Here is a 63,332-nt window from a genome sequence, read left to right as displayed (position 1 = left end):
GTTAAGATATAAAACCCTAATGGCCTAATGTTTGCCTATAAATTTGAACACTCAAAAACCCTAATGGCTACTACTGCCTATATGCACATGCACATGCACACTATTTATGTATATATGTTTTTTCTTTAAATGCCTTAAAAAAGAGAGAGTCTTTCGTCATAATTAACTATTTTCGATCTTGTTGAGGCATAATTGTTAAAAGAAAAACGGCGTTTCATTTTCTAGGGAAATTTTTAAATGATCAAATATTTTGTTTTTTTCTCAAAAGCACGTGCATTTTATCTTTAAAAATACTATTTTCCCCTACAATATTATGTTTTAGATACATAAACCTATATATAGACACATATACTTATACATATATACATGTATTTAAAAATATAAATACAAACATCGACATAATTTAATTAATTTTGAATAAATTTTAATGTGCGGAGATGGGTGATAAGTTGTGGTCACTTTTAAATATATAGATAGATATATCATACACACATCTAAACACACACACACACACAAACATATATATGTATATATATATACATACATATGTATGTATGTATATATAAATGTAAATAAAAACACACACACATACACACATGTATACACACATATACATATATGTTTTCTATTTAATTTATATTTTATTAAAAGATACTTTTTATTCTCTTTCTCTCTCTTTTCACCCTCCCTCATTACATCTCTCTCTCTCTCTCTCTAGGTCTGCCCCATCTCCCTCTCTCTCTCAAGCACATTCTACACATAGATGCAGATGTACACACATGCATGCATATACTCTCTCTCTCTCTCTCTCTCACACACACACACACACACACACACACACACACACACACACACACACACATGTACACACCGCACATACACTAATCTAAACGCACACTCTTTCCTCCCACACAAACTATCTCCTACGTAAAAATTATATGTCGTCTCTCTCTCTCTCTCTCTCTCTCTCACACACACACACACACACACACACACACACACACACACATGCACACACCGCACATACACTAATGAAAACACACACTATCTCCTCCCACACAAACTATCTCCTACATAGAAATTCTCAGCCTCTCTCTCTCTCTCTCTCTCATGCACACACACACACACTCTCTCTCTCTCTCTTCACGCACACTCTCTCACATAGAAACTCTCATGCACACACACACACACTCTCTCTCTTCACGCACTCTCTCTCATGCATACACACACACACTCTCTCTCTCTTCACGCACTCTCTCTCTCTCATGCACACACACACACTCTCTCTCTTCACGCACACTCTCTCACATAGAAACTCTCTCTCTCTCTCTCTCTCTCTCTCACACACACACACACACACACACACACTTAAATAGATTTACACATATATATAATTTTAATTAATTAAATTTTAGATTAAATTTTAATGGTAGGGATGAGTGGTGAGGTGTACTCACTCTCAAATAAATGCATCTTTCATGTAATCTCTCTCTCTCTCTCTCTCTCTCTCTCTCTCTCTCTCTCACACACACACACACACACACACACACACACACACACATGTACACTATTTAGATATACATGCTTACATACCTATAGATACACAAACATACATAATATATATAAGTGTGTGTATCTATAGGTATGTAAGTATGTATACAAAGATTTCATTGAAAGATGTGAGATGAGATCTTCTTAGATTCAAATTCAAAATTGCTTTGGAAGATGTGAGATTTGGCTCCTCCTCACGCTTGAAGGAGGAGTGGCCATTTTGAAATAGGCCCCCCTCCTTTGCCCACGTGGAGGGAGGGCCCCATGATGCCATCCATCAAACAACTATTTTTTATCCCTTGTGATTAGGTTAGGGTGGGTGACTGACTACAACCATAAACATATCACACATGTACACACCGCACATACACTAATGAAAACACACACTATCTCCTCCCACACAAACTATCTCCTACATAGAAATTCTCAGCCTCTCTCTCTCTCTCTCTCTCTCTCTCATGCACACACATACACACACACACACACTCTCTCTCTCTCTCTCTTCACGCACACTCTCTCACATAGAAACTCTCATGCACACACACACACATACTCTCTCTCTTCACGCACTCTCTCTCATGCATACACACACACACACTCTCTCTCTCTTCACGCACTCTCTCTCTCTCATGCACACACACACACTCTCTCTCTTCACGCACACTCTCTCACATAGAAACTCTCTCTCTCTCTCTCTCTCTCTCTCTCTCTCTCTCTCACACACACACACACACACACACACTTAAATAGATTTACACATATATATAATTTTAATTAATTAAATTTTAGATTAAATTTTAATGGTAGGGATGAGTGGTGAGGTGTACTCACTCTCAAATAAATGCACCTTTCATGTAATCTCTCTCTCTCTCTCTCTCACTCACACACACACACACACACACACACATACACATGTACACTATTTAGATATACATGCTTACATACCTATAGATACACAAACATACATAATATATATAAGTGTGTGTATCTATAGGTATGTAAGCATGTATACAAAGATTTCATTGAAAGATGTGAGATGAGATCTTCTTAGATTCAAATTCAAAATTGCTTTGGAAGATGTGAGATTTGGCTCCTCCTCACGCTTGAAGGAGGAGTGGCCATTTTGAAATAGGCCCCCCTCCTTTGCCCACGTGGAGGGAGGGCCCCATGATGCCATCCATCAAACAACTATTTTTTATCCCTTGTGATTAGGTTAGGGTGGGTGACTGACTACAACCATAAACATATGATTAGGTTATGCCCACTTGGAGGGAGGGCCACTCTCCCTTAATCCTGTATAGATATTACACCCACTGCTGTGCGGTGTATCATATATCATCGTGCCTGTCGCTAATTAATTATACCAACCAACTTATCAAATACATTGCTGGTCATCAGCGTTAGACGTATGGCGCAGCTAGTGTGGGCCCCCCTCATCATAGCAGCATTGTGCGCAGTATCAGGTACTTGATGATGTCAATCTTATGTGTAATGCCAGGTTTTTTAATCGGTTGTTGGCTGTGTGATTAATGTTGCATTATGTGGTTATCTTAATATCGCTATAAATCGGATGATTTATCTTAGCTAGTTTACTGCTCTGTGCGTGGCTAATTCGATTACTGTCAATGGCATCAGCTTAATTAAGATTATATTTTGCTGCAGGTTGCAGCGCCACCACTTTCAATGTTGTGAATCAGTGCTCCTACACCGTGTGGCCGGCGTCGTGGTCGACGGCGTCTGGTGGTGGAGGCTCGGAGCTGGCTCCGGGTGGCACGTGGGTGCTCACGGTAGGCGCTGGCTGGTCCGGACGAGTGTGGGGGCGAACGGGCTGCAGTGGATCCGGCACCAGCTGCGCTTCTGGCGACTGTGGGGGCTTGGTGTGCACCGGCAGCGGGCAGCCGGCCACGCTATTCGAGATTACTGTGGACGGCGGAAACAACCTGGACTACTATGATATCTCCATCATCGACGCCTTCACCCTGCCCATGAGCGTTACGCCCTCCACTGGCGGTTGCACCTCGCTCTCCTGCGCCGATGCCAGCTGCCCCCAGCCCCCCATCTACCGCGTCCCCGACTGCTCCGGCTGCACCCAGGGTTGTGCCTACGGTGGCTCCTACACCATCACCCTCTGCTAAAACACAACGGCTTTGCACGATATTAGTGCATCAAAATAAATAAAACTATCCAAGCATATATAATAAAACTATCCCAAGCATACACTTAAAAGCTTCACATATCATAGCTTGTTCTAGATATAATGTTTTGAATTCGGAAATAAAATAAAACAATTATGTTCTCAAAAGCCACAACGACTCAAGAGTCAGGACTAATAGCGCTAAAGTTTGAAGACCCTTCCAAAAGGTTAGAAAAACGTTTATCCTAAAAAGAGAATCTGAGTTTTTTGGGGGGGAAAAAAGAACTTTTGGGTTGTATAAACGGAAGTTTAACATGATCCCTTCAATGGAGCCCTCATCGTGGAAGGCTTTATGCCTCATTTATTTATATTGTAATCGTCATCTTCAATATGGGACCAAAATTTTGTTTCACATTAATTAGTTGGTAGAAGGGCTCCAAGGTAATTTGAGGTCAAAGTTGATTAATTTCTTTTGACAAGGGCTCCAACCTTTGGGGTGAAAGGAGTATTTTTCTGGAGTTTTCGTGAAGGTTATTTTTTCTACGCGTGGCATATCGTGGAGATCTTGCTTTTTTTTTTCCCTGTTCTCTCTCCCTCTCGCGCATGGTATCCCCGAGACAATAGTGTCGAGTGTCTGTCCCTTTGGCACACGCTTGCTTTGCCTCTCTCATCCAGAAACAGCATGCTCTGGCTCTCCGGATGGCTCTCTCTCTCTCTCTCTCTCTCTCTCTCTCTCTCTCTCTCTCGCAATGGCTCTCTCTCTCTCTCTCTCTCTCTCTCTCTCTCTCTCTCTCTCTCTCGTGCCTGAGAGAGAGCTCGCCGAGAGGCCTTCCATTCGACTCTCTCTCCACCGTCTCGTCTCTGCTCGACTCCACCGTCTCCCTCATCTCGTGCCCAGCGGAGGTTGGTGGGCAGAATCTTAATTTAAACCTATCCTCTTGGGTGTTCCTCTCTATTACATCCTGGTTCCAATTATTCCATCTTTATCATCAAGCCAAATAGTGATTTTGGTAGAGAGAGCAAGAAAATATCCACCTTGAAAGCATTCTTTGATAATTTTTAAATCTCTCCTGCACACATTTCTTTATTTTTTATTTTTTTATTTTATTATTATTTTTTTGGCAAGAAACACCGGTTTATATACACCACCCACACAAAAAGCCTAATCATTTTGTAGAAAAGACATGCATAATTCTGTGGTGAATTTTGGTCGAAGGAGGGGAAAAAAAGATTCTACAAAACAAAATGGCCAAGAAGCATTACAAGCAAAGTAGAAGTGGACGAAAATCCATATATGAAGAAGACATAATAAGAATCAGAAATATGCCAATTAGAATTTTTTGTGGAAGAAAAGATGATCTTGTAGAATTAGGAACATAGGACCCAAAATCGTTTCACCTTGCAATATCAAAAAATTTGAAGTAGCCTACTCTCTCGATCTAAGAAAAAGAGTCAATCTATACCCATTCAAACCCCAATGCTTAATTTGGATGCAAAGCCACCTATTATTTCGCACAAAAAACATCAAAGCCTACCACCATTAGGCTTGTACTCAACAATATTTCCATGTTTATGCCCATTATACATTCTAAGAAAAATAATTAGGATACAATTAATTCAATGTCACATGCCAAATTTTTGGTGCTAATGTACAATAGGACAACGTAACAAATCGAGATGCCCAAAATTATAAAGATGAGTTCAACAAATCAAAATGCACAAAATTATAAAGATGAGCTACATAGATAGATAGATCATATTTTTTTGAGAATTACAAAAAAAAAAGAGGACCAACTAAGAGTGGGAATCTAGTAGCAATCATAGGAAAATCACAAAGAGCAAACATTCAAAAAGTATCACTTATTTTACAATTCAATAGCATATTTAATAATCTGGCATGCACGTTCACTTATGCACACGCACGTTTCCATACTTACATACGCACGTTTCCACTTCTATTCACACGTGTTTTCACTTCTACGCGTGCATGTTCACACCTAACCATGCTCGTTTGGAGCTCTAAATGCATGTATGTCATTCTGCGTCGTATGCATATTCCCAAGAATGGCCTCTGAACGTATGTGCCCACTGTATACATACATTTCCAAGTAATATCCCACAATTTCTTCTGCACCTAGCCAAACTCTTACTACTTTTTCCTTGCCTTCCCCCTACTTTCTAGCACTCAGTATTCTCATCAAATAATTGCTGGTGCGGGGCATCCAAGACATCCTCTTACACAATACTACTCCTCACTCCCACCAAGAAGAGGAAGGCTATGAAACTCACCAAGCTCTTAGAGTATTAGGGAGTTGCCACAGCGACTTCTCCCTACTCTAACATATGTATACACACACCCCTCTTTCTCTCTCTCACTCTCTCCCTCCCTCTCTCTCTCTCTAACATGCACATGCACATGCATGTATGTATATATGTATATAAACACACACCTCTTTCTCTCTCTCACTATGGCATAGACGTAGAGGTTGAGATTTCCATAGCTCTCTCTCTCTCTCTCTCTCTCTCTCCCCACCCATTTGCAAAGCTTGTTTTGTGGTGATAATAAAAGAGACAATTAAGGATCCTAGATCTCCATAAAAGAGAGTTTACTTGGGGTGTCTTGAGGTGGATTCATATTCTCTAGGATGGTAATGAGAAAACTCAAAAAAACTATTGAAGTCGGAATTTTAGATAAATGATTAATTTATTCCTTATAGGATTTTGTGATTAGTTTTGAATTCAGTTAAGCAAATACTCAATGAATAAAATTCAGTAAAGTAGTAATTGAAATATTACCCTTCGAGAAGGATAGTTTAGGGAGAACCTTTCCAGACTCAAACCCGAAATCAGACTATGACCAAGACATATTTCCTTCATCAGTTTCAAGAAAAGACGATGTGACCAGTTCAGAAAAGTTCACTCAAATCACCCACCGAATCTGAAATCAAGTTAAGACCCTATGCTCCTACCACCTCACCTACCCAAGTCCCTCCTCCTTGCTTTAGCTATTACATCTTGCATGCTTCTTATCTACCGCCTCATTGACTCCTTTACAATGTGCATGTGTTGAGCCCTACTCTTCTGTACTGCCTGTTTTAGGCCCTGGTCAACTATGTACCACCTACGTGATGTTGGCTAAGCCTCATGCTTCTCTGTAGTAACCCTCCAAACGGGGGGGACTCGGGAGCAGTGCATCTTCCTCCGGTTCGACGGTCGACCCCTTTGCATTGTTGCATGCTTTTCCACCTGTGTGCTATTGGCCAAGCCTCATGCTTCTTTCTAACGCAGCCGAGACTCGGGAGCGCATCTTCCTCTGGTTCCACGGTCGACCCCTCCTCCGATTTTCACACGGTTTGTCCCTTGCTTCAGCCTTTGAATGGGTTGAGGTCCTGGGTCTGTTTGCCGCCTGTGTGTTGTTGTCTGCTGCTTCTCTGTGAGTTGTAATCCTCCAACGGCGTGGGCGCATCTTCCTCTAGTTCGACCCCTCCGCCGATTTCCACACCTACTGTCTCCTAGTCGAAGGAATGCATGATGCATCGGTGGGACGACGTGAACGACTTGCAGTGGCAGCCTGCTCATCCATTTGGCAAAATAGTAGTGGATAGTGGCTAGTAGGTAATCTTTAAAAAAAAACCAACTTTCATCCTACTTGTGGTTTACAAGAAATATCTATTATCCACAGTTTAAGTCCTTAATTTTTAATCCTTTTATTAGTACAAAACAAGGGATTTGTGAATCGTGAGAGGCGACGAGCGGAGGGAGGGGTGTGAGGAGGGAGGGAGGTGGGTGGGTTGTTGTGAATTGCTTGGTTTGGGCTCCTATGAAGATTTTTGGGGAAGTGATATTGATGCTTGAATCTACCAAGATTTTCTTTGAAATCCAACTATCCTCACCCTCTAGAACATGCACTGTCGGATCTTCTTTGGCTCCTCCTATGTCCTCTACAACATGCCACTACCATGTACTGTGAAATCCATGCTCTAAACATACTCTGAGGAGCCCTCGATCATTACTAATTTCTAATATCTCAAGTTTGGTGCACTCCCCCATCCATTCTAATCATCCTTGGGGGTAGTCCATGCCTATGGAATTGTGCTCTCTATGTCTACAATCATCTAGGCAACTGTCTCAAATTTTGATTGAACTTGATGGCTAGTAAGGTATTATATTGGGTTAATTTGAATTTGTGTAGTTTTCTCTGCTCCATGGTGGTGATACATTTGACTAACTTGACGATGATTGAGTGTGTACAGAAAGTGAATCTTAGCAAACTCAAAATAACAGCATAATGCTTTCTTGCAATATTATAATTTGTAGACGATTTAGCTTGGTAACTTTTTATTACATTGTTATACATATATCCCTACTTAACATAATTAAATCCTTTGCTTAAAGTAGTTTTCTTTGAGAGGATTGGGATGCATTATAAAAGTATTGAGCTTGATTTGATCTTGAGTCATTCTTCATGCTAATGTATTTGGTAGCTAGTAAGGGAGAGAGAGAGATAGAGAGAGAGAGAGAGGGAGAGGGAGAGAGGGAGAGAGAGAGAGGGAGAGAGACTTATTCACCTTCGTCCTTTAGATATGGAGGGTCTGTCTATGGTAATGTCTCATAGGGGGAGATGTAATGTCAAATAGGGGGAGATGTAAAAAGAGTAAATCTCAGCCCTCAATAGCCTCGTTCATGTCCAAAGTGGTTAATGTCAATGCAATACATGAGAGTGAGAGCTCTCCAAATGATGCTCTGGATTGCTTCGGAGTCTTTATCAACCAATCCCAAAAGGAGGTGGAGAAATCAATGGAATCTTCTTCATCCTTGGGCATACTTGTGCAAGTAGGTTCTCTTGGTGAATCTATCTCTATTGGAAGAGCATATGTACAAAATACGTTGGATGCTTTAAATAATAGGTTTCTTGACCTTGGAGTATTCAACTCAATTAGGTTATTTAATCCTTCCGCATATCCTCCGGATCCGTTTGATAGCGGAAAATGGACCACATAATGGTTGGAAAGGCTTATCAATAAGCGGAATGTTGATAGTCGAATCATCGAAATCAAAAGGTGTCTTGGTGAACGAGAGTGTTTTGTGGGTATGCTATATAAAGTGGCTAGGAATAGGGGTATGTATGATTATTGGAAATTTTGTAGCAATACAAAAACATGGTGGGATATAGATCCAGGGTAGATGCACTTGTGGGCAGCAATACAAAAACATGGTGGGATATAGATCCAGGGTAGATGCACTTGCGGCAAGCAAGCATTGTTGTTCTGACCAACACGACATCGTGTGAACAAGGCTTCTTTGGTCAAAATGCTATTAAAACTAACTTGAGATGTGGTTTGTGCTTGGAAACCCTTGATACCTTGATGTTGTTATCACTTAATGCAAGTGAAGTGTCTCAAATTCATTGGAATGATGCCTTTAGTACTTGGTTAGAAGAACGAACATATAGGCGGGCAATGCCATTACAGTGATGCATGCTTTTATGCCATTGCTGTATGCTTTTAGGCCATCCCTGGACTGTATAGATTGTCGGCTGCATTTGGACAAAGGTTTCTTTTTGGGAAAAAGTCATGGGTGGCTGGGCTATACAGGTTATAGGTTACATTTTGGAAAAAGATTCATTTGGGAAGTAGTTGATTGCTTGTTTTGGGAAAAGTTGATGGCTATTGGGCTACGACTATTTTGTCACATTTCAGAACATGAACATGCATAACATATGCATTTGTTGGATATGTAGTTGAGGACTTTGCACATACTAGTTTTGGGGGCCATTTCAGCCACTAGTATGCACATGCATATGGCTGCATTGGTAATCCTTTGGTAGGTGAAGCAAAGTATATTGCAACATTGCATCATGATGTTTAACACATGTATTGGCTATCTTATGGTGATGAAGCATAGTATAGTACAACATTGCATGTGTATCAAAAATATATATTCGGTATGTATTTCATTCGAGCATATCTATGAAGGGAAGTATGTACATGTGGTGCTTGTGAAGGGAAGTACTTTTAAACATGTACATGTGGTGTTTGTGTTGTTGCTACTTCTTTCTAATCTCACTCATTCGTGTGTACCATGACTAGTGTAGTATCACGAGTTTCAAGGTGCTTGGTAAGAGTTTAAACCTACATTTAATCTTAAAATCACAAAATTTAAATATTTATATTTTGTTTGATTTTTTGTCTCATTTGTACTAACTTTCTAGTGTGGGAGGGGGGGGGGAGTTGGTTCTCTCCAATGCTTATGGTGTAGAGAACCAACTCCCCTTCCCCACGAGAGCTTGGTGTAGCCACTCCACGTGGTGAAGGGGTTCAACTCCCCTACTCTTTCTCTTTATGTGGTAAAGGGGCGGGCCCTCACCATCGACACAATAACGTTGGAGATTGCGATCTTGGAGATGTATGTATTCAAGGCCGCTTACATCATCTCTCCTATCATAGGCAGGCTTGAATCCTATCTACTTTGCTATTCAAAAATTTTCCATACGCATGAAAATTTACTTTTGGATGATCATTATGTTATCATTTGCACTGTGATGAATAAAGATGCTTTTTAATTTGTACATGATAGGATAATAAATGTGGTGTTTTTGGTAGCATGCTTGGATAAAGCTTCTTTTAATCAATATATTAATAGCATTGTCTAAGATAATACTTGGGCTTTGTTTTAATATGATTTTGTTGTGAGAAAAATAAGTCTTCCACTTTGAATATTGCTAATATCTTATGATATATATAAAAAAAGAAGTCTTTCATTTTAAAAATAATACTTGTCATTTTTTAGTCATATATGAAAAGCCGTGATAAGAATTACGGTGCGTTTTTTAAACGCTTGACTTGACTGACTGACTCGTGAGGCGAATTTTTGGGCCAGGTCTACATAAACACGGCACTTTTGTAAACGCATTTTAGAGTCTCGACTGACTTTGAAGGAGCCTGGCGTTGAATTTGGGCACTCGCGAGACCCTGAGGCGCTAATATATATAATACACCCACTGCTGTGCGGTGTATCATATCATCGTACAAACCAACTTATCAAATACATTGCTGGTCATCAGCATTAGACGTATGGCGTAGCTAGTGTGGGCCCCCCTCATCATAGCATTGTGCGCAGTATCAGGTACTTGATGATGTCAATCTTATGTGTAATGCCAGGTTTTTTTTTTCCCAAAAAAAGCAGGGATTTCGTATTAGAAAAAGAAAAGGGACTGACGATTACATAGCAGATACGGGCTGTGCCCTTTCAAAAAGAACCATACTGATCTAGGGGTTACATGATTACAAGGGCATGCACACATGGGTATATAGAACAGTTGCAAGCTCTCGGGGGCCTGTTGGGGTGTATAGCGTTCTCATCGTCATCCACCTTATTGTAAATATCGGTGATTTCCAGCAGGTGCTCAGTGAGTATTCTGTCCTTCTCGCGGATATCATGGATGTCATGTTCCAACTCTTCATCCCACCTGACATAGAGGATGCTGTCCGTCTTGTGCAGCATGTCCATGTTGTTGCATGCGTGTTTGCTTTTCTTGAGGAAGTCTCTTCTTTTGTGGATCTCCTTCTTCCTTGCAGAGTTTGCATTCTTCATCTGTAGAAACAGTTCATGTTGCAGCATTGTTAGTACTGGAGGGGATGATTGAAATAACACGGCATTCCTGGCACACCAAATAAACCATAAAAACTCTGCTCTAATACAGTTCCAGAGGGGGGTTGAGCATCCAATGGAATCCCCTAAAAGGAGTTGTTTCCACGAGAGGGGACTCGGGTGGATGCATTCAATGAGTTTGTTGAGGATTGATAAGATAGGGTTATTAAATCTGCATTGGAGAAATAGGTGTAGTAGGGACTCCCCCTCCCTTTTGCACCATGGGCAAAGGCCAGATCCTTTCCCTATTTTGCAAGCTCTCTCTTGTGTCCATAGCCCCCTGTGCAAGATTAACCACAAGAGGCATGCCTTTTTGGGTTGGATTAGAGGGGACCACAGACATTTGAACTTGAAGGTCCATTGGCGTCTGTCGAGGAGCACCTCCCACTTGGCATTAAGCTTGACATGCAGCGGGGGGCTAACAATGTCTTTAGGGATGGGGAGCAGGTTTTTTCCCGTCGCCCACACGATCGCCTTCAGGTGGATAGGGGTAAATATACCAATCTTCCAAGTGATGTCCACATCCCATTCCGCCATTCTCTGCTCAATCAGCCCTATGTCCACTCTATTCAGCTTAAATCGGGTCCTGATTTCCTCCCTGGATGCCCAGTCCCGTTTCCCTTTGTCCCACAAATTCACCCAGGTTCGGATACCCTTTTTGTGTAGTTTCAGGGCTTGGTGAAGATTTTCTTCAGTAACTCTAGGGATTTCCAGCCAGGGCCACCAGACAGAGTCATTCTGTCTGAGACTTGCATCCCTGTGTCAACGGGGGTTAGGGCGGAGCTTACCTTTAAACCTGTTCCACGCTTTCCATAAGGATAGTGTTAGTGCACTGCCCACTGCTCTGATCGGATGAGGGCTGAAGAAGATAGTTACCGTAGGAAGATTGGTCCATTTTGCCTTTCCTAGTAGTTTGAATCTGTGCAGATGTCTTGTGATAAGCTTCGCCCAATCTTGCTCTGGGGAGAAGAATCCTCTGATGATCCATTTACTGGCCAGCCTATCAGCCAGTTCAGAGATGTCATGAATTCCAAGGCCCCCTTTCTCTTTTGCCAGAGTGCAGTGCCAGAGTGCAGTATGACCATTGAACTTTGGGGATTTTCTTTCCCATGGGATGTCCCGACCAGAGAAAGGTGCTGCAAATCTGTTGTATAGACTTGAGTGCCTGATCTGGGGGTCTCCAGCATGCCAAGAAGAAAAGGGTAGCTGGGATAATATAGTGATTGATTGGAAGGATTCTTCCAGCGAAGGATAGGATGGTGTTCTCCCATCTGTTGAGTTTGGCGGACATCTTGGACATTACCCATTCCCACCTCTGGTGCATTGAGACCTTGAACCCCATCGGTATACCTAGTAATTTGAAGATCTCCCCATCTTGGATGAGTTGACATCCTTGCTTCACAATCCACTCGGGGGTGGGGAGCCCCTTGGACTTTATACCCGTTTTTTGGTGATTGATCAAAGATCCTGACGCTGTGCAGAAAAGTTGCAGGCAGAGCCAAAACTCTTTTAAAGAAGCCTCCTTATTGGCCACCAGGGCATTGGTATCATCGGCGAAGAGCTGTAGGCACATCTGTCTGTGGGAGTTGGGGAGTTGTATCCCTTCCATTCTCTTTAGTCTTATTCTATCTTCAACAAGCCAGGACAGCCCGTCTATGGCTATAGCATATAGAAGGGGGGCTAATGGGCAACCTTGTCTGATCGATCTGTTGAGACAAAGGGGCCTTGAGAGTTCACCATTGATTGACACTTTTGCCTGGGCATTCCCAAAGAGCGTTAGGATCTGTCTGATAAAATTCTCTTTGAACCCAGTGCATTGGAGGGTCAGCTTGACGTAATCCCATTCTAGATGATCGTAAGCTTTGTCAAAGTCGATTTTAATGAAGCAGTAGTCCTGCTCTGATTCCTCTGCAAATTCTATGCCCTCCCATAGGCTGATTATGGCATCAAGGATGTAACGCCCTTTTATGAAACCCTTCTGTTCCTGTCTCACCCAGTTATGTAGGTGTTTGGTGAGCCTAAGAGCCAGCGCTTTTGCAAATACCTTGTAAGCTGTATTAAGCATTGTTATCGGTCTCCAGTTGCCTAGCTCCTCTTTGTCCCCCCTTTTGTGAATAAGTTTCACTACTCCTATATTAATAGTTAGGGGCAGAGCTTGGAAACGCAGGGCTTCATCCCAAATGAGCTTGAGCGGGGTTAGAAGGCTTGATTTAAAGATCTTGAAGAATTCAGCTGGTAGGCCGTCCAGCCCCGGACTTTTGTGATTCTTTAATGTGTCAATGGCTTTGCTTAGTTCATCAGTAGAGAGGACAGCCTCCAGGCTATCGGCCAGATGCAACGGGACCGATGGTTCATCAGTAGAGAGGACAGCCTCCAGGCTGTTAGCCAGACGCAACGGGACCGATGGTTTCCAAATTCTTTTAATTTCTTGTTGAGCAGCCTGCCATTTGGCTAGGGAGACACTCCCAGGGGGGCTGAATATTTGGCTGAAGTATTGATGGGCTATCTCCAGATTTTCCTGCTCGGATATTGCAATAGAGCCATTCGGTTTTCTCAGGGGGGAATAAAGTCCTACGCGTTCTTCTTCTTAAGCAGCTTGAACATTTCTTTCACGGGTCTATCCACTTTATTTACCCACCAGCTTCTGAAGAACAGTTTAAGGTGCTCTCCTTCAATCAGTTCTTCTTTGTGGAGGGCGTGTCTGAGTTGCAGTACCTGTTCCCTCTGGCTCAGGGAGGGGTTTACACACTCTTCCAGCACTTTGAGCTTGTCATACATGTGTTCTCTTCTCTTCCTCCTGATGATGGAGACTTCCTTCGTGGTGTCTATTAGCATTCTTTGAGTTTGCTTGACAGCTGCCGACCATGCTCTAGCGGGGGGGTTCCCCTTGAAAGCTTCCTCCCAGATATGTTTGATTTGGGTCTGCACGCAGGGTAGGTCAAATAGCTTTGGGTCGGTATGGAACCAGCTACTTCTAATCTTGTTATCCTTGTCATCTAGCAGCACAACCAGTTGGTAGTGGTCCGACAGACATGTAGAGCTATCCACATTCGCTTTGCACCTCAAGAACCTATTTCCTACTTCGGAGGAAATATAGCATCTATCTAATCTAGCTTTTCTAGTAAGTGAGCCTTTTCCATAGTTCTGCCAAGTAAATTTGCCTTGTTCACCAATATCTAGCAGAGAGTGAATGGCCTTCAGCTGCGACCATTGCTCCTTCTCCTGGCCTTTAATGGTTTGTCCTAGGCCTTTGAATCTATCCTCCACCTGTTCTACCATATTAAAGTCTCCGATTAGCATGCATGGACCTTCCACTCTCTGCAGGGATTGCCAAATGATCGCCCGGTTCGCTGCATTGCCTGTAGCGTAGATGGCAATGACATTAATGGGATTGGGTCCCCCCAATTTAACCCCTAGCCAGTGGGTGTTGCAGGGCTCAGAGATGATCTGTAAGATGTCTTTCTTCATTTTCTCCGCTATGCCCAAGGCTGAGCCCCCAGATCCTGTAGGATGAGATATAGTAATCCAGAAACGGCTTGAGTCAATGCTTTTTAGCCTCTGCATGAGAGTCGTCTCTTGGGCTTTAATTTCTTGCAGACATATGATGTCTGCATCTTGATGCATACTGTGCAGCCATCTTTTCACCGCCAAGGCTTTTAGAGGGTCGGTGAGTCCCTTTACGTTCAGAGAAACTATTTTCATTTCTTACCAGTTTTGGTAGAGCGCCTCTCTAACTGAGGAGTACCCGCCGGGGATTTTGCCACCTGATCTCTGCTCCTCTTGTTATCTTTTTGACATTCCATCAGCGCCGGGGTAGAGGAGATGAGATGAGTCTCTTCATCTACTTTTTTCCCTTTGCCTTTATCCTTGGTCGGGGTCGAATCCTTGGCATCCATTGAGTCAACTTCCTTCTCCAGCCTGTTTATGTCGATGCTAGGTTGGGCTTGATGGTAGGAGGACGCAGATGATTCGGCCGTCTCACCGACCTTCGACTCAGGGAAATTTAGCAGTGGTGCGAATCTGTTCCCTTTCCTTCCTTGCATTTTTTTGGGGGGATCTCCACGTTTCTTGTTCTTGGCAGCGAGACAGGGATGAACTCTTCCTTTTCTTGGAGGGGGCCTATCCCACTTTTGGCTGCGGTCTGGATGGGCGCAGACTGCTTCTGCGGGTGTTTGGCTGGGCAGACCTTGATGGCATGACCTTGAAGACCACAGTGGAAGCATGCGTTCGGAAGGTGTTTGTACACCACAGCCTGAATTAGGGTAATCCCCTCATCTTTGTATATCTCGATGTTGGCTGGGAACGGCCCCTCCAAGTTCATCTCCACCAGGATTTGGGGGTGCCATCTTGGATTAAAGCCCTGCTGAGGTCGTCTACCCAGGATTTTCCCAAGGGGTTCAGCTACCTTGTGGAGGAAGGGGTAGTATTGCATGGGGAGGTGAGGGAACTCTACCCATACAGGGTAAAGGGTCGGTTTCGGCCCTTCAGTCAAGAAGCTTGGGGACCATCTGGAAAGGCACAGGGGGTTGTTATTACGGATGAGCCATTGGCCCGCCCCCAAAACTTTTAGGGCCATCTCTGGGGTCTTATGTCCTCTACAACATGCCACTATCATGTAGTGTCTTAGAGGCTAATACAATGTTGCCTTCTAAGTCTTTATTTGTTGTCGATGAAGATGTACACCTCGATGATGGTGCACCCCACTCTTTGTATTTGCTTGACTTCTTGTAGATGACATGGTTGAGACATACATGCCATTGCTTCCACCACATGCTTTCCACCTTGACCATTCTCACACAATGATTATCAAGGCTGCCACCCTTGCTTAAGTGGTTTGCTTTTAGATGGTCCTCCAACATGCTTTATGCTTCCTTGAATAATATATCTCCTTCATGAGTAATGAGGTAGATTTAAATAGGGAAGGGAAAGGGAGGGTCTTACCACTTGCCTTATGGATTGGTCAAGGGCAGTGTCTACTCCACAATTACAATAGCTTTTATGCATGTTGGTTAAATGATACCCTTTAGGGTTTGAAGTTACAAGCTTAATGAGTAATTGGTTGAGGTAAATATCAAACAAATAAGGTTTATCATCCTTGGCTCAAGAAGGAGAGGGCATGGCTCATAATGTTGCCAATGCCTCTTACAAAAATAGTGCCAAAAGATGCTTAAAATCATGACAAAGAACAAGGTAGAGCATTTAGGGATTCTATGCTCAACCTTACAACTCATCTTATACGATGAAAATGCAGAATATGCAGCAGAATAACATGCCTTGGGCTTGGAAAACAAGAGCATACGGCTTATGGCTTGCCTATGCCTCTTACAAACAAGGGCCTCAAGGGTAATACACATAAACATTGAAGATGAGCACTTAATGTACATGTGCCCAACTTTAAGAACACTCAAAAATCTGAGTTTTATGATAAAAAATCAGAATTCTTCAACCTCTTTATCTTATGAGATGAAGACAATTGGTTCATGGTTGCACCATTTCTTTTTGGAAGAAGCAGTTTGTCGATGAAGACTTGAATGTGGCACTTATGGTGTGTGCCCGGCCTCCATGTTGATGAAGAAGAGCCTTCTTAATGTAAATGACCTTCTCCTTTGATGGTTAAGACCACCTTAGTGTTGAGCAACACTTTAGTTGATGATTAATATCACCATTAGTGTGTATAAAACACAATTAGTGCTAAAAAGCATATTTTTAGTGTCAAATGACACTTATTTTGGTAATTAACTCACCATTAGTGTTTAATAACACTATTAGTGTTTAAGAACACTTTTCCTTTGCTGTATTAATAGAGTAATTAGTGTTAAACAACACAATTAGTGCTCAGAAGCACACTTAATCACTTTGAAAGCTTAAAAATTGATGTTGATGTTGAAGCTTGATGGGCATGAGGCTTATGGATACCTCATGTGGATGAGAGCCACTTCAAAATCAAGATACAGATCAGCAATACTCATTCACACTCACACTTGAGTGATTAGAGGAAGGGAGTAGTTGTTTAGAGCAAGAAAACCCAAAAAACAAGCTTTAATGGAGAGCTTGAGGGAAAGGAAGAACCACCGCCTGGTCTTTTGCTGATTGTCGGCGCGTTTGTGGTCGTTTTGAGCTCAGATTGCAGCTGTGGAGTGCTCATACATTGGGCTACCAAAGCCCTAAGACTACTTGTCTTATTGTGGTCTATAGCCAAGCAATGGCCCCAGCACAGCAGCAGCAGGCGACGGCTTCAGACAGCAATGCCGCGTCGAATGTAGGACTAATCACCCAATTGGTAGTACGATTAGATGCACCGACAGCTCCTCTACAACTTTCATGAAGAATTCGTGGAGAGATATGCCCTCTACAAGCTTGTGGAAGGCCTCCAATGGCTGGGGGTTGAGCTCCACACAAGAAAGATAAGCTAAAAGTGGATGTTTTTGACCTATTCTACACCACAAGTGGTTCAAATCACCTAAGCTCTGATACCATGTTGAGAAAACATGGTGCTCATGCTAGATCAAGTGTGTGGAGAGGAGAGACTCAAAAAGAGACTCAAAAAGTACAAGAACAAACTCTTGCTTATTAAGTTGTTTATGCATACAACTAGGCCTTGCTCTCATACAAAATGCCTCATGGCCTCACCTTTAAATAGGTGAACAAGTGGACCTCAAGTCCATTCACACTCACACCCTTCTCTCACCCTTCTACATAACCTTAGTCTCTTAATAGACCATAGAGAACCACAACACATACACACACAAGGTTCTAAGTGCATACACCTGGTCCACATGTGTGACTAGGGTGATCATAGAGAATCACAACACAAACACTTATAGGGTGCTAAGTGCACACACTTGGTCCACATATGTGACAGGGTGATCATAGATAATTGCACACACATGCACGTGCATATAAGTAAAACCAATTAACTATCTCTCTCACGCACATTGGAACTCTGTAAATTCTATAGCATTCTCTATGTTTCTATCTTTATCTATATCCCTACCACCCTAACAATGAGAAGTAATTCAAGCGAAAGGATTTTAAACCATATATATAGGCTTTTTTTTAATGGAAATCTTTTTGATTGTAAATTTCTTTATAATATACATGAATAATCACGTATTATGCATTTGGAAAACATTATATGGGTCATATAATACAAGTTCGAGGGAAACCATTAGGAACTATATATAACCAATTGTGGCTATTTTTCAAGGGGTCCAAATTTTGTTGGCTATTTTATAAATTCATTTTTAAGAACATTCACCCAACTTTATATAGTTTTTTGAGATTTCTAAGAAAGATTCGCCAGAAATACATTACGTACTACCATTCTATTTAAGAAATCCAAAAGATTCACCCCAAATTTCTAAATTTCTAAGTTTATATAGAATATATATTCATGAAGCCATCACACACATACATTCTTGAAGGTGCCTTATTTTTAGCCTGAATGCAACGTAGCTCTTTCACTACATGTCGAGGACATAGCAGCATTCCAGTAATGTTTATGCTTTTGGGATGTCGGGGAATTATGTTGATGCTCAGTAGCGACTATAGTAGCAAAATTTTGTTGTTGTTTTGTTGCCCAACAACAAAATTGCACTATTGAGCAACGAAAATAGTAGCAAAAAATCACTGCTATACTATAATTTTGCTACTCAACAATGAAAATAGCAGTGAAAATTTGTTGCTATTCTTGCTGCATAAAATTCCAGAGAGCTGTTGAGTGCTGCATTTAAGTTATACATGTCACATACATCTAGAAAATGATCATAGTTGAAAAAAAACATCCATTATAACCCTAGGAGCAATGTTTTGAGCAAAACAATAAAGATAGTTGAAAACTTTTGAAGGGAAAAAATGTCAATATTATGAATCTATCCCATCTTGTAATAGATCCATATGTGTTGCTTCATGAATATCTATATCTAATGGAAGCTCAATGAAAATATGGGGTTACATATCAATATCACTATCATTATCCAATGAAGCATTGTCATGATTGATAGATGACTCATCTTCTTTGGATTGATGTTCCTCATGCACTTGATCGGCCTTCTCTAAATTGGTTTCTTCATCATCTTCTTCCATGCAATGGTGTGATCATAAAGCTCACATCAGGGACAAATCATCATGAATTAATACAAAATTAAGGATAATCTCATACAATGGGCATGATGCCTAAAGTGAGTTAACTTCCCACCAAGAGGATGGCTATCAAGCTTGCCATGACACCTAGACCTTGAAAGGCCATCTCCAAGAAAGGAGCCAAGATGTCAAAAGATTTCAAAAGGTATAAAGGTAAAAAGGTTAAAGGTACAATGATAGCCCATGAGCAGCCTTTTATACTTGAGCCCATGGCCAAGGTCCTAGACCTACACTAAAGGTGTTTCTTCATTTACAAACCATCCCCTCCTATAGCGATTTCATCCTTGAAATTAAAGGATGATTACCAAAGAAAAGACATTTACAAGTGGCTATGTACAAAAGTAAAAAATCACATGCATGGTGGAATGTCGATGTACTGGAATACCCATACAAGAATCACATGACCCCAAGGTGAAATGGAAAGGATGAAGGGCTCCTGTCAATGATGAGGCTATCTACGCAACCATCTGGATCAAAAGAAAATCGGAGGCATACAAAATTCAAGGCAATGGTCCCTCGATAATCTAGTGCAAATGGAAAGGATAAGGAACCACTGTCAATGACGAAGCTATTTGAGTATCCTCCAAGATCAAATGGAAAAGATACTAGTATCGCTCCGAAGATGAGGTAATCCACACAAGTGTGACCACATATATGGAATGTATATTCAAACCATGCATGCTCCAAAGCTCTCACACCACCTGGATTGCATGGAAAATGTAGAGAGCCAATGTCACTATCGTGGCTAGCCAATCCTCTTCGATCAAATCGATAGAAACCCATGTCGATGATGTAACTCGTTATAACTCTTCCTGGGTCAAATGGATAGCCAAAGTGTAGACCATTTAACCATGGAATAAATGTGTGACCACCTTGATCGAGAAGGAAGTATCTAAGCTCCTCGTCCGTGAAACAACCACCAGAAATATCATCAAATCCATGGTCCATATAACTACTCAAGTGATAACCTCGATGTGATGCATGTAAATCCACATAATGCACCATGTAATTAGATACCATGCATCCCAAATGGCATATATTTCATCCAAAAGTAAATTTGCTAGCTCCAAAGAAAACAACATCGTGTCGACATCTGAGCCAAAAGAACATATCTCAAGGTTGGCATCATGCAAGGGTAAGAGTGAACCAATGCTATCATGCCATGTAGTATTACTCGAAATGTCAAACAAATGATCCAAACCATCAGTAGGTATATGGGCATGATCCAAACCATGCACTACCTCCTCATGTGCAAAACCCTCTATGTGTGTATGATGATCTAGGATATCGATATACTCATCAGCATCATCATAATCATCATTGAAAAATGAAGAGGTATCCTCACATGAAAGAGAAATGGTACCATCTCCTAAATCATCATTTATGGCATCCCAAAGGCCTCCAAGGTCACCCTAATAAACATGGTATATCTCCATCAATGATTCCCCTATGTGACCTATATCCCATGATAAATCTATCTCCAACAATATAGGATCTAAGGAGATGTCTAGATCAAATACAAATCTCTCAAGATCTATACCATATGATCTACTATGGATATGATCATCATCCATCAAATAAATGACCACGTCATCCTCACAATCTCTAAAATCATCACCATGATCATGGTTTGTATCCATCAATGGAATCCATACATAACCTATATCCAAAGATAGGTCAATATCTCTAATCACTAGATCTAGGAAAATACCAAAATCAAATGTAAAGTTTGCTAGATCCATATGCATAATCCTCTCTCTCCTATGAAGCCTCACCTCAACAAAATCATCGCTATGCTCACATGTAATGCATGACTGGCCAAGTATATGCACTAAACCCAAGTAAATGCTTCCAGCTATGCTATGAGAACTAGGAGTAGAGATAGAATCCTACATATCACCCTGAATAGAAGATCTAAAAGAGTACCTTGACTCATCTAGCACTAGAAACTTAGGTCTATGCTCCTCATGCACTATCGTATGCTCATCAACATCTAAAGCATCATCATCCCGAACCTCACACACGGCAATGGATGCATCACTGTTCAAGAGCTGATCCCCATGATAGTCTAATGTATCACTATCTCTTAATGCATCACTACGATTAGCTGTGGAAGGTAGGTAGATATAGGTGTATTACCAATCACAATTCTTGGAATGCTCACTGCCATCCCTCCCGTCAAGATCATGCCCACATGATCTAACTCACACACATCACTCTCATTATCATTATCACCACATACATCATCATCATGTGCATATGTGTCAGTGGTGGTAACATGTGTAGCTATAACATGTGTAGGTGAATCACTATTAGCATGTCTATGTGTGTGCGATACATCACTATCATTATGTGTATGTGTGTGCGATACATGAATATCATCACATGTGTATGTGTGCATGATACATAATCATGGGTATGTGCGTGTGATACATTAATGTCATCACATGTGTGTGTATGATCATCACCATCATGTGTACATGTGTCAACATTAATATCATCATCAACATGATCATCATCATCATTATGCACATCATCGCCCATTGCATGCATGTCATCATGATACCCATCCTCAAGTATATAGTCATCTCTCCTCATGAGTGTAGGGCACTCGATCAAGTCCCCACATACATCATCCCATGCAAGCAATACTAACCATTCGTGCCTATGTAACCAAGAAAAGAAGTGATGAAATCATCATGTCTAGACCACCTAGGCCATCTGGCACATATCTTGTCCTCATCGAACAAATGGTGAGAATGATTAGTGTAAGATTCCTCCCCAGCCTCTCAAGAAGTCCAGTATCTTCCCCTGTACTCAAGTCCCTCTTCAGAAATATAAAAGATCTTGATTCTACCTTTTTTGGCCTAGAGAAAAGAAATCTTCTAGAGAGAGGTGATTCAGTTTTTAAACATTTTTTAATAGAAAAATATCTCATCTTACTAAAATAAATTCCCCCGAAATAGAAGTTCAAAAAGAATTTCAGAATGTGCATTAGAAATAAATTATAATCTATTCAAAAGGCCTTATCCTAAGAGTCCAGATTTTTTGAAAATTTTAAATTAAGGTTCCTATGGCCCAATAAGATTAATCCAAATGTAGGGAGGAGGTAAATTGAAGAAATAAAGAAAATCCCCCCAAAAATGAGTAAATACTCACATAAGATGAAGAGCGGACTAAGGACCAAAAGAAATACTAAAAAAATGATTTTTTGACACCTCGGAGTGGGGATTCTCCCTCATGAAGTAGGCGCCTTTTTCCCATCATTGCCTTTGAATTTTAAATCAATAAAATTAGATATTTCATCTCTCCTCTCTCCTAATTCAAAACTAGATCCAAGAAGTGAACTAAACTGACCCAAAAATGGTCAAAAATTGACCAAACTGATCTAGGAGAGGCTCACTTTTTCCTATAAATAGAAGCCTCCCCCTTTGTAGAAGCTTAATAGTGTTTTATGCACTGTTACTCTACTGCTCCCCAAAGCCAAAAACAGTGAATTTATTGATAATTCATTAGTTTTTGACCATTTCCTCTTCAAAAGAATTGGTGGCCACTCTTGTTGAACAAGAGTAGATCCCTCAAACCATCAAGCCAAAGGAAAGCTCACAAAAAATCATGTAAGCTAGAAATCCTACTTTTATCTTTATTCCATTTAATGGTTTTCTAATTTTTGTTTTCTTTAAAATAAAAAATGATGTTATGCCTTGTTGGAAAGGCTTTCCCCCTCTCTTCATTCTCGAATTCAGCCTTTCTTTATCCTAGATATGTAATCAAATTGTTAGAATTAAAGTTTTCATATTGTTTCTCTTTTAAAATATGGAATTTAATTAGTTTACAATGCTTTAAACCATTTAGGATAATTTCTAAGTAACTTGAGAATGAAAAAAATTAAAAAATGGACAGCCATACAAAGGAGGTTATGGCAAAATTTTCTTAAATTTTGTGAAATAAGTTTTATCTTTTATTATTCAAAAAGAGTAATCCCCACTGTTTGTGTATTCTAAAAGTGTTATTTTCATTCTAGGCATAGAAAAATGCATTTTAGAAATATTTTTATTATAAAAGTGTTATTTCCATTAGAATGAAAGATGTATATTGGAGAAATTTTTTTTTCTAAAAGTGTTACTTTCATCAAAATTGATTTTTATGCATAAATTGATGCATAAAAGAATTTTTTTAAATTATAAAGTGTTACTTTCATCAAAATTGATTTTTATGCATAAATAGATGCATAAAAGAATTTTATTATTATAAAAGTGTTACTTTCATCAAAATTGATTTTTATGCATAAATAAATGCATAAAAGATTTTTCTTTTATTATAAAAGTGTTACTTTCATCAAAATTGATTTTTATGCATAAATAGATGCATAAAAGAATTTTTTATTATAAAAGTGTTACTTTCATTAAAATTATTTTTAATGCATAAATAGATGTATAAAAGAATTTTTTTATTATAAAAGTGTTACTTTCATTAAAATTTATTTTTATGCATAAATAGATGCATAAAAGAAATTTTTTATTATAAAATTGTTGCTTTCATCGAAATTGATTTTTATGCCAAAATAGATGCATAAAAGAATTTTTTTAATTATAAACGTGTTACTTTCATCAAAATTGATTTTTATGCATAAATAGATGCATAAAAGAATTTTTATTATTATAAAAGTGTTACTTTCATCAAAATTGATTTTTAAGCATAAATAGATGTATAAAAGAAATTTTATTATTATAAAAGTGTTACTTTCATCAAAATTGATTTTTAGGCATAAATAGATACATATAAGGATTTTCTTTTATATAAAAGTGTTATTTCAATAGAAGTTGGATTTTATGCATAAATAGATGCATACAGAATTTGTATATCAAAATAAGAGTTCTTTTTAATCCTATGTTTAAATCCAAAAAATATTGGTAAATGAATAAGTAAATACTCTATGAGAGAAAATTCTACCGTTTCATATTCTCTAGGATGGTAATGAGAAAACTCAAAAAAACTATTGAAGTCGGAATTTTAGATAAATGATTAATTTATTCCTCATAGGATTTTGTGATTAGTTTTGAATTCAGTTAAGCAAATACTCAATGAATGAAATTCAGTAAAGTAGTAATTGAAATATTACCCTTCGAGAAGGATAGTTTAGGGAGAACCTTTCCAGACTCAAACCCGAAATCAGACTATGACCAAGACATAACTCCTTCATCAGTTTCAAGAAAAGACGATGTGACCAGTTCAGAAAAGTTCACTCAAATCACCCACCGAATCTGAAATCAAGTTAAGACCCTATGCTCCTACCACCTCACCTACCCAAGTCCCTCCTCCTTGCTTTAGCTGTTACATCTTGCATGCTTCTTATCCACCGCCTCATTGACTCCTTTACAATGTGCATGCGTTGAGCCCTACTCTTCTGTACTGCCTGTTTTAGGCCCTAGTCAACTATGTACCACCTACGTGATGTTGGCTAAGCCTCATGCTTCTCTGTAGTAACCCTCCAGCGCGGGGGGGGGGGCTCGGGAGCAGTGCATCTTCCTCCGGTTCGACGGTCAACCCCTTTGCATTGTTGCATGCCTTTCCACCTGTGTGCTATTGGCCAAGCCTCATGCTTCTTTCTAACGCGGCCGAGACTCGGGAGCGCATCTTCCTCTGGTTCCATGGTCAACCCCTCCTCCGATTTTCACACGGTTTGTCCCTTGCTTTAGCCTTTGAATGGGTTGAGGTCCTGGGTCTGTTTGCCGCCTGTGTGTTGTTGTCTGCTGCTTCTCTGTGAGTTGTAATCCTCCAACGGCGTGGGCGCATCTTCCTCTAGTTCGACCCCTCCGCCGATTTCCACACCTACTGTCTCCTAGTCGAAGGAATGCATGATGCATCGGTGGGACGACGTGAAGGACTTGCAGTGGCAGCCTGCTCATCCATTTGGCAAAATAGTAGTGGATAGTGGCTAGTAGGTAATCTTTAAAAAAAAACCAACTTTCATCCTACTTGTGGTTTATAAGAAATATCTATTATCCACAGTTTAAGTCCTTAATTTTTAATCCTTTTATTAGTACAAAACAAGGTATTTGTGAATCGTGAGAGGTGACGATCGGAGGGAGGGGTGTGAGGAGGGAGGGAGGTGGGTGGGTTGTTGTGAATTGCTTGGTTTGGGCTCCTATGAAGATTTTTGGGGAAGTGATATTTATGCTTGAATCTACGAAGATTTTCTTTGAAATCCAACTATCCTCACCCTCTAGAGCATGCACTATAGGATCTTCTTTGGCCCCTCCTATGTCCTCTACAACATGCCACTATCATGTACTGTGAAATCCATGCTCTAAACATACTCTGAGGAGCCCTCGATCATTACTAATTTCTAATATCTCAAGTCTGGTGCACTCCCCCATCCATTCTAATCATCCTTGGGGGTAGTCCATGCCTATGGAATTGTGCTCTCTATGTCTACAATCATCTAGGCAACTGTCTCAAATTTTGATTGAACTTGATGGCTAGTAAGGTATTATATTGGGTTAACTTGAATTTGTGTAGTTTTCTCTGCTCCATGGTGGTGATACATTTGACTAACTTGACGATGATTGAGTGTGGACAAAAAGTGAATCTTAGCAAACTCAAAATAACAACATAATGCATTCTTGCAATATTATAATTTGTAGACGATTCAGCTTGGTAACTTTTTATTACATTGTTATACCTATATCCCTACTTAACATAATTAAATCCTTTGCTTAAAGTAGTTTTCTTTGAGAGGATTGGGATGCATTATAAAAGTATTGAGCTTGATTTGATCTTGAGTCATTCTTCATGCTAATGTATTTGGTAGCTAGTAAGGGAGAGAGAGAGATAGAGAGAGAGAGAGGGAGAGGGAGAGAGGGAGAGAGGGAGAGAGAGAGAGGGAGAGAGACTTATTCACCTTCGTCCTTTAGATATGGAGGGTCTGTCTATGGTAATGTCTCATAGGGGGAGATGTAATGTCAAATAGGGGGAGATGTAAAAAGAGTAAATGTCAGCCCTCAATAGCCTCGTTCATGTCCAAAGTGGTTAATGTCAATGCAATACATGAGAGTGAGAGCTCTCCAAATGATGCTCTAGATTGCTTCGGAGTCTTTATCAACCAATCTCAAAAGGAGGTGGAGAAATCAATGGAATCTTCTTCATCCTTGGGCATACTTGTGCAAGTAGGTTCTCTTGGTGAATCTATCTCTATTGGAAGAGCATATGTACAAAATACGTTGGATGCTTTAAATAATAGGTTTCTTGACCTTGGAATATTCAACTCAATTAGGTTATTTAATCCTTCCGCATATCCTCCGGATCCGTTTGATAGCGAAAAACGGACCACATAATGGTTGAAAAGGCTTATCAATAAGCGGAATGTTGATAGTCGAATCATCGAAATCAAAAGGTGTCCTGGTGAACGAGAGTGTTTTGTGGGTATGCTATATAAAGTGGCTAGGAATAGGGGTATGTATGATTATTGGAAATTTTGTAGCAATACAAAAACATGGTGGGATATGGATCCAGGGTTGATGCACTTGTGGGCAGCAATACAAAAACATGGTGGGATATATATCCAAGGTTGATGCACTTGCGGCAAGCAAGCATTGTTGTTCTGACCAACACGACATCATGTGAACGGGGCTTCTTTGGTCAAAATGCTATTAAAACTAACTTGAGATGTGGTTTGTGCTTGGAAACCCTTGATACCTTGATGTTGTTATCACTTAATGCAAGTGAAGTGTCTCAAATTCATTGGAATGATGCCTTTAGTACTTGGTTAGAAGAACGAACATATAGGCGGGCAATGCCATTACAGTGATTCATGCTTTTATGCCATTGCTGTATGCTTTTAGGCCATCGCTGGACTGTATAGATTGTCGGCTGCATTTGGACAAAGGTTTCTTTTTGGGAAAAAGTCATGGGTGGCTGGGCTATACAGGTTATAGGTTACATTTTGGAAAAAGATTCATTTGGGAAGTAGTTGATTGCTTGTTTTGGGAAAAGTTGATGGCTATTGGGCTACGACTATTTTGTCACATTTCAGAACATGAACATGCATAACATATGCATTTGTTGGATATGTAGTTGAGGACTCTGCACATACTAGTTTTGGGGGCCATTTCAGCCACTAGTATGCACATGCATATGGCTGCATTGGTAATCCTTTGGTAGGTGAAGCAAAGTATATTGCAACATTGCATCATGATGTTTAACACATGTATTGGCTATCTTATGGTGATGAAGCATAGTATAGTACAACATTGCATGTGTATCAAAAATATATATTCGGTATGTATTTCATTCAAGCATATCTATGAAGGGAAGTATGTACATGTGGTGCTTGTGAAGGGAAGTACTTTTAAACATGTACATGTGGTGTTTGTGTTGTTGCTACTTCTTTCTAATCTCACTCATTCGTGTGTACCATGACTAGTGTAGTATCACGAGTTTCAAGGTGCTTGGTAAGAGTTTAAACCTACGTTTAATCTTAAAATCACAAAATTTAAATATTTATATTTTGTTTGATTTTTTGTCTCATTTGTACTAACTTTCTAGTGTGGGAGGGGGGGGGGGAGTTGGTTCTCTCCAATGCTTATGGTGAAGAGAACCAACTCCCCTTCCCTGCAGAGAGCTTGGTGTAGCCACTCCACGTGGTGAAGAGGTTCAACTCCCCTACTCTTTCTCTTTATGTGGTAAAGGGGCAGGCCCTCACCATCGACACAATAACGTTGGAGATTGCGATCTTGGAGATGTATGTATTCGAGGCCGCTTACATCATCTCTCCTATCATAGGTAGGCTTGAATCCTATCTACTTTGCTATTCAAAAATTTTCCATACGCATGAAAATTTACTTTTGGATGATCATTATGTTATCATTTGCACTGTGATGAATAAAGATGCTTTTTAATTATGTTATCATTTGCACTGTGATGAATAAAGATGCTTTTTAATTTGTACATGATAGTATAATAAATGTGGTGTTTTTGGTAGCATGCTTGGATAAAGCTTCTTTTAATCAATATATTAATAGCATTGTCTAAGATAATACTTGGGCTTTGTTTTAATATGATTTTGTTGTGAGAAAAATAAGTCTTCCACTTTGAATATTGCTAATATCTTATGATATATATAAAAAAAGAAGTTTTTCATTTTAAAAATAATACTTGTTATTTTTTAGTCATATATGAAAAGCCGTGATAAAAATTACGGTGCGTTTTTTAAACGCTTGACTTGACTGACTGACTCGTGAGGCGAATTTTTGGGCCAGGTCTACATAAACACGGCACTTTTGTAAACGCATTTTAGAGTCTCGACTGACTTTGAAGGAGCCTGGCGTTGAATTTGGGCACTCGCGAGACCCTGAGGCACTAATATATATAATACACCCACTGCTGTGCGGTGTATCATATCATCGTACAAACCAACTTATCAAATACATTGCTGGTCATCAGCGTTAGACGTATGGCGCAGCTACTGTGGGCCCCCCTCATCATAGCATTGTGCGTAGTATCAGGTACTTGATGATGTCAATCTTATGTGTAATCCCAGGTTTTTTTTCCCCAAAAAAGCAGGGATTTTGTATTAGAAAAAGAAAAGGGACTGACGATTACATAGCAGATACGGGCTGTGCCCTTTCAAAAAGAACCATACTGATCTAGGGGTTACATGATTACAAGGGCATGCACACATGGGTATACAGAACAGTTGCAAGCTCTCGGGGGCGTGTTGGGGTGTACAGCGTTCTCATCGTCATCCACCTTATTGTAAATATCAGTGATTTCCAGCAGGTGCTCAGTGAGTATTCTGTCCTTCTCGCGGATATCATGGATGTCATGTTCCAACTCTTCATCCCACCTGACATAGAGGATGCTGTCCGTCTTGTGCAGCACGTCCATGTTGTTGCATGCGTGTTTGCTTTTCTTGAGGAAGTCTCTTCTTTTGTGGAGCTCCTTCTTCCTTGCAGAGTTTGCATTCTTCATCTGTAGAAACAGTTCATGTTGCAGCATTGTTAGTACTGGAGGGGATGATTGAAATAACACGGCATTCCTAGGACACCAAATAAACCATAAAAACTCTGCTCTAATACAGTTCCAGAGAGGGGTTGAGCATCCAATGGAATCCCCTAAAAGGAGTTGTTTCCATGAGAGGGGACTCGGGTGGATGCATTCAATGAGTTTGTTGAGGATTGATAGGATAGGGTTATTAAATCTGCATTGGAGAAATAGGTGTAGTAGGGACTCCCCCTCCCTTTTGCACCGTGGGCAAAGGCCAGATCCTTTCCCTATTTTGCAAGCTCTCTCTTGTGTCCATAGCCCCCTGTGCAAGATTAACCACAAGAGGCATGCCTTTTTGGGTTGGATTAGAGGGGACCACAGACATTTGAACTTGAAGGTCCATTGGCGTCTGTCGAGGAGCACCTCCCACTTGGCATTAAGCTTGACATGCAGCGGGGGGCTAATAATGTCTTTAGGGATGGGGAGCAGGTTTTTTCCGTCGCCCACACGATCGCCTTCGGGTGGATAGGGGTAAAGATACCAATCTTCCAAGTGATGTCCACATCCCATTCCGCCATTCTCTGCTCAATCAGCCCTATGTCCACTCTATTCAGCTTAAATCGGGTCCTGATTTCCTCCCTGGATGCCCAGTCCCGTTTCCCTTTGTCCCACAAATTCACCCAGGTTCGGATACCCTTTTTGTGTAGTTTCAGGGCTTAGTGAAGATTTTCTTCAGTAACTCTAGGGATTTCCAGCTAGGGCCACCAGACAGAGTCATTCTGTCTGAGACTTGCATCCCTATGTTGACGGGGGTTAGGGCGGAGCTTACCTTTAAACCTGTTCCACGCTTTCCATAAGGATAGTGTTAGTGCACTGCCCACTGCTCTGATGAGGGCTGAAGAAGATAGTTACCGTAGGAAGATTGGTCCATTTTGCCTTTCCTAGTAGTTTGAATCTGTGCAGATGTCTTGTGATAAGCTTCGCCCAATCTTGCTCTGGGGAGAAGAATCCTCTGATGATCCATTTACTGGCCAGCCTGTCAGCCAGTTCAGAGATGTCATGAATTCCAAGGCCCCCTTTCTCTTTTGCGAGAGTACAGTGCCAGAGTGCAGTATGACCATTGAACTTTGGGGATTTTCTTTCCCATGGGATGTCCCGACCAGAGAAAGGTGCTGCAAATCTGTTGTATAGACTTGAGTGCCTGATCTGGGGGTCTCCAGCATGCCAAGAAGAAAAGGGTAGCCGGGATAATATAGTGATTGATTGCAAGGATTCTTCCAGCGAACGATAGGATGGTGTTCTCCCATCTGTTGAGTTTGGCGGACATCTTGGACATTACCCATTCCCACCTCTGGTGCATTGAGACCTTGAACCCCATCGGTATACCTAGTAATCTGAAGATCTCCCCATCTTGGATGAGTTGACATCCTTGCTTCACAATCCACTCGGGGGTGGGGAGCCCCTTGGACTTTATACCCGTTTTTTGGTGATTGATCAAAGATCCTGACGCTGTGCAGAAGAGTTGCAGGGAGAGCCAAAACTCTTTTAAAGAAGCCTCCTTATTGGCCACCAGGGCATTGGTATCATCGGCGAAGAGCTATAGGCACATCTGTCTGTGGGAGTTGGGGAGTTGTATCCCTTCCATTCTCTTTAGTCTTATTCTATCTTCAACAAGCCAGGACAGCCCGTCTATGGCTATAGCGTATAGAAGGGGGGCTAATGGGCAACCTTGTTTGATCGATCTGTTGAGACAAAGGGGCCTTGAGAGTTCACCATTGATTGACACTTTTGCCTGGGCATTCCGAAAGAGAGTTAGGATCTGTATGATAAAATTCTCTTTGAACCTAGTGCATTGGAGGGTCAGCCTGACGTAATCCCATTCTAGACGATCGTAAGCTTTGTCAAAGTCGATTTTAATGAAGCAGTAGTCCTGCTCTGATTCCTCTGCAAATTCTATGCCCTCCCATAGGCTGATTATGGCATCAAGGATGTAACGCCCTTTTATGAAACCCTTCTGTTCCTGTCTCACCCAGTTATGCAGGTGTTTGGTGAGCCTAAGAGCCAGCGCTTTTGCAAATACCTTGTAAGCTGTATTAAGCATTGTTATCGGTCTCTTGTTGCCTAGCTCCTCTTTGTCCCCCCTTTTGTGAATAAGTTTCACTACTCTTGTATTAATAGTTAGGGGCAGAGCTTGGAAACGCAGGGCTTCATCCCAAATAAGCTTGAGCGGGGTTAGAAGGCTTGATTTAAAGATCTTGAAGAATTCAGCTGGTAGGCCATCCAGCCCCGGACTTTTGTGATTCTTCAATGTGTCAATGGCTTTGCTCAGTTCATCAGTAGAGAGGACAGTCTCCAGGCTGTCAGCCAGATGCAACGGGACCGATGGTTCATCAGTAGAGAGGACAGCCTCCAGGCTGTCAGCCAGATGCAATGGGACCGATGGTTTCCAAATTCTTTTAATTTCTTGTTGAGCCTACCATTTGGCTGGGGAGACACTCCCAGGGGGGCTAAATATTTGGCCGAAGTATTGATGGGCTATCTCCAGATTTTCCTGCTCGGATATTGCAATAGAGCCATTCGGTTTTCTCAGGGGGGGAATAAAGTCCTACGCGTTCTTCTTCTTAAGCAGCTTGAACATTTCTTTCACGGGTCTATCCACTTTATTTACCCACCAGCTTCTGAAGAACAGTTTAAGGTGCTCTCCTTCAATCAGTTCTTCTTTGTGGAGGGCGTGTCTGAGTTGCAGTACCTGTTCCCTCTGGCTCAGGGAGGGGTTTACACACTCTTCCAGCACTTTGAGCTTGTCATACGTGTGTTCTCTTCTCTTCCTCCTAATGATGGAGACTTCCTTCCTGGTGTCTATTAGCATTCTTTGAGTTTGCTTGACAGCTGCCAACCATGCTCTAGCGGGGGGGTTCCCCTTGAAAGCTTCCTCCCAGATATGTTTGATTTGGGTCTGCACGCAAGGTAGGTCAAATAGCTTTGGGTCGGTATGGAGCCAACTACTTCTAATCTTGTTATCCTTGTCATCTAGCAGCACAACCAGTGGGTAGTGGTCCGACAGACATGTAGAGCTATCCACATTCGCTTTGCACCTCAAGAACCTATTTCCTACTTCGGAGGAAATATAGCATCTATCTAATCTAGCTTTTCTAGTAAGTGAGCCTTTTCCATAGTTCTGCCAAGTAAATTTGCCTTGTTCACCAATATCTAGCAGAGAGTGAATGGCCTTAAGCTGCGACCATTGCTCCTTCTCCTGGCCTTTAATGGTTTGTCCTAGGCCTTTGAATCTATCCTCCACCTGTTCTACCATATTAAAGTCTCCGATTAGCATGCATGGACCTTCCACTCTCTACAGGGATTGCCAAATTATCGCCCGGTTCGCTGCATTGCCTGCAGCGTAGATGGCAATGACATTAATGGGATTGGGTCCCCCCAATTTAACCCCTAGCCAGTGGGTGTTGCAGGGCTCAGAGATGATCTGTAAGATGTCCTTCATTTTCTCTGCTATGCCCAAGGCTGAGCCCCCAGATCCTGTAGGATGAGATGTAGTAATCCAGAAACGGCTTGAGTCAATGCTTTTTAGCCTCTGCATGAGAGTTGCCTCTTGGGCTTTAATTTCTTGCAGACATATGATGTCTGCATCTTGATGCATACTGTGCAGCCATCTTTTCACCGCCAAGGCTTTTAGAGGGTCGGTGAGTCCCTTTACGTTCAGAGAAACTATTTTCATTTCTTACCAGTGAGGCAGTCCGGGGGGGCGGGCAATAAGAAGAGCGGCCTCTAAGCACTCCTCAAGGCTCCCGTGTTGCTCAGTGGGCTTGGGGCACAACGCAACACAAACATAAGAACCCCAAAACCACACACCTAACAAGAAAAGGGGCACCACCTAGTTATGTGTGTGAACTAGGACACCAAAGATCTTTCCTTGCAGCCAATCAATACAAGCTAACCATATACATCAATCAAAAGATACACACACTCTCAACAAACACTCATAACATATGGTATTATGTGTGGAGGAGACTAGCATAACACAAATAGATGCACACCAAACTTGGAGAAGAACTTAGAGAGACAATATAAGCTTGATTTTGTTGTCGGTCGCTAATGCACTTGGTCTTAAGGTTATGGGAGCCCTCTCACCATACAATCCTCTTACCATGAATTGAAAGGCAACAAATAAAAAACAAGCCATGAAGCCTCAAAGCATAAAATCACACCACAAAATACAAGGATCAAATTTACCTTAAATCAAAAATTGGACCGTTTCGCTAAATCAACTTTGAAGATGTAGGAGTCCAAGATTTGTATGCAATTGCACCCAAACTACTAATCTTATTTATGCACAAAGGCAAGATACAATTATGATAGGGAGTATGGCATCACTCAAGCCCTCACAATGACATAACTAGCTTCAAGCTTCAAGCTTCACTATCTCCTTACACACTAGAGTTGGGAGTGGTGTACAATGTGAGTAATCTCCTTCTTTACAAGGAATGGAGGGGGCTCTATTTATAGGTTTGAGAAGCCCCAATTAGGATTAAGCCTAATCAATCTTATTATGGAAAATCATAGATTATGGATTTTTTATTTTAAATTGAGAGTGGGCCTCTTCTTATCCCTTGAGTCACATGGATGTGGGCTCAAGGTGAGAGAATTATTGAAGATGAGAGGAGAGTGTGATGTAGAGGTTTGATCAAATAACTTGTAATAATGCCTACTCCAAAAGTAGTAGAGTGGGTGCTTATTTACAAATGTTAGTGGTTAGTAGTTAGTAATCACTATAAAAGGTTAGTAATACAATGTACAAAATGAGTGTGAGGAGTAAAGATTTGGAAAGATCCTTGTGTGGTTGAAAGCTGGAAGAAGCTTGGATTCTCCCATGTGTAGATCCGCCGGTCTCCTTCTTGCATTTGACGCCAGAAAAGTTGATTGAGGTGAAGAACATGGGGATTTTTGTAGATGGAAACCCCATTATTTACACAAAATGGGCCGTAATAATTTTATGTATTTTTGATGAGTAGCTAGCAAAAAAATATATATATAGAAGATATGGATAAAGTCCCTAACGCACACACGCTTATTTACAGTGAAAAGGTATTTATGACAAAGAGTTTATATGATTTTCCTTGGTCGAGGTAGCTCCTTGTGGTAATGTGAATGGCCGAAAAAACGGCTATCATTTAGCCCTCCCCCTAGATGATGGTATATTCATGTACCATCATAATGTAGGCCTTCTAAAGCAAGTGGTGTAATGTGGTTCTCTTGTCCATCTTTCTTCTGTTCCTTGTGTTTTGCACCACATCCATCACTCAAACCACATAACTTACATGCCCTTTTATCTCCTTTTTCTGGTTGCTTTTGTAAGTCTGTCGGTAGAATGCAACTCAAGTATGGCTTGAGTCTGTAGCCATTAACCTTCTTAGAATGTTCTTTGCCATCCAAATCCATGAGCTGATAATAGCTAGAGTTGAAAACCTTCTTGACAATGTATGATCCCTGCCATCTAGTTTCAAACTTGGCATCAAACCGATTATCAAGTCGATTGTCATACCTTAGCACAAGATCTCCTTCTTTGATGCCCTTGTCTTTCAAAGTTGCATTGAACTTCTGTGCTGCTTGCATGGCTTTTCTTTTATAGCACTCGTATGCAGCTTCTCTTTTCCACTCTAGCTCAACTAAAGTGAGAAGTTGATCTACCCATGCATCTTGATCTCCTAGTCCACCTTTTCCATGTAGCCGCATTGTTGGAATGTTGAGCTCAATAGGCTGCAATGCTTCTTGACCATAAACCAAGTGAAAGGGCGTAAACCCCGTTGCTTCTCGGTAGGTAGTCCGTATGCCCATAGTGCTCCATCAAGGAACTCATCCCAAAGCTTCGTCTTGTTCTCCACCATCTTCCTTATGATTCCTGCAATGACACCATTAGCCTTCTCTACTAACCCATTTGATTGGGGATAGTAGGGTGTGCTATGACAATGTGAAATATGAAGCTCTTCACAAACTTCGGTGAGCAAACCTTTTCTAAAACCTGGACCATTATCAGAAACAATCTCCAAGGGGGTGCCAAATCTGCAACATATATGAGTGTAAACAAATTTGCTTACAGTCTTTCCATTCACCCTTGCCACACTTTGAGCCTCCACCCACCTAGTCATGTAGTCTATGGCCACTAAGATGTACAATTTTCCATTTTTAGTTCTAGGTAGTGGACCCATAGCATCAATGCCCCATTTTTCAAATGGACCACTTGCAATTGGCGTGGACCATGTAGCAACCTCTTATTACCATTGACTTGGCAGTTATGATAGCTCCTACACCAATGTTGGACATCCACATGTAAGCTTGGCCAAATATACCCAGCAAGCAAAATCTTTTTCACAGTTAGTTCTTGAGCAAAATGGCCACCACATGCTTCTTCATGCAAACCCTCTAAAATGGCTGGAATCTCCTTGGTTGTTGGTACTCTTCTGCACACTTGATCTTTTCCTTTTTGGTAGAGGGCACCTTCTAAGAACAAGAAAGAACTTGCCCTCTTCATGAGCCTCCTCTTTTGTGCCTTTGTGAAGTCTTGTGGGAATTCACCTTCCAAGATGTAGCTCACTATGGGATCCAGTGCCTCCATTCCTTGGTACCGTGGTTGCTTAATAGCCGCTGCAGCCAAGACTACTACTTGCATTTCCTTCTTAACACATGCAACAGCTGTTGTGCAAGTAGATCAGCATCCTCATTTTGTTTCCTAGGAATATGATACAATTGCACCTCCTCAAATTGATTAAACAGCCTACGGATAGCATGAACCTTTTGCCTTAATCTTTCATTCTTGCATGCCCAAATGCCTAAAATTTGCCTTACAATAAGAAGTGCATCCCCTTTTACCAGGAGACGTTGTATCCCTTGATTGATGCACACCTTCAAACCATGAAGTAGTATGTCGTACTCTGCTTCATTGTTGCTAGTAGAACTTGGTAAGTTGACCTTCTCCTTCATAACCACCTCTCCATTTGGGTTGAGCAGCACCAGCCCTCCCCCTACTTTACCTGTGGCTTTTCTAAAAGCTCCATCAAAGAACAAGGTGAATGCATTAGGTATAGTTTTGGGTGGTGGCAATGGTGGGGTCTTTACTTCAGGCACCTTAATCTCCTTTTTATGCACTCTATAAGTGAGAATCCCTGCCAATTGTGCACGCACACTATCTTCTACCTTGAAAGAGTATTGGAATTCTTGCAATTCCATAACCCACTTTGTGATTCTAGCACTGATAGTCATTTGAGAAGACACCCAAGGAAACAAATTTTCTGTAGTGAGAATTACAAAAGGTTTTGGTAACAAGTAGGATCTAAATTTTCTCACCGCAAAGATGAGAGCAAGCATCATGAGTTCCGCTTCCGTGTAGCCTTTCTCCAAGACATTCATGACCCTACTAACAAAGTAGATGGGCCGCATCCTAGTACTGTGGGGATCTTGCTGTAACAAAACTGCACCCACTGTTTCCTTTCCAACACTAGAGCTAACAAAGAAAGTGTACTCCCAACAAGGAGGCATGAGTGTTGGTAGCTCTGACAAAATGACTTTAATGTTACAAAAGTACTCCTCAAGCTCATTAGACCATGCAAACTCTACTTGTTGAGTTAATTTTTGCAAGGGGTGAAGTAACTCTGAGGCTAAGTGAATGAAGCGTGACATGTACTTCACCTTTTGAATGAATGAGATGGCCTCCTTGAGACTCTTTGGAGATGGTAGGTCGATAAGAGCCTTTGCCTTTGTAGGATCCACCTCAATGCCTTTGGAAGAAACCTTATGACCCAGCAAGATTACTTCATCCTCACCAATATGACATTTGTCGGGATTGAGTTGGCCCCCCATGTCGTAGAGTTTCTTCAAGCCTTCTTCCACCCTCTGCACATGCAATGACTTAGAGCTATAGATGCAAAAATCATCTATGAACACTCTAATGGATTTCCCAAAGAATGCTTGAAACACCATGTTCATGAAACGTTGAAATGTCGCTGGAGCATTGGTTAAACCAAACGGCATGACTCTGAAAGCATAACAACCCCAAGGAGTGATGAAGGTTGTTTTCAATTGATCCTCCAATGCAATCCCAATTTGAAAGTAACCCGAGTAGCCATCACATATTGTATACTTCTCATGACCTGCTACCTCATTTAGGATCTCATCTTGAAATGGGAGAGGAAAGTGGTCCCTTTTTGTCGCCTCGTTGAGTGGACGATAGTCCACACACACCCTCCATTTGCCGTTCTTCTTGGGAGTGACCACGACGGGAGAGACCCACTCTGCATTTTCTACAGGATATATGAATCCCGCTGCTAGAAGCTTCCTCACCTCTTTGAGTAGTGCTTGCTCCTTGATGACTCCTAGTCTTCGTAGCTTTTGTGCCTTAGGTTTGGCTTCTGGCTTTAGCTCGATCTTGTGTTGAATGGCCTCTACGCCACGCACATCTGTGTAATCTTTAGCAAAAACCCTGGGAAATTTCCTTAGTACACATTTAAACTCCTCTCCTTCCTCCGATGTAAGCGTTTTTGAGAGCATAGCATCAAACATTTCTTCATCATGCACAATTTGGTCTTCTTGAGAGCCTACCTCCTCCAAACCTTGGCAGGGTGTCTCTTTGTCTTTTGCTCTGAATCTTACCCCCATGACTTCAATGGAAGACTCCTCGCCCATAGTGCTACTACTGCTTTCTTCCTCTGAGGCGTCATCGCTGAGGCGTCATCGGTCCAATCCTCCTCTGTTTCGCCTTGAGAAGATTCTTCATTCATCTCCTCTTGTCGTTGCTCCTTCATGTCAAAGATAATCTTCTTACGATTTTCATTCCTGCAAATTAACTTTCCATTTTCCCAATCCTGCAAAGCTCGCATTCTCATTAGCCATGGTCTACCTAGGATAAATGGATAACCACTTCCCTTGGTAGACATAACATAAAAATCAACAACCTTCTTAATGCCAAAAACTTCCACAGAAACATTCTTACAAATCCCAAGACACTTTGCTTTGCTATTGTTTGCCATTTTCACCTTAATTTCAGGTGTTTCATGAATATGCATGCCTAGTTTTTGCATAAGGTCCTCTGTCATGATGCAAATTTGTGCACCCCCATCTACTAGACCCTTCTTAACTAGCCTTCCCTTGATGTAGCAATCTAATATAGGTGTAATGTCCTCATTCATGTCGGCTTGTGAAATTTTTACAACAGGCACATTCTCTTTTGTTTTTCTCCTAGTGCTCACGGCCTTTGTTAATTCCCTCCTAACTTGTGGACATAAGGCTAGAAATCGAGGCCACGAGATATCAGGACCCTTACCTCTCATGTCTTCCAAAAGGTTGTATGGAGCCATACTATGTCCAAGGGGAAAATCTTGGAGGTTTATATGACGTCGTCTCCTCTTGACTTCCTTATTTTCCTTCACTTTCTTTCCTCGTCCATGGTCACTTTGTGATGCCACACCCTCCTTTTCCTTCTCTTTTCCATGCCCTCGTTTGACACCATTTGCTTCAATGTCTACCTCCTTGGCCTGTGTTACCTCTACCACATGTACATTTGGGTCCGGCAAGGGTGGCATTCCTTCCACTCCTCGTGGAGGTGGTCTTGTTGCATTGGGCCTCTGCAAAATCATCGGTTGTTGTTGACTAGTGCCTTCACCTGCATTCATCACTGGATAATTCATGTTGGGCTTCCCTGGCTCCCCACGAGGCCAAGGACAATTATACATCCCATGCCCTGACTCTCCGCAATTCCAACATTGCAAGAGTCGCCTAGGTCATTGCTCTCGTTCTTCAACCCTTTGAGCTTGGCCCTTCTGTTCCACAGCTTGTGCAAAGTGGATAGACAAGTTATTTAAAGACTCATTTAACTTTTCTATCACCTCGACTGTGACCTCAGGTAATTCTCTACGAGTACAAGACTGTACCTCTTCCCTAGGCTTTGAGTCATCAAAGATAAAGCCCCCTCCAAGCATACACCTCATCTTTCGGAGTTTCTTGGTAGCCCTAGCCTCAGCAGCATCAAATGTTGTGGGCTCTCCTGACTCTACTTGCAATTTTAGTGATGGGTACATCCCTGCAATAAATCTCTCCTTTTTCAAGAATTCAGCACCATCTCCAGGGTTAGGAAGACTACGCAACCAAAGAGTCCAAAGACGTAAGAATTCTTGCTTATAACTCAAGTAGTCCAAAGACGTAAGAATTCTTGCTTATAACTCAAGTAGTCCTCTAGATCCTTTTGCTTATGAGCAACTATTTCTTGCCATAGCTTTTGTGTGTTCAAAGGAGTGAAGTAATTGTCTCTAAAAAGTTGCATGACCCCCTTGTAATCTACTCGTGCAAGTGCAGGTAGAGATTGAAACCAAGTGGAAGCATCTCTTCGTAGGACCAACTCAAACATGTCTAAGCATTCTTGGTCTCCTACCACTTTCTTTATGTGGAGTGCCGTTCTAAAGTTTGATAAGAATAACTCGGCATCCTCACCGGGCTCTCCAAAGAATAAGGGATAGCCACTCATTTACCTAGTGGTATCCATGCTTGAGAAGAAGGAAGCACAAATATGATTGCACAAAGGTCTTCCTTCACTCTCTTTCTCTCTCACTCCTTTTTTCTTTTTTCTTTTTTTCTTTTTTTTTTCTTTTTCAAAGTAGAATGAAAATGTAGACGTCAAAGCTTATGTCATAACGAATCAAAGGCAAAATAAATGGATTAACTGAGGCATTAATGGCTGCTACTTGCCTAGGTCCAAACATACGACGAATGACACGCTGAAATTGTAACTTACTACCAACAACTATGTGTATTTCTTGCCTAGCATAAGAGATTGGCCTACGGTATAAGTCTTCTTGATTCATAAAACTAAGCTAAAACAAGATGAAAATATGCACATCAAAGGAAATGGTGTAATCTACAATGGGAAGTATGACAGGATTAGGTGATGCTAAAATCTCACTTAGTCTTTCTGGACCAAAAAGAAGAACCATGCGTTGTTGGTAGAAAATCTTTCTATCAATGCAAACATTCACTCTAATGGAGTGCACCCAATGAAACTGGTTGAATTGAATCCCAAGAGGATTAGGAGGAGGTGGATTATTCATGAAAGATCACACAAAAGTACCACTTTCCTTCTTAAAATATGATACCCAACAAGCAAACAAGGAAATTTATGTGTTAGAGAGATCGATGTACCTTAATTTAAAAACTGCTCGATCCTCAGTGGGGGCACCAAAATTGAGGCAGTCCGGGGCGGGCAACAAGAAGAGCAGCCTCTAAGCACTCCTCAAGGCTTTGCTCAGTGGGCTTGGGGCACAACGCAACACAAACATAAGAACCCCAAAACCACACACCCAACAAGAAAAGGGGCACCACCTAGTTATGTGTGTGAACTAGGACACCAAAGATCTTTCCTTGCAGCTAATCAATACAAGCTAACCATATACATCAATCAAAAGATACACACACTCTCAACAAACACTCATAACATATGGTATTATGTGTGGAGGAGACTAGCATAACACAAATAGATGCACACCAAACTTGGAGAAGAACTTAGAGAGACAATATAAGCTTGATTTTGTTGTCGGTCGCTAATGCACTTGATCTTAAGGTTATGGGAGCCCTCTCACCATACAACCCTCTTACCATGAATTGAAAGGCAACAAATCAAAAACAAGCCGTGAAGCCATGAAGCCTAAAATCACACCACAAAATAAAAGGATCAAATTTACCTTAAATCAAAAATTGGACCGCTTCGCTAAATCAACTTTGGAGATGTAGGAGTCCAAGATTTGTATGCAATTGCACCCAAACTACTAATCTTATTTATGCACAAAGGCAAGATACAATTATGATAGGGAGTATGGCATCACTCAAGCCCTCACAATGACATAACTAGCTTCAAGCTTCAAGGTTCACTATCTCCTTACACACTAGAGTTGGGAGTGGTGTACAATGTGTGTAATCTCCTTCTTTACAAGGAATGGAGGGGGCTCTATTTATAGGTTTGAGAAGCCCCAATTAGGATTAAGCCTAATCAATCTTATTATGGAAAATCATAGATTATGGATTTTTTATTTTGAATTGAGAGTGGGCCTCTTCTTATCCCTTGAGTCACATGGATGTGGGCTCAAGGTGAGAGAATTATTGAAGATGAGAGGAGAGTGTGATGTAGAGGTTTGAGCAAATAACTTGTAATAATGCCTACTCCAAAAGTAGTAGAGTGCGTGCTTATTTACAAATGTTAGTGGTTAGTAGTTAGTAATCACTATAAAAGGTTAGTAATACAATGTACAAAATGAGTGTGAGGAGTAAAGATTTGGAAAGATCCTTGTGTGGTTGAAAGCTCGAAGAAGCTTGGATTCTCCCATGTGTAGATCCGCCGGTCTCCTTCTTGCATTTGACGCCACAAAAGTTGATTGAGGTGAAGAACATGGGGATTTTTGTAGATGAAAACCCCATATTTGTAGAGGCTAATATGATACATTCATGCTGAATTTTTATGTATTTTTTGAGATTGGGAAAATAATTTAGTAATATGGGAGTAGTAGGGAGAGAAATGGAAATGAGGTATGGGTGTAGAGTAGAAATGAGAGCAAATGGAGATGGAAGGAGAGAGAAAAGGTGGAGAGGGTGAGAGAGGACATGAAGTTTGCAGGTTTGATGGAGTGAGAAAGGAATGAGTAAGTATGTAGGTGATGAGTGTTTAAGGGAGGTGAGAAGAGACTAGGTGTACCTTGCCAAAAAGTAGGCAGACTAGGGTCCAATAAAAAATTCATATCTCACCGCCATTAGCTCCAAAAATTCTCAAAAAAATTGAGCATATTCCTGAGCTCCGGAGCTAACTTTTGTCTTTTGATGACCAGTCCAAATTCGGAGTGGAGGTGGGCGCAAAAAATTCAGCAGAATCATGTATGTTCTGAATTTTTAAAATCTTTGTGTGGGTCCCCATTGGTGGAATTTCTTGATAGCTCCAAGAGTGAGCCCCCCAATACATCATACCCTGACCTTAGAGACTCAAGTGTATGTGGACACTTGCATGGAGGAGATTTTTTCTATTTTATACAGGATTTACATAATAAGAAAAAACAAACTAGTATTTAACTAGTTAACATATCATGACAATATGGTTATTATAAATAAAAAAAGAGATCTAATTGTGAATAAAATATATAAAAATAATTGATATATAAAAAAGTATTTAATAAAAATATATAAAATATTTAATAGTAAAAAATATATACAAAAATACTAAACTATGGAAGTCAAAAGGGAGGGAGACCCTCATTATTTTAGGGTAGATGAGAGAATAAAAGATGAAATAGTCTAAGGGAAAAAGTAATTTGGGTAGTAGGCTTTCTACATGGTGTGGATAGAAATGTGAGGGCATAGGATTTACTTATGTATAGTGAAGTTGAAGCATATGTACAATGATGGTCTAAAAGTATTATGAAGAATAATAATAATAGTAATAAATAAATAAAAATATATTTAGGTTTTGGAATATACACACCTAATGAAGTATTTACATAATTAGAGAAAATAGAGACCCCCATATTTAGGCCCTTATATGAAATGAAATATTTACACAAAATGGGCCGTAATAATTTTATGTATTTTTGATGAGTAGCTAGCAAAAAAATATATATATAGAAGATATGGATAAAGTCCCTAACGCACACACGCCTATTTACAGTGAAAAGGTATTTATGACAAAGAGTTTATATGATTTTCCTTGGCCGAGGTAGCTCCTTGTGGTAATGTGGATAGCCGAAAAAACGGCTATCACCAGTTTCGGTAGAGCACCTCTCTAACTGAGGAGTACCCGCCGGGGATTTTGCCACGTGATCTCTACTCCTCTTGTTATCTTTTTGACATTCCATCAGCGCCGGGGTAGAGGAGATGAGATGAGTCTCTTCATCTACTTTTTTCCCTTTGCCTTTATCCTTGGTCGAGGTCGAATCCTTGGCATTAATTGAGTCAACTTCCTTCTCCAGCCTGTTTATGTCGATGCTAGGTTGGGCTTGATGGTAGGAGGACGCAGATGATTCGGCCGTCTCAGCGACCTCCGACTCAGGGAAATTTAGCAGTGGTGCGAATCTGTTCCCTTTCCTTCCTTGCATTTTTTTGGGGGGATCTCCACGTTTCTTGTTCTTGGCAGACAGGGATGAACTCTTCCTTTTCTTGGAGGGGGCCTGTCCCACTTTTGGCTGTGGTCTGGATGGGCGCAGACTGCTTCTGCGGGTGTTTGGCTGGGCAGACCTTGATGGCATGACCTTGAAGACTACAGTGGAAGCATGCGTTCGGAAGGTGTTTGTACACCACAGCCTGAATTAGGGTAATCCCGTCATCTCTGTATATCTCGATGTTGGCTGGGAACGGCCCCTCCAAGTCCATCTCCACCAGGATTTGGGGGTGCCATCTTGGATTAAAGTCTTGCTGAGGTCGTCTACCCAGGATTTTCCCAAGGGGTTCAGCTACCTTGTGGAAGAAGGGGTAGTATTGCATGGGGAGGTGAGGGAACTCTACCCATACAGGGTAAAGGGTCGGTTTCGGCCCTTCAGTCGAGAAGCTTGGGGACGATCTGGAAAGGCACAGGGGGTTGTTACGGATGAGCCATTGGCCCGCCCCCAGAACTTTTAGGGCCATCTCTGGGGTCTTGAGGAGGAAGAGATAATAATTGTTGGGGAGGACCTGTGCAGTGGAGATTTCAACCCCCAATGGGCCCCAGGACTGTCTTACCCAAGACTTTAGGGTTTCCAGGGGGGGCGGGGGTCAAACAATAGACCCACCACCGCCCGGACAGAGTATTCCTGCTCTAACTTCTTAAGGCCATCAGAGGGAGGAAAAAGCTTGATATTGGCATAAGAGTTACCTTGATGATCTCCGAGTGGAGTAGTTCCAGCCATTGGAGTGCCATCTGGTGATTGCAGAGCGGGAGGGGTTTGCATGGCACCTCCGCGGGGATGGACTTGGCGATTTGCCTCATCTTGGTGTGATGCTTCTGCAGTATGAGACGGGGAGATCTGCGCGGCCCCATGTCGCTCCAAGCAGGCCACTCTTTCTCTGAGAAAATTGCGCTCTGCTTCCGCGTCCGCCAATGCATGATGAAGAAAAGCGGGATCTTGAAGCAAAGGAGTCGGTTGGGCGGTATGATTGAAAAGAGGGGGCATGTCTTGCGCCACCGGGACCAACGCCTGCGAATCCAGGTCCATGATCTCACGCGACCTGAACTCCTTGGGGACGGCATCCAAAGCCTGACGCCACAGGTCCAAGACCTGATTTGACCCTGTCAAAGCCTGTCGCTCGGTGTGTTGCTGCAACATGTCGGTTCTTTCCTTGACGAGCGACGAAGCGGTGGCTCTGTACCTGCTCATATTTGATCATGCTCGCTCTCGTCAATGCCAGGTTTTTTAATCGGTTGTTGGCTGTGTGATTCATGTTGCATTATGTGGTTATCTTAATATCGCTATAAATCGGATGATTTATCTTAGCTACTTTACTGCTCTGTGCGTGGCTAATTCGATTACTGTCAATGGCATCAGCTTAATTAAGATTATATTTTGCTGCAGGTTGCAGCGCCACCACTTTCAATGTTGTGAATCAGTGCTCCTACACCGTGTGGCCGGCGTCGTGGTCGACGGCGTCTGGTGGTGGAGGCTCGGAGCTGGCTCCGGGTGGCACGTGGGTGCTCACGGTAGGCGCTGGCTGGTCCGGACGAGTGTGGGGGCGAACGGGCTGCAGTGGATCCGGCACCAGCTGTGCTTCGGGCGACTGTGGGGGCTTGGTGTGCACCGGCAGAGCGGGCAGCCGGCCACGCTATTCGAGATTACTGTGGACGGCGGAAACAACCTGGACTACTATGATATCTCCATCATCGACGCCTTCACCCTGCCCATGAGCGTTACGCATCTTTCATGTAATCTCTCTCTCTCTCTCTCACACTCACACACACACACACACACACACACATACACATGTACACTATTTAGATATACATGCTTACATACCTATAGATACACAAACATACATAATATATATAAGTGTGTGTATCTATAGGTATGTAAGCATGTATACAAAGATTTCATTGAAAGATGTGAGATGAGATCTTCTTAGATTCAAATTCAAAATTGCTTTGGAAGATGTGAGATTTGGCTCCTCCTCACGCTTGAAGGAGGAGTGGCCATTTTGAAATAGGCCCCCCTCCTTTGCCCACGTGGAGGGAGGGCCCCATGATGCCATCCATCAAACAACTATTTTTTATCCCTTGTGATTAGGTTAGGGTGGGTGACTGACTACAACCATAAACATATGATTAGGTTATGCCCACTTGGAGGGAGGGCCACTCTCCCTTAATCCTGTATAGATATTACACCCACTGCTGTGCGGTGTATCATATATCATCGTGCCTGTCGCTAATTAATTATACCAACCAACTTATCAAATACATTGCTGGTCATCAGCGTTAGACGTATGGCGCAGCTAGTGTGGGCCCCCCTCATCATAGCAGCATTGTGCGCAGTATCAGGTACTTGATGATGTCAATCTTATGTGTAATGCCAGGTTTTTTAATCGGTTGTTGGCTGTGTGATTAATGTTGCATTATGTGGTTATCTTAATATCGCTATAAATCGGATGATTTATCTTAGCTAGTTTACTGCTCTGTGCGTGGCTAATTCGATTACTGTCAATGGCATCAGCTTAATTAAGATTATATTTTGCTGCAGGTTGCAGCGCCACCACTTTCAATGTTGTGAATCAGTGCTCCTACACCGTGTGGCCGGCGTCGTGGTCGACGGCGTCTGGTGGTGGAGGCTCGGAGCTGGCTCCGGGTGGCACGTGGGTGCTCACGGTAGGCGCTGGCTGGTCCGGACGAGTGTGGGGGCGAACGGGCTGCAGTGGATCCGGCACCAGCTGCGCTTCGGGCGACTGTGGGGGCTTGGTGTGCACCGGCAGCGGGCAGCCGGCCACGCTATTCGAGATTACTGTGGACGGCGGAAACAACCTGGACTACTATGATATCTCCATCATCGACGCCTTCACCCTGCCCACTGGCGGTTGCACCGATGCCAGCTGCCCCCAGCCCCCCATCTACCGCGTCCCCGACTGCTCCGGCTGCACCCAGGGTTGTGCCTACGGTGGCTCCTACACCATCACCCTCTGCTAAAACACAACGGCTTTGCACGATATTAGTGCATCAAAATAAATAAAACTATCCAAGCATATATAATAAAACTATCCCAAGCATACACTTAAAACCTTCACATATCATAGCTTGTTCTAGATATAATGTTTTGAATTCGGAAATAAAATAAAACAATTATGTTCTCAAAAGCCACAACAACTCAAGAGTCAGGACTAATAGCGCTAAAGTTTGAAGACCCTTCCAAAAGGTTAGAAAAACGTTTATCCTAAAAAGAGAATCTGAGTTTTTTGGGGGGGAAAAAAGAACTTTTGGGTTGTATAAACGGAAGTTTAACATGATCCCTTCAATGGAGCCCTCATCGTGGAAGGCTTTATGCCTCATTTATTTATATTGTAATCGTCATCTTCAATATGGGACCAAAATTTTGTTTCACATTAATTAGTTGGTAGAAGGGCTCCAAGGTAATTTGAGGTCAAAGTTGATTAATTTCTTTTGACAAGGGCTCCAACCTTTGGGATGAAAGAAGGAGTATTTTTTTGGAGTTTTCGTGAAGGTTATTTTTTCTACGCGTGGCATATCGTGGAGATCTTGCTTTTTTTTTTCCCTGTTCTCTCTCCCTCTCGCGCATGGTATCCCCGAGACAATAGTGTCGAGTGTCTGTCCCTTTGGCACACGCTTGCTTTGCCTCTCTCATCCAGAAAGAGCATGCTCTGGCTCTCCGGATGGCACTCTCTCTCTCTCTCTCTCTCTCTAGAGCCCGAGCAATGGCTCTCTCTCTCTCTCTCTCTCTCTCTCTCTCTCTCTCTCTCTCTCTCTCTCGTGCCTGAGAGAGAGCTCGCCGAGAGGCCTTCCATTCGACTCTCTCTCCACCGTCTCATCTCTGCTCGACTCCACCGTCTCCCTCATCTCGTGCCCAGCGGAGGTTGGTGGGCAGAATCTTAATTTAAACCTATCCTCTTGGGTGTTCCTCTCTATTACATCCTGGTTCCAATTATTCCATCTTTATCATCAAGCCAAATAGTGATTTTGGTAGAGAGAGCAAGAAAATATCCACCTTGAAAGCATTCTTTGATAATTTTTAAATCTCTCCTGCACACTTTTCTTTATTTTTTATTTTTTTATTTTATTATTATTTTTTTGGCAAGAAACACCGGTTTATATACACCACCCACACAAAAAGCCTAATCATTTTGTAGAAAAGACATGCATAATTCTGTGGTGAATTTTGGTCGAAGGAGGGGAAAAAAAGATTCTACAAAACAAAATGGCCAAGAAGCATTACAAGCAAAGTAGAAGTGGACGAAAATCCATATATGAAGAAGACATAATAAGAATCAGAAATATGCCAATTAGAATTTTTTGTGGAAGAAAAGATGATCTTGTAGAATTAGGAACATAGGACCCAAAATCGTTTCACCTTGCAATATCAAAAAATTTGAAGTAGCCTACTCTCTCGATCTAAGAAAAAGAGTCAATCTATACCCATTCAAACCCCAATGCTTAATTTGGATGCAAAGCCACCTATTATTTCGCACAAAAAACATCAAAGCCTACCACCATTAGGCTTGTACTCAACAATATTTCCATGTTTATGCCCATTATACATTCTAAGAAAAATAATTAGGATACAATTAATTCAATGTCACATGCCAAATTTTTGGTGCTAATGTACAATAGGACAACGTAACAAATCGAGATGCCCAAAATTATAAAGATGAGTTCAACAAATCAAAATGCACAAAATTATAAAGATGAGCTACATAGATAGATAGATCATATTTTTTTGAGAATTACAAAAAAAAAAAGAGGACCAACTAAGAGTGGGAATCTAGTAGCAATCATAGGAAAATCACAAAGAGCAAACATTCAAAAAGTATCACTTATTTTACAATTCAATAGCATATTTTAATAATCTGGCATGCACGTTCACTTATGCACACGCATGTTTCCATACTTGCATATGCACGTTTCCACTTCTATTCACACGTGTTTTCACTTCTACGCGTGCATGTTCACACCTAACCATGCTCGTTTGGAGCTCTAAATGCATGTATGTCATTCTGCGTCGTATGCATATCCCCAAGAATGGCCTCTGAACGTATGTGCCCATTGCATACATACATTTCCAAGTAATATCCCACAATTTCTTCTACACCTAGCCAAACTCTTACTACTTTTTCCCTGCCTTCCCCCTACTTTCTAGCACTCAGTATTCTCATCAAATAATTGTTGGTGCGGGGCATCCAAGACATCCTCTTACACAATACTACTCCTCACTCCCACCAAGAAGAGGAAGGCTATGAAACTCACCAAGCTCTTAGAGTATTAGGGAGTTGCCACACCGACTTCTCCCTACTCTAACATATGTATACACACACCCCTCTTTCTCTCTCTCACTCTCTCCCTCCCTCTCTCTCTCTAACATGCACATGCACATGCATGTATGTATATATGTATATAAACACACACCTCTTTCTCTCTCTCACTATGGCATAGACGTAGAGGTTGAGATTTCCATAACTCTCTCTCTCTCTCTCTCTCTCTCTCTCTCTCTCTCTCTCTCTGCTCCCCACCCATTTGCAAAGCTTGTTTTGTGGTGACAATAAAAGAGACAATTAAGGATCCTAGATCTCCATAAAAGAGAGTTTACTTGGGGTGTCTTGAGGTGAAAAGTCACATGACCCTTACATTCTCCTCTACTTTTATCTTTCAAGGCTTCTGTGTTTTGTGCCATGAACAATACATGACTAGGGGGTGGTCACATATGTGGACCATAGAGAACCACAACACATACACACACAAGGTTCTAAGTGCATACACCTGGTCCACATGTGTGACTAGGGTGATCATAGAGAATAACAACACAAACACTTATAGGGTGCTAAGTGCACACACTTGGTCCACATATGTGACTAGGGTGGTCATAGACACTACAAGAGCTTGAGGGCATACCGACGCTAAAATACCGACGCAAATGTCGAACGTCGGTATGTCCGTCGTAATGTTGGAGGAGACAAGTAGGGCGGGGTTTTTTCAAATTTTCGTGTCCCGTCGCGTATACCGACGCCTATACCGACGCACATTCCGACGTATATACCGACGCACATTCCATAGCATATACCGACGTATATTCCGACGTATATTCCGTAGCATATACCGGCGCTCGTAAGTTTTTCACAGCCGAGAGCCTATTTTCTGGTTTTTTCGCAGAGAAGGCGCGTTACAGGTCAAGAAGGTCTCTTTCTCTCCCTCTTCTCTTTCTCTCCCTCTCCTCTTTTTTCCTCTCTCCTCTTTTCTCCTTCTTTCTTCTTTTCTCCTCTTCTCCTTCTCCTAATATGTTCTTGCAATTGCTTTTACTTTTTAATTTAAGAATTAGGACGTTTAGGGTTTTGTGTTTTTTTGGCTCTCTATGCATGTTGAGAGCTCTCTATGTATGCATAGATCTCCTAATGCATGCATAGAGATTTTAGGGTTTTGTATTAGTTCTTTTTCTTGTGTTTAATTTACTAATTAGTTTGTTTAATATTTTGTTTTGCAACTCTTTCACCTCACCAATCTTTCACCAATCCTCTCCTTCAGCTTTGCAAAAAAGAGGTAGATCCTCTTTCGATTTTTCTTGTTTATGCTATTTTCTATGAATTATTGCATCCCTGTTTTATGGTTTAGGGTTAGTTTTGGGTTCTTGTAAGCTTACACATAGGATTAATTTAATATCTATGCATAAAACCTATAATAAGCTTGCAATCTCTATGCATAGCCTTCTTGCAAGCGTTATGCATAAGCTCTATTCATAGAGCTTGTGAGCTTGTGAAATCTCTATGCATAAGCTCTATGCATAGGCTTTATGCATAGAGTTTGCAAGCTTATAAAATCTCTATGCATAGGTTTCTTACAAGCTTATAAAATCTCTATGCATAGGTTTCTTGAAAGCTTGCATGGACATTGTACATAGAGCTTGCGTAGCCTTCTTGTTGAAAGCTTTTTGAATGTTTTTACTCTCTTATACATATAACATATAAGTCTTATGCTCTGTTTTTCTATGCATAAGGTATTCTCTTTATTCATAGAGTTTATATATGTTATCAAGGTAAGATCTATTATCCATGTAAAACAAGATCATGTTTATTACACCATTGGGTGATGGGATTAAGGGTTAGCATAGTGCATAAGGCATATAGCATAGAGCTTATGCATAGAGCTTATGCATAAGTCTTGCATAGAGCGTATGCATAAGACTTATGCATAGAGCGTATGCATAAGACTTATGCATATGGCTTATGCATAGAGCTTATGCATATGGCTTATGCATAGAGCGTACGCATAATACTTATGCATATGGCTTATGCATAAGACTTATGCATATGGCTTATGCATAGAGCTTATGCATAAGGCTTATGCATAGAGCGTGTGCATATGGCTTATGCATAGAGCGTGTGCATAAGGCTTATGCATAGAGCGTAATTGCATAGAGCGTGTGCATAAGGCTTATGTGAAAGGGATTGTTGGAATGCAATTGCAAATGCCTTGATTGTGGTTAACAAATGCTTATGCAAATGCCATGGTGAGGGCATTGTGAATTGTTGGTTTGTGTTGGAGCTTTTGGATGATGGATTGAGGCATGAGTCCATGCTTTATTGATGAGTTCTAAATTGTAAAAGGGCATGAGTCATGCTCAATACTTGTAAGCCAACAAACTTGTTCTATCATTTGATATTATCCACATCATTTTGTACCTACACTCACCATTGCTACCACTTCAAGTTTCTATAGAATCTAGCAATGTGTGAGGGTACCTTGGCATTGGTTGGAGAGGCCAAGGGGAGAATGGCTTGAACTCTTTGTGCCGTGATTGCTTGGTAAAGCGGTACAAAGGGGGATTAGGTACACTGGTGTGAAGAAATGGCCTCAACCTTCACCTTGGAGGAAAACTCGGTGAAGGGGTGAGAAGAGCTTGGCCGGGAGATCGGCAAGCTTCAACGCGCGTCCTCAACAATCCTCACCATCGACTTTGTGGATGCATTTGGGCAATGGGGCCCCTTTTCCATCATATTGTGTGGATATTGCAAATGCTTTGATGGACAAAGAGTGCATATGATCTTTCATGACATTGTGGGATACAAAGAGTATTGCATTGTGATTTGAGAAGTTGCATTTTCATTTGAGATTTGGTTCCAATTACAAAGGAGACTCTGGCGGAATTTTTCCAACAAGGGAGCCAAACAAGCTTATTGATTGGAGATTTACCCCATGGATACACTTGAAGAGTTATTCACAACTACCAAGGGGAGAAACACTAATCATTTGTAGCCGGATTGAGCTTTGGGACCGAATTTTGGGAATTTCTGGGATTTTACAAAACCCTAATTCAGTCCTAGGGTTTTTGGGATTAGGTCCGAGTGATTACACGACTCTATTCTACTCCTTGAGAGTTTTCAAATGAGCCATAGAACCCCTTAAATCGGATATCACAATCTCGGTCAAAGTAGTCATGTTGACTTTCTAGTCAAAGTCAAACAGAATATACTTCCACTTTGTCTGAATCAAAATGCTTTTAGGGGTAGGTTCTATCTTCCGTTAGCTTTCTATAGAGCCGTCAAAATCCTAATTCCGACATATATTTTGCGTTTTAGAGCCAGATTACTACTTTCAGCTGTCCCGCACAAACCCTAAAACAGAGAGTACTTGCCCACACCTAATTCTTACTGTGTTCATTTGGGAGGATAGTAGACACCATTACCTACCCATAGAACCTTCTTTTGTCCAATTCCGACATCATTTGGGCATTCTACCAACATCTTGCATTTCTTCACTATGCCGAAGGGAAGACCACGCAAGGGTGGGGATGTTGTGCAAGAAATGATCATTGGTGATGAGGACATGGAAGGTAATATGGATGCAAGGGATGCATTCATCAATGAAGACAATGGGGGCAATGTACAAAATCAAATTTCTCAAGGGACACAAGCGGCGGTTAACCATGACAACCTCGTGCAAATGCTTGTACAACGGTTGGAGACCTTAGACTCCAAGCTTGATTCTCATTTTGAAACATTATCCTCACGGATTGGTGTGATGGAGGACAAGTTTGGGAAGTCTCAAGCACAAGAAAAGCATGGGAATTATGGTGACTATGAGCAAAGAAAAGGCAAGGGCATCTTGAATGAGGGTTTAGGGTTTATGCATAGAGCTTATGGCTTATGCATAAGACTTATGCATAGAGCGTGTGCATATGGCTTATGCATAAGACTTATGCATAGAGCGTGTGCATAAGGCTTATGCATATGGCTTATGCATAGAGCTTATGCATATGGCTTATGCATAAGGCTTATGCATAGAGCTTATGCATAAGTCTTGCAGCCTTATTATGCAAGCTTATACTTATACTATGCATTTAGATTATTGCATAAGGCCTTTATAAATAGCTATTTATGAATAGAGATAGCTTCTCTCTCCATCCTTGTTCAAATTCTATTTAACTTTGTATGGAGAGGAGATAAGCTAATGTATGAGTTATTTTTAAAATCTCCCTCAACGGCTGGGGAAAAGAAGCCCGTTTGACGCTTTTTTAAATATTTGTCAAGTCTCCCTCAAGGCTGGGGAAAAGAAGCCCGTTTGACGCTTTTTTAAATATTTGTCAAGTCTCCCTCAACGGCTGGGGAAAAGAAGCCCGTTTGACGCTTTAAATGTTATTTTTTAAAATCTCCCTCGCGGCTGGGAAAAAGAAGCCCTGTTTTATGGTTTACATAGTGCTTTGTGTAATGCATAATGATTTGTGTTTAATGAGCTGCATATACATGTTATCCTGCTAGATGGAGCCTCTCAATCTTGAAGAGAGAATAGCGTGTCCATGCATGCGATGTAAGTACCAAATCTTTCGAAAACGAAGGATTTGCAACGAGCATGTTCATGACGCTGGCATATTTCCAATGGAGCGCTTGCAAAATTTACGGTTTCAATCGTACAACCAAGCAAGTGTGCAGCCGCATCTTGATAACATTGCGCCTGTGAATTCTCGTCCCCAACAAAGGATGAGGATATCGCAGGAGGGAGTGACAGATGGAGCTCAATTAACAGCACCCGAGGGAATGGAAGAAGGTCAGGAAATGGAAGAAGGTCCAATGGAAGAAATGTTGGATGCCTTCATTGAGCAACAAGAAGCTCTCTTCGAGGAGCATGAACATGAAGATCATCAACCACGACATTCTCAACGGTCAAATTATGAACCAGAGGATGATAGATCTCTTTGGGGCTACTGATCTTGATGAGGATGATAGAATAGATAATGATTTTTAAAATGATGTATCTTAATGATTATGCAAATAGTTATGACATATTTGTAATGGTTTTATGACATTGAAGGTCCTTTCATTGTTTACCATTGTTAATGTTTACCATCATAATCACTACTGTAGGAGCAAGTTGATATAGTTTTACCAATGTTGTTTATCATTGTTAATGTTTGTCTTATGGTTCTTTCATTCATTGTTTACCGTGTAATTTTCATTTCGCACAAGTTTGTCATATGGTTTTTTGTCCAACAGGCCATGGGTGACTCACCGCCCTACAACTACAGTCCAGATTTCTCATTTAATCCTACACCGCAGGGCATGAGTCCCCAGCAGTTATATGGTTTTCTTTCGTCCATGACTCCAGAGCAGAGAGCCATGGCTCAGAGTTATTGGGGTTCTGGAGCAGGGACATCTGCCTCACCATCTGGCTTCCCGACGCCAGTTCCCACACCCGTGGGTACGACAGCAGCTCCCACACCTCATACCACATAGCCTTCCACTCCTCTTATAGCTCGATCTACCACCTCTTCACATAGACGACGCTCACGTAGTAGGTCTTCAGGGGGAGGTTGTTGTGGTGGTAGTGCCACAGATGCTGTGACACCACCACCACGTGAGCGTCGTCCTTCGCTCTCATCTGTTGATAGCACACCCATAGGGTCACCTTCCACTCCCTCGGGTGCACATGACCATGACAACAGCAAGATTTACACAATTAGGGATGGGGCACCAATAATGGATAGTGCAGGGAAGGCAATGAAGACACGCATTCGACAATTGTGCACTATACAGTTTCATGACTCTGTCATGACTAAATGGGATCAACAAGACAAGGGGAAGAAAAATTATATAAACACAAAGATAAAGCAAGAGTTCCAGCCATCTGACCCTATGAATGTCGTCTCTAATGAGTGGATACAGTATACAGCTCGCATTTTGATGGGGCATCGTAGGTCAGAGGCGAGGGACGCATTTAGAGAGGGGAAGGAGAAACCTGTTTGGCTAGATGACAGGGAGTGGGCAGCCATTGCTCAGGAGCTCACCGAGACACCAGACAGGTTTCAACAACAAAGAGAGGCGGCAAGGGCAAGACTCCAAACAGTAGGGGCTTCTCATCTCGGGAGTGGTGGTTACGAAACCATGCGCCATGAATTCGTAAGTGTTTGTAGCAATTTTATTTATTTAAATGTATGTATGTGGGCTAAATGTTGATTTCTAAAAGTTATAATTGTTAATCGTGTGTGCAGGAGTTGGCCATGAATCGCCCACCAAGTAGGCGAGAGGAGAAGTACGCTCACAAACATGGCCTTGTGGCCTTGTTTGAGATGCTTGAAGAAGAAGGAGAGACCGTCAATTGGGAGGCATTACCATGATGTAAGATGACCTTCAAACTAATGAAATATGATCAAAACATTCTTGAGTATTAATGTTTAATTTAATTTCTTGTTTGTCGATCAGGAAAATATGCAAACGAGCACAGTTGTTTTTGTGCTCTATTTTAGACAGAATGGTGCTGTCTGTTTGCTGTTGTTGATCCTGCTCATTGCAGGCAGCTAGGCAACAGCCAGGGAGCACTATTCTGCCCAAAAAAAAATTTCTGCTACAGCGTCGGTATATACCCCGGTACTGACGTCGGTATATACAGTGGTATTTTTCTCGGTATTAAAGTCGGTATATACCCCGGTATTGACCCCGGTATATAACACGGTATATGCACCGGTATAGACGTCGGTTTATGCGTCGGTATTACCCCCGGTGAGCGTCGGTATATTAACCGGTATAGGCGCCGGTATTACCACCCGACGCTTATACCGACGCTACTGTTCCGGCGCTTATACCGATGACGTGGCTTTTTTAGACCCCGTTAAATAGCGCCGGTATAAGCCCCGGTATTAGGCTAACATGTAGTAGTGAGATAATTGCACACACACATGCACGTGCATATAAGTAAAACCAATTAACTATCTCTCTCACACACATTGGAACTCTATAAATTCTATAGCATTCTCTATGTTTCTATCTTTATCTATATCTCTACCACCCTAACAGTGAGAAGTAATTCAAGCGAAAGGATTTTAAACCATATACATAGGCTTTTTTTTAATGGAAATCTTTTTGATTGTAAATTTCTTTATAATATACATGAATAATCACGTATTATGCATTTGGAAAACATTATATGGGTCATATAATATAAGTTCGAGGGAAACCATTAGGGACTATATATAACCAATTGTGGCTATTTTTCAAGGGGGTCCAAATTTTGTTGGCTATTTTATAAATTCATTTTTAAGAACATTCACCCAACTTTATATAGTTTTTTGAGATTTCTAAGAAAGATTCACCAGAAATACATTAGGTACTACCATTCTATTTAAGAAATCCAAAAGATACCCCAAATTTCTAAATTTCTAAGTCTATATAGAATATATATTCATGAAGCCATCACACACATACATTCTTGAAGGTGCCTTATTTTTAGCCTGAATGCAACGTAGCTCTTTCACTATGACATGTCGAGGACATAGCAGCATTCCAGTAATGTTTATGCTTTTGGGATGTCGGGGAATTATGTTGATGCTCAGTAGCGACTATAGTAGCAAAATTTTGTTGTTGTTTTGTTGCCCAACAACAAAATTGCACTATTGAGCAACGAAAATAGTAGCAAAAAATCACTGCTATACTATAATTTTGCTACTCAACAATGAAAATAGCAGCGAAAATTTGTTGCTATTCTTGCTGCATAAAATTCCAGAGAGCTGTTGAGTGCTGCATTTAAGTTATACATTCCACATACAGATAGAAAATGATCATAGTTGAAAAAAAACATCCATTATAACCCTCGGAGCAATGTTTTGAGCAAAACAATAAAGATAGTTGAAAACTTTTGAAGGGAAAAAATGTCAATATTATGAATCTATCCCATCTTGTAATAGATCCATATGTGTTGCTTCATGAATATCTATATCTAATGGAAGCTCAATGAAAATATGGGGTTACATATCAATATCACTATCATTATCCAATGAAGCATTGTCATGATTGATAGATGACTCATCTTCTTTGGATTGATGTTCCTCATGCACTTGATCGGCCTTCTCTAAATTGGTTTCTTCATCATCTTCTTCCATGCAATGGTGTGATCATAAAGCTCACATCAGGGATAAATCATCATGAATTAATACAAAATTAAGGATAATCTCATACAATGGGCATGATGCCTAAAGTGAGTTAACTTCCCACCAAGAGGATGGCTATCAAGCTTGCCATGATACCTAGACCTTGAAAGGCCATCTCCAAGAAAGGAGCCAAGATGTCAAAAGATTTCAAAAGGTATAAAGGTAAAAAAGTTAAAGGTACAATGATAGCCCATGAGCAGCCTTTTATACTTGAGCCCATGGCCAAGGTCCTAGACCATGGCCAAAGTTCAATCACCACGTCATCCTCACAATCTCTAAAATCATCACCATGATCATGGTCTGTATCCATCAATGGAATCCATACATAACCTATATCCAAAGATAGGTCAATATCTCTAATCACTAGATCTAGGAAAATATCGAAATCAAATGTAAAGTTTGCTAGATCCATATGCATAAGAGATGCATAATCCTCTCTCTCCTATGAAGCCTCACCTCAACAAAATCATCGCTATGCTCACATGTAATGCATGACTGGCCATGTATATGCACTAAACCCAAGTAAATGCATAAATAGATGCATAAAAGATTTTTGTTTTATTATAAAAGTGTTACTTTCATCAAAATTGATTTTTATGCATAAATAGATGCATAAAAGAATTTTTTTATTATAAAAGTGTTACTTTCATTAAAATTTTTTTTATGCATAAATAGATGCATAAAAGAATTTTTTTATTATAAAAGTGTTACTTTCATTAAAATTTATTTTTATGCATAAATAGATGCATAAAATTTTTTTTTATTAAAAAATTGTTGCTTTCATCAAAATTGATTTTTATGCCAAAATAGATGCATAAAAGAATTTTTTAAATTATAAACGTGTTACTTTCATCAAAATTGATTTTTATGCCAAAATAGATGCATAAAATAATTTTTTAAATTATAAAATTGTTGCTTTCATCAAAATTGATTTTTATGCATAAAAGAATTTTTATTATTATAAAAGTGTTACTTTCATCAAAATTGATTTTTATGCATAAATAGATGTATAAAAGAATTTTATTATTATAAAAGTGTTACTTTCATCAAAATTGATTTTTAGCCATAAATAGATACATATAAGGATTTTCTTTTATATAAAAGTGTTATTTCCATAGAAGTTGGATTTTATGCATAAATAGATGCATATAGAATTTTTATATCAAAATAAGAGTTCTCTTTAATCCTATGTTTAAATCCCATGAATATTGGTAAATGAATAAGTAAATACTCTGTGAGAGAAAATTCTACCGTTTCATATTCTCTAGGATGGTAATGAGAAAACTCAAAAAAAACTATCGAAGTCAGAATTTTAGATAAATGATTAATTTATTCCTCATAGGATTTCGTGATTAGTTTTGAATTTAGTTAAGCAAATACTCAATGAATGAAATTCAGTAAAGTAGTAATTGAAATATTACCCTTCGAGAACGATAGTTTAGGAAGAACCTTTCCAGACTCAAACTCGGAATCAGACTATGACCAAGATATAACTCCTTCGTCAGTTTCAAGAAAAGACGATGTGACCAGTTCAGAAAAGTTCACTCAAATCACCCACCGAATCTGAAATCAAGTTAAGACCCTATGCTCCTACCACCTCACCTACCCAAGTCCCTCCTCCTTGCTTTAGTTGTTAGATCTTGCATGCTTCTTATCTACCGCCTCATTGACTCCTTTACAATGTGCATGCGTTGAGCCCTACTCTTATGTACCGCCTGTTTTAGGCCCTGGTCAACTATGTACCACCTACATGATGTTGGCTAAGCCTCATGCTTCTCTGTAGTAACCCTCCAACGCGGGGGGGACTCAGGAGCAGTGCATCTTCCTCCGGTTCGACGGTCGACCCCTTTGCATTGTTTCATGCCTTTCCACCTGTGTGCTATTGGCCAAGCCTCATGCTTCTTTATAACCCTCTACCGCGGCCGGGACTCGGGAGCGCATCTTCCTCTGGTTCCACGGTCGACCCCTCCTTCGATTTTCACACGGTTTGTCCCTTGCTTTAGCCTTTGAATGGGTTGAGGTCCTGGGGCTGTTTGCCGCCTGTGTGTTGTTGTCTGCTGCTTCTCTGTGAGTTGTAATCCTCCAACGGCGTGGGCGCATCTTCCTCTAGTTCGACCCCTCTGCCGATTTCCACACCTACTGTCTCCTAGTCGAAGGAATGCATGATGCATCGGTGGGACGACGTGAAGGACTTGCAGTGGCAGCCTGCTCATCCATTTGGCAAAATAGTAGTGGATAGTGGCTAGTAGGTAATCTTTAAAAAAAAATCAACTTTCATCCTACTTGTGGTTTACAAGAAATATCTATTATCCACAGTTTGTCCTTAATTTTTAATCCTTTTATTAGTACAAAACAAGGGATTTGTGAATCGTGAGAGGCGACGAGCGGAGGGAGGGGTGTGAGGAGGGAGGGAGGTGGGTGGATTGTTGTGAATTGCTTGGTTTGGGCTCCTATGAAGATTTTTGGGGAAGTGATATTGATGCTTGAATCTACCAAGATTTTCTTTGAAATCCAACTATCCTCACCCTCTAGAACATGCACTGTCGGATCTTCTTTGGCTCCTCCTATGTCCTCTACAACATGCCACTATCATGTACTGTGAAATCCATGCTCTAAACATACTCTGAGGAGCCCTCGATCATTACTAATTTCTAATATCTCAAGTCTGGTGCACTTCCCCATCCACTCTAATCATCCTTGGGGGTAGTCCATGCCTATGGAATTGTGCTCTCTATGTCTACAATCATCTAGGCAACTGTCTCAAATTTTGATTGAACTTGATGGCTAGTTAGGTATTATATTGGGTTAACTTGAATTTGTGTAGTTTTCTCTACTCCATGGTGGTGATACATTTGACTAACTTGACGATGATTGAGTGTGGACAGAAAGTGAATCTTAGCAAACTCAAAATAACAGCATAATGCATTCTTGCAATATTATAATTTGTAGACGATTCAGCTTGGTAACTTTTTATTACATTGTTATACATATATCCCTACTTAACATAATTAAATCCTTTGCTTAAAGTAGTTTTCTTTGGGAGGATTGGGATGCATTATAAAAGTATTGAGCTTGATTTGATCTTGAGTCATTCTTCATGCTAATGTATTTGGTAGCTAGTAAGCGAGAGAGAGAGAGATAGAGAGAGAGAGAGGGAGAGGGGGAGAGGGAGAGAGGGAGAGAGAGAGAGAGAGACTTATTCACCTTCGTCCTTTAGATATGGAGGGTCTGTCTATGGTAATGTCTCATAGGGGGAGATGTAAAAAGAGTAAATCTCAGCCCTCAATAGCCTCGTTCAGGTCCAAAGTGGTTAATGTCAATGCAATACATGAGAGTGAGAGCTCTCCAAATGATGCTCTGGATTGCTTCGGAGTCTTTATCAACCAATCCCAAAAGGAGGTGGAGAAATCAATGGAATCTTCTTCATCCTTGGGCATACTTATGCAAGTAGGTTCTCTTGGTGAATCTATCGCTATTGGAACAGCATTTGTACAAAATACGTTGGATGCTTTAAATAATAGGTTTCTTGACCTTGGAGTATTCAACTCAATTAGTTTATTTAATCCTTCCGCATATCCTCCGGATCCGTTTGATAGCGGAAAACGGACCACATAATGGTTGGAAAGGCTTATCAATAAGCGGAATGTTGATAGTCCAATCATCGAAATCAAAAGGTGTCTTGGTGAACGAGAGGATTTTGTGGGTATGCTATATAAAGTGGCTAGGAATAGGGGTATGTATGATTATTGGAAATTTTGTAGCAATACAAAAACATGGTGGGATATAGATCCAGGGTTGATGCACTTGTGGGCAGCAATACAAAAACTTGGTGGGATATAGATCCAGGGTTGATGCACTTGTGGGCAGCAATACAAAAACATGGTGGGATATATATCCAGGGTTGATGCACTTGCGGCAAGCAAGCATTGTTGTTCTGACCAACACGACATCGTGTGAACGGGGCTTCTTTGGTCAAAATGCTATTAAAACTAACTTGAGATGTGGTTTGTGCTTGGAAACCCTTGATACCTTGATGTTGTTATCACTTAATGCAAGTGAAGTGTCTCAAATTCATTGGAATGATGCCTTTAGTACTTGGTTAGAAGAACGAACATATAGGCGGGCAATGCCATTATAGTGATGCATGCTTTTACGCCATCGCTGTATGCTTTTAGGCCATCGCTGGACTGTATAGATTGTCGGCTGCATTTGGACAAAGGTTTCTTTTTGGGAAAAAGTCATGGGTGGCTGGGCTATACAGGTTATAGGTTACATTTTAGAAAAAGATTCATTTGGGAAGTAGTTGATTGCTTGTTTTGGGAAAAGTTCATGGCTGTTAGGCTACGACTATTTTGTCACATTTCAGAACATGAACATGCATAACATATGCAGTTGTTGGATATGTAGTTGAGGACTCTGCACATACTAGTTTTGGGGGCCATTTCAGCCACTAGTATGCAAAGCACATGCATATGGCTGCATTGGTAATCCTTTGGTGGGTGAAGCAAAGTATATTGCAACATTGCATCATGATGTTTAACACATGTATTGGCTATCTTATGGTGATGAAGCATAGTATAGTACAACATTGCATGTGTATCAAAAATATATATTCGGCATGTATTTCATTCGAGCATATCTATGAAGGGAAGTATGTACATGTGGTGCTTGTGAAGGGAAGTACTTTTAAACATGTACATGTGGTGTTTGTGTTGTTGCTACTTCTTTCTAAGCTCACTCATTCGTGTGTACCGTGACTAGTGTAGTATCACGAGTTTCAAGGTGCTTGGTAAGAGTTTAAACCTACGTTTAATCTTAAAATCACAAAATTTAAATATTTATATTTTGTTTGATTTTTTGTCTCATTTGTACTAACTTTCTAGTGTGGGAGGGGGGGGGGGGAGTTGGTTCTCTCCAATGCTTATGGTGAAGAGAACCAACTCCCCTTCCCCGCCCCCGCCGCCGAAGAGAGCTTGGTGTAGCCACTCCACGTGGTGAAGGGGTTCAACTCCCCTACTCTTTCTTTTTATGTGGTAAAGGGGCGGGCCCTCACCATCGACACAATAACGTTGGAGATTGCGATGTATGTATTCGAGGCCGCTTACATCATCTCTCCTATCATAGGTAGGCTTGAATCCTATCTACTTTGCTATTCAAAAATTTTCCATACGCATGAAAATTTACTTTTGGATGATCATTATGTTATCATTTGCACTGCGATGAATAAAGATGCTTTTCAATTTGTACATGATAGTAATAAATGTGGTGTTTTTGGTAGCATGCTTGGATAAAGCTTCTTTTAATCAATATATTAATAGCATTGTCTAAGATAATTTAATATGATTTTGTTGTGAGAAAAAGAAGTCTTCCACTTTGAATATTGCTAATATCTTATGATATATATAAAAAAGAAGTCTTTCATTTTAAAAATAATACTTGTCATTTTTTAGTCATATATGAAAAGCCGTGATCAAAATTACGGTGCGTTTTTTAAACGCTTGACTTGACTGACTGAGTCGTGACTTTTGTAAACGTCTCGACTGACTTTGAAGGCGCCTGGCGTTGAATTTGGGCACTCGCGAGACCCTGAGGCGCTAATATATATATTACACCCACTGCTGTGCGGTGTATCATCGTGCCTGTCGCTAATTAATTATACCAACGAACTGTATCATCGTGCCTGTCGCTAATTGCTGGTCATCAGCGTTAGACGTATGGCGCAGCTAGTGTGGGCCCCCCTCATCATAGCAGCATTGTGCGCAGTATCAGGTACTTGTTGATGATGTCAATCTTATGTGTAATGCCAGCCTGTAGGTCTTTTAATCGGTTGTTGGCTTGGCTGTGTGCTTAATTAATGTTGCATTATGTGGTTATCTTAATATCGCTATAAATCGGATGATTCATCTTAGCTAGTTTACTGCTCTGTGCGTGGCTAATTCGATTACTGTCAATGGCATCAGCTTAATTAAGATGTGCGTGGCTAATTCGATTACTGTCAATGGCATCAGCTTAATTAAGATTATATTTTGCTGCAGGTTGCAGCGCCACCAATTTCACCGTTGTGAACCAGTGCTCCTACACCGTGTGGCCGGCGTCGTGGTCGACGGCGTCTGGTGGTGGAGGCTCGGAGCTGGCTCCGGGTGGCACGTGGGTGCTCACGGTAGGCGCTGGCTGGTCCGGACGAGTGTGGGGGCGAACGGGCTGCAGTGGATCCGGCACCAGCTGCGCTTCTGGCGACTGTGGGGGCTTGG

At 41.2% G+C, this 63,332-nt stretch overlaps 3 protein-coding genes across 4 annotated transcripts in view; all 3 read left to right on the top strand.

Annotated features, from left to right (window-relative positions):
* Nucleotides 1-2,881: 2,881 nt before the first annotated feature.
* On the top strand, nucleotides 2,882-46,664 carry LOC147612667 (thaumatin-like pathogenesis-related protein 4). Of its 2 annotated transcripts, XM_086782834.1 has the most exons (3): nucleotides 2,884-3,014; nucleotides 3,214-3,694; nucleotides 46,650-46,664. In XM_086782834.1, the coding sequence occupies exons 1-2, from the start codon at nucleotides 2,960-2,962 to the stop codon at nucleotides 3,684-3,686; spliced, it is 528 nt and encodes a 175-aa protein (XP_086638960.1). In that variant the 5' UTR covers nucleotides 2,884-2,959; the 3' UTR covers nucleotides 3,687-3,694; nucleotides 46,650-46,664. The 2 variants fall into 2 exon arrangements, with proteins under 2 accessions (XP_086638959.1, XP_086638960.1); XM_086782833.1 differs by lacking the exon at nucleotides 46,650-46,664 and having other exon boundaries at nucleotides 2,882-3,014; nucleotides 3,214-3,847.
* LOC147612668 (thaumatin-like protein) lies at nucleotides 45,866-46,634 on the top strand. Its single transcript, XM_086783561.1, has 2 exons — nucleotides 45,866-45,995; nucleotides 46,195-46,634. The coding sequence occupies exons 1-2, from the start codon at nucleotides 45,941-45,943 to the stop codon at nucleotides 46,632-46,634; spliced, it is 495 nt and encodes a 164-aa protein (XP_086639687.1). The 5' UTR covers nucleotides 45,866-45,940.
* A 16,058-nt stretch (nucleotides 46,665-62,722) lies between the features above and the next one.
* LOC147612666 (thaumatin-like protein) overlaps nucleotides 62,723-63,332 on the top strand; it is a 998-nt gene continuing 388 nt past the window's right edge. Inside the window, exons 1-2 of the mRNA XM_086782832.1 lie at nucleotides 62,723-62,850; nucleotides 63,117-63,332. The exon at nucleotides 63,117-63,332 is cut by the window's right edge and continues 388 nt beyond it. Of these exons, the coding sequence (XP_086638958.1) occupies nucleotides 62,796-62,850; nucleotides 63,117-63,332 (271 nt within the window). The 5' untranslated portion in view covers nucleotides 62,723-62,795. The remainder of the gene's footprint in view (nucleotides 62,851-63,116) is intronic.

The sequence above is a fragment of the Cibotium barometz genome, chromosome 45, assembly GCF_041138505.1.
Source record: "Cibotium barometz isolate CiBa-2024 chromosome 45, ASM4113850v1, whole genome shotgun sequence".
NCBI lineage: Eukaryota > Viridiplantae > Streptophyta > Polypodiopsida > Cyatheales > Cibotiaceae > Cibotium > Cibotium barometz.
Note: the sequence above shows the minus strand (reverse complement) of the source record. Positions and strands in the feature narration are given on the sequence as shown.

Coding starts and splice junctions, on each gene's coding strand:
- LOC147612667 (XM_086782834.1), top strand. CDS start 2,960: ATGGCGCAGCTAGTGTGGGCCCCCCTCATCATAGCAGCATTGTGCGCA. Junction 3,015..3,213: donor AGCATTGTGCGCAGTATCAG/GTACTTGATGAT, acceptor ATTTTGCTGCAG/GTTGCAGCGCCACCACTTTC.
- LOC147612668 (XM_086783561.1), top strand. CDS start 45,941: ATGGCGCAGCTAGTGTGGGCCCCCCTCATCATAGCAGCATTGTGCGCA. Junction 45,996..46,194: donor AGCATTGTGCGCAGTATCAG/GTACTTGATGAT, acceptor ATTTTGCTGCAG/GTTGCAGCGCCACCACTTTC.